The sequence below is a fragment of the Gorilla gorilla genome, chromosome 5 (assembly GCF_029281585.2).
Source record: "Gorilla gorilla gorilla isolate KB3781 chromosome 5, NHGRI_mGorGor1-v2.1_pri, whole genome shotgun sequence".
Taxonomy (NCBI): Eukaryota; Metazoa; Chordata; class Mammalia; order Primates; family Hominidae; genus Gorilla; species Gorilla gorilla.
In genome coordinates, this window is record NC_073229.2 from 50,800,805 (window position 1) to 50,872,708 (window position 71,904).

Consider the following 71,904-nt stretch of genomic DNA (forward strand, 5'->3'; position numbering starts at 1 on the left):
CGCCGAGGTGAGTGAGGGCTTTGGGCCGGCGGTCCCAGGGCAGCCCCGCGGGCCCGTGCCCAGGGCGCAGGAGCAGCCGGGTTGGCCTAAGGGACCTTAGTGCCGGGCGGAAAGGGGACTTTGGGTTGGGGATTCATGGGGGGAGCCCATCTGGAGCTTGTCAGGGGAGCGAGCGCGGGGACCTGGACTGGGCTGAGCATGGAGTGAGGAGGACGGGAGCAGAGAGACCCCCGGGACTTCATCAGGGCCTGGCAGCTGACTGCATGTGGGGTGAGAAAAGGAAGCCACAGGACAGCGCACAAGGGTGTGGTGTGGAGATGGAGGTGGAGATGGCACAGCAGGCCACACAGAGAAGAAATCTACAGGGAGGTAGCTGGGTTTGAGGTGCTTGAGGGGCAGATGGGTGGTCTGATGGGCAGGTAGACAGAAGGGTCTGCAGCTGGGGAGGAGACTGAGATACATGAGACCATCCAGGGAGAGGGGACCCAGGGGGAAGAGCAAAGGACCGGATCCTGGGAACTGGACAGTTGTGATTTGGCCAAGACAGAAAAGCCTGTGAAAGAGACCAAAAAAACCCAAGTGCAGTGTGAGGAGAGGCCCGCAGAGAAGAGTCTTGGAAGCTGAGGGGAGGGGACCTCAGCAGCACAGTGGACAGCGGTGCCAGTGACTTGGGAAGGTCAGAAAACAGAAGATGGAAAGTGGGTTTGGAAACCAGGGAGACCTGGGGAGAGCAGGTTGGCTGCAGCAGCAGGAGCTGGAATGGGAGGGGATGGATGAGGTTGAGTGTGGCGCATCCTCCTTGGGGCTGACATGGATTTTACCTGTCTTGGGTTCCCCATGGCTGGCACAGGGCAGTGTCTGAGCTCATTTGTCTTTTCCTTCAGGAAGTCGGGGTGTAAAGGGATGGAGAGAGGTGAGGTGTGTGCAGTAAGAGGATTTCTCAAGGATGGGACAGGAGGGCCTTGGAGCTTTGGCTTCCTCCTGTGAATTTGTGGGGTGGGGAGCCTGGTGCACCAACCTGAGGGACCTGAGGGAGTAGTATCAGGATGTGGGATTGAGCCCTGGACCTTTTTTCTAGAAAGGAAAAAATGAAGGGAGGAGGAGGAGGAAGCTGGGGAGATCACACCTTTGATTTTCTTGTTCCTGGAAAGTGAAAGGAAGTTCACCTGCTAGGAGTGAGAAGGTGGACACATTGGGTGGGGATGAGGTGAGTGACATGAGCTTAGGAAAGTTGCTGAGGTAATTGGTTGAGAGAGGTGTTCAAATAAAAATAATGCAATTGGCAAAAACTGTTACTAAGACTTTGTAGAGGCACCAATCAGTGACATGGCAGCATTTTCTTTCACAGTAATCAACTGCCAGATTGCAGACAGCCCTGAGGCCAGCCTAAGTAGTGTGGGTTTCTCCTCCAGGCCCGCAGGTCCCCAACCTCACTCCTCTGAAGACTCTTCTGGGGATCCTCTGTGATGCACAGATCTCCAGAATCACTGCCCCGAGACTCAGATTCCCCGGGTGGGGAGGTCTGGGGATCTCTGCTTGTAATCAGCTCCCTAGAGGTTCCCATGTAGCCAGATAAGTATTGTCAGAACACTGAAGATTTTTGAAAAATGAAAAAGAGAAGCTTGGAGATGTGTCTTCAGAAGACTACTAAGGGTGCTGGGTAGAGGAGGGACCAGAGGCAGGGAGATGAGGTAGGAAACTGCTATTATTTGTCAGGGAAATTGCAATCAAGAAATGAGTTAGAACAGGGAAAACACAGAAGCAGGGGAGAGGTGGAAGGGGGAGGAAAGGAGTAGTGACAATTCCAGGGTGTATGCCCACCCAAATCTAGAAGTAATTGAGCAAATGTTTTCTGGGCATTAGAGAAGGCAACTAGAACAAACAGGAATCCTTGCCTTGGTGAAATGTTTTTGAACTGGGTCAGAAATGAGGCCATTGGGTATCAAGCCTTAACTCCAGCGCCCCCTGGAGGTCGCTGATGTGGCTCCAGGCTGACCTGCTCCTGTCAAAGAATATTGAGCAAGATGCCTCTCATGGAATGTTCTGGGACCTTAAAACAGATACCCAAGTATTCCCCCTGATTTCATGGTTCCCAGAAGCTCTATGGGGAAGAAATTGTAGGTAATTCACAACTGAGATTTAGACATAAGTTGAATAGTGTAATGGACGTTGAGTTAACCGAGGTAATGAAGTAGTGAGACACAGGTGCCCCTGAAATAAACTCACATTGAGGGAAGAGGCTGACAATGTGGATCAGTATGTAAACAAGGGAAAAATACAATAGGGAGTAAGGGTTGTGTGTCAGTTCAAGACTGTACTTTTACCTGGCCCAGCGCCATGTTAGGGTATTTGTGTTCTCCAGGAAGTAGAAAGGAAAGAACTGAGTGATTAGGGACCTAGAAGACTAATTTGAGACATTCCTCTTGATGAGCTGTTCTCTAGGGTAGTCCTCTGAAAGAGCTGTTCTCTAGTGGATCTCCCTGAATGAGCTGTTCTCTAGGAGCACTTGACCCTTTTCTGTGTTTGTTTTTTGTTTTGTGTTTGTGTTTGTTTTTGAGACAGGTCCTCGCTCTGTCTCCCAGGCTGGAGTGCTGTGGCACCATCATGGCTCACTGCAGCCTCAACCTCCTGGGCTCAAGTGATCCTCCTGCCTCAGCCTCCCATGTAGCTAGAACTACAGATACATGTACCACCATGTCTGGCTAATTTATTTTTCTTTTTAGAGATGGGTTCTCACTATGTTGCCCAGGCTGGTCTCGAAACCCTGGGCTCAAGTGATCCTCACGCCTCAGCCTCCCAAAGTGCTAAGATTATAGGCATGACCACCATGCCTGGCCTTTTCTGCCTTCCGAGGAGGAAAAAGGTACTGGTGGCAGAGATCCAAAAGAAAAGTTGCCAGTGGCAGTGTGGAAATTGACCTGAGAACAACAGAACAAGCTGGGGCACAAATGCAAAGATGCAGAGGGAGGCAACACCTGGTTATCTGTGAGACCTTCATGGGACCTGAAGACACATCCTTTTGGAAAAGGATGGGATTTCCAGTACTCAAGCATGTAGGGGCTCAGGATATTATGTAAATATGAAGATTTTGAGTTTTTTGTAGGTGAGGTAAAAAAAATACCTAGGTTATTTACAGAATAAGACATGTCAAGCTGTCTTCATTTTCTTTGTATTTTCATGAAATAAAGGTATTAGATTAACAGGCCACCATAATGCCATTGTCTGTATATCTTAATTTCAAGATATTATTTGAGTAAATTTTGCATCCTTTGTATCAAGATAGAACTTTGAAAAGATAGGTAATTTCACAGTTGATTAAACATTCTTTGCCCAAATTACTTTTGGTTAAAATTTCTCCTATATGTGCTACAGAGTGCAAACTCTGTCTCCCTGCCATTCCGCTATATACTTACTAATTATTTTATTCAAGATCATGCATGCTCTACTTGAAGGTCTATCTTTTCAGTGCTACCCTTACCCACTAGCCTAATCACATTATATCTATTTTCAACATCTAGGAATCAATTACATAGTGAACATGCCTAAGAAATAATAATCTGGGCAGATGCAGTGGCTCAGGCCTGTAATCCCAGCACTTTGAGAGGCTGAGCGGGTGCACCACTTGAGGTAGGAGTTGGTCAAGTGCTCCTAGAGAACCAGCCTGACCAACATGGAGAAACCTTGTCTCTACTAATAATACAAAAATTAGCCGGGTGTGGTGGCAGGCACCTATAATCCCAGCTATTCGGGAGGCTGAGGAAGGAGAATTGCTTGAACCCCTGAGGTGGAGGTTGCAGTGAGCCAATATTGCGCCACTGCATTCCAGACTTGGCAACAGAGCGACACTCCACCTCAACAAAAGAAAGAAAGAGCGAGATTACGTCTCAAAAAAAGAAGGAAGGAAGGAAGGACAATCTCAAATGCTATTTCATTATTTTTCTTCCCCACTCGTAGTCCAGCCTAGGGTGAACGTTTCCCCCTCCAAGAAGGGGCCCCTGCAGCACCACAACCTGCTTGTCTGCCACGTGACAGATTTCTACCCAGGCAGCATTCAAGTCCGATGGTTCCTGAATGGACAGGAGGAAACAGCTGGGGTCGTGTCCACCAACCTGATCCGTAATGGAGACTGGACCTTCCAGATCCTGGTGATGCTGGAAATGACCCCCCAGCAGGGAGACGTCTACATCTGCCAAGTGGAGCACACCAGCCTGGACAGTCCTGTCACCGTGGAGTGGAGTGAGTCTCTGATGACCCTCTAGACCCCACCTCTGAAGAGCAGGGGACTCTCTGGCTCTGGGGTCCACTCATCTTATCTTCTGCATCTATACCCTGGGGCCATGTCCAAACCCCATCTTTCTTCTATACCAGCTCCTGAGCATAGTTTGAAGCCAGGGCAATGGAGACTTCCTGACCTTGGCTTAGGGGTTCCTGAAGATTCATAGTTCTCCCCCTTGTCAGAGAATCTAGGGACACTGGCTGATCTCGAAACCCTCACACACAGGAACTGACCTCACACATAGGAAGAGTTCTCTTCTTTCAGCATTTTAGCCTCTTCTCAGGCATTTTGAGAGGCAACTTCCAGAATCAGCATTTGCCACCTTGTTGAGGTCACACTCCTGTTCCAGATATGAGGGTGGCTCTTTCTGAATTTCCTCTTAGCAAGCTTTTTCCCCTGCACTGTCTTCATCCCGATATTCTGCATCACGCTCCAGAATCTCAGACAGGACATGAGTAGGGATGCAGCTGGTGGAGGTGACACTAAACCTGGGTCTGTCCTTCCCAGAGGCACAGTCTGATTCTGCCCGGAGTAAGACATTGACGGGAGCTGGGGGCTTCGTGCTGGGGCTCATCATCTGTGGAGTGGGCATCTTCATGCACAGGAGGAGCAAGAAAGGTGAGAAAGCCTGCAAGGTGAGCGGGACTTACCTTCCCCTGGCATATTCACACTTACTCCATGATGAGGGTTCAGACAGAAAAGAAATGTCAGAAAGCTCTAGAGACCACTGAAATCAGATAGTCGGGTAACAAACATGACCTATAGCGAGAGAGGGATCCCAGGCTGGGATCTTAATGCAGCCAGATGCATGAGGTCCCAGGTGCTCAGACTCCTGTGGGGCATCCATTGACTGGTGGTCAATGGAATTTGGTGGGATGGAAATGTTTCTCTAATTATCTGAGGTGATTTCAATGGCTGAATACATAACCTTTCCTCTTTCATTTCAGTTCAACGAGGATCTGCATAAACAGGTAATATTCCTGCTTTGATTTCCTTGGGGGGTGGGTTACAGGAGGATATGACTCCTTTCTGTGCATTGTAATACTGAGGCTCCTCCAGGAAGGGAATCTCAGGCATGAACCCCTCTTTCAACCTCAGCTCTCGGGTGAGTGGGGAAAAAGCATTGCACGGCTCCATTGCTGAAGGAAGCAGAGATCAGTTCTGTTCTTTATCAGCCTAAGATGCAGCCTCTCACCATAATTTTTCTCTCCTGGACTTAAAGGAAGGAGGCCAGCAACCTGAGATAACTTGTCCTTTACCCCCACAGGGTTCCTGACCTCACTGAAAAGACTAATGTGCCTTAGAACAAGCATTTGCTGTGTTTTGTTAGCACCTGGTTCCAGGACAGACCCTCAGCTTCCCAAGAGGATACTGCTGCCAAGAAGTTGCTCTGAAGTCAGTTTCTATCGTTCTGCTCTTTGATTCAAAGCACTGTTTCTCTCACTGGGCCTCCAACCATGTTCCCTTCTTCTTAGCACCACAAATAATCAAAACCCAACATAAGTGTTTGTTTTCCTTTAAAAATATGCATCAAATCATCTCTCATTACTTTTCTCTGAGGGTTTTAGTAAACAGTAGGAGTTAATAAAGAAGTTCATTTTGGTTTACACGTAGGAAAGAAGAGAAGCATGAAAGTGGAGATATGTTAACTATTGTATAATGTGGCCTGTTACACATGACACTTTTCTGAATTGACTGTATTTCAGTGAGCTGCCCCCAAACCAAGTTTAGTGCCCTCATCCATTTATGTCTCAGACCACTATTCTTAACTATTCAATGGTGAGCAGACTGCAAATCTGATGGATAGGACCCATATTCCCACAGCACTAATTCAACATATATCTTACTGAGAGCATGTTTTATCATTACCATTAAGAAGTTAAATGAACATCAGAATTTAAAATCATAAATATAATCTAATACACTTTAACCATTTTCTTTGTGTGCCATCACAAATACTACTTAACCAAATATGGCTTGGACTTTTGAATGCATCCAGTAGACGTCATTTGTCATCTAAGTCTGCATTCGTCCACCAGCCTAGGCCTCCTGTCTTAATTTTCATACAGACAGAGATGACTCCCCACTGGGGAAAGAGCAAAGCAATACATGTAGCACTCTTTTTCAAACACTGGTCTTTTTTTTTTCTTAACAATCCAACATTGTTATGTGTTTTGCGTCTCATATTGACACCTTTCGGTCAAGGTAGAGGACATGTTTGTTGTAAGCTTTCTTTTTTGTGTAAAGGATGGATTCTTTACTCCTGATACACATAATCAGTGCACAGCAGCTCTCTGATACATCCGGTTGATGCCTTAAGTCTCCCTGGCTTCTTACAAGCATCTGCTGGGCCGTGTGTGTCCCTGGGCGCCTGTCCCTGGTCAATTCCCGAAAGCCACTGTGCTCCTTTTGCCCATCTCCCCTTGCAAATAATATCCTCCATCTGGGGACCGGCTTCCTCCAATTCCAGGAGAGGTGGGGCTGAAGCCACAGACTTGGGCGTCACTGGCACAGATATAAGTACATACAGCTGGAGTCTGCAGAGAGGCTGGACTGAGTCAGGGAGTCAGGAAAGAGAAGCCACACACAAGGACAACCAATCATGTTTCTCATAATCCTCTTAACCTAGGGAATAGGACACAATCATTTTTTCTTTTTAAAACATCTTTATCCCTGATCAGCCTCATTTCCTCAAAAACTATAAAGGAAAATGCTGCTGACTTGTTTTTGTGTAGTAATTTCAGCTGTCACATAATAAGCTAAGGAAGACAGTATATAGTAAATAAGGACCCTTTATCTGTCTTATTTTCCCTTTTGGCTTCACAGGAAACTTGTGAGAAACCTATGCAGCATAAAATTAATATGATTTCAATCCAGGGATTCAATGATGGAAGGAGGTCATGAGAATAGCAGAAAGTCTTCAAATCGAGATCATTATGAAATCCTCAGACCCAGAGCACATAAATCCTGCCCTCAGAGCCACTGAGCAGTTAACATTACAAACCACATCCAATCAGAGTCATTCTCTTTCCTGCTTGTCGCTTGTACTCATGTTACAAGTTAGGGCAGTACCCAGAGTGGAGTGAACAATCTCTGGACTAACACTTGGCAGGATCAGAAGCTGAGGTATCTGCACCCACATTACAGGAACAGGATATGTGCTCCTGGGGAACTGAGGGTGTCAGGAGATGAGGAAAGTCCCTGGAGTCACAGAAAGAAGGTATCAGGTGTGTCTCATTCTGACATATGCAGGTGTTTATGAAACTCTGGGATTTCTAAGGAAGGATGCAGTGCAGAGAGAGGTCCCAGAGGAGACAAGAACTGAGAGACCATCCAAACTGGGGACCACCTTGTCACTAGACTTCAAATTTTCAATATTTATAGAGTGTTTTCTAAGAGTCAGGCCCTTTGCTGAGTGCTATGTGCAGCAGGATCAAAGGCAGCCAGGAGGTAGAGGAGTCTTGAGGTACATCAGTCATTGGAGTTGAAGAGCAGAGATTCAAAGGAAAGCTGGAACTGGAGCTTTAAAGGAGATGTGAAGTGGGTGACTCAACCTCTGACTCAGAAAAATTGATACCTGCAGAAGAACAAACCCGGCGGGCTTAGGTCTCCCGGCTGAGTGTTGTATCCTCCATCCCTTTCCACCTGGTCCCTTCATTTTCTACCCCTCACAATCCCCTAATGAGAAGGTGGTCCACCCAACAGATGATGCTGCCTCAGATGGTTATCAAGGGGTACCCTAAGAAGAAATCATCTCACCCTCTCTTTGTCCCCATTTGTCAAGTAGCAGTGAGGCCGAGCCAGGGGATGGTGAAAGTGGAAGGAGGTGGGAGTTGGGCATCGGGTGTGAAGATGCTCTTTAAAGGGGTTTTAATAACCACTTGCTACCAGGCCAGTGAACACTTACCATAGTTGATGCCTTTTGAGCATGTTGCATTCTAAACTGTCCCTGAAATTCCTGTGCAGTTGGCTTATGGGATGAAACATCCTCCTAGTTCTCTTGTCTCTCAGCTTCTTTGAAGTCTCATTGAGCACCTTCTCTTCAATTCCTTTTACACAGTAAGAATAGGATCAGCTGTGCTAAACTAACAAATACCCAGATATCCAGGTTTGGCTCATGCTACACGTCCAAAGTAAGTCGTGCAGGAAGCTCTGCTCATCATCGTACTCAGGAAGCCAGGCTGACAGGCTTTCTCCTGCACATCTGCTCCCAGAACCTCCCCAGCAGAATGAAGGGAACCTAAGAATTTATTCACTGGCTTTTAATGATCCCTCCTAGAAAGAACACACTTCTCGCATTTCATTTTCCAATGTAAATCATATGGCTGCAATTCACTTCAAATAAGTGGGAATACTTGAAGGTGGAAAACATTTAAGAAGTACATACTAAATAAATAATAAAATACTTCTACAAGAGATATTTATGGAGGACCTACTGTGTACCAGGAGCAATGCTAGGCATTATGGATATCAGCAGCCTTGGGCTCCTGAAAAGCTTACACACTACCTCCTGGCCTAAGGAGGGGCACAGGGATGCTGGCAACAGTCTATTTCTTCACCCGGGTACTAGTTACATGGGTGCTTGCAGTGATAATCATTCAATGTACATTCTATTGGTTTGTGTGTTTCTTCCAAAAGTCCCCTAGTTCACAATAAAAAGGGCTTAAATAGAGAAGTAAAAGAGAATTTGGGAATTTGAAGCAAAAGCAAGAAGCCACTGAATCAAACACAAATACTGAGCTTTGATAAAGATTGGAATAAGAAACATAATAAATGAGACAAGAAATAGGACTTTTGCAACTGAAGTGTAATTAATAAACAAAAAGCCAAACTGAGAAACTGTCCCAAGGACAATATGATAGAGTAAACAATAGAAAATATAAAGGACAAGTGAAGAGAAATGAAGGATCGAAACAGACATCTGACATCTTGATAATTAGACATCTAGAAAGTCAGGGAAATAGTGGAGGAAGAGGAAATAACTGAAAACAATAGATGTTTAGTCTTTATAGAAAGATGAAATAAGTTCATTCAAAATGCTGCATAGAATGTCAGACTATTTGTTAAACAATTTTGTTAGAGTAAAATGACTGTAAACAAATGGGCTAATTATGTGAATTAAGAGGATGGAAAAGTAGAAAAACAGCAAAAAGAAAATACATGTAAACAATAAGGACAAAAGCTGAATTCAATGAAATATAAAAATAGGGAAGACAAAGAAAATCAAATTTTGAGGCAATGAAAACTTTAATGAGACCTCTGGCAAGACTCCTAAGGAAAATACAGGAGATTCAGAATGAAAAGGGTAAATCACTATTTATACACACATTTTAAAATGCAAAATCTTATGACCAACTCCATACGTATAAATTTGAAAATTTAGATAAAATGGATATACATTTCTAGAAAGATATAAAGGTCAAAACTACAGGAAGAAATAGAAAACTAAAATAGAGTAGAGAATATCAAAGAAATTGTCATGGGAAGCAAAGAATCGCCTTCCAAAAGGCCCTGTCCTGATCATATTGCAGATGAGGGCGTCCTCCCACATTTCCAGGAGCAGATCATGCCTCTTACACGTGTAATTCTAGAACATAGAATGGAACAAAATTTTTGAGATCATTTTATGAGGTTGGTTCATTTATATTTCCAGAGCCAGCTAAGAATAGTACAAGAGAACAGGATTGTGGACTAATTTTAGCCATGTCACTGAATCCAATAGTACATTACAAAAACAATCAATTTTGACCAATTTAGATTTATTCTAGGAATGCAATGACTCTTCAGTGTCAGAAAATATATAATGTGGTTAACACATAAGTGGACTCCGCAAAATTCATATTAATTTAAACTGAATTCACCTCAAGACATAGACAGAATTTAATCAATTTCATGACATGTTAAAGGTAGTGAACCAAAAATCTATAGCATATATATTTCAAAGAAATGAGGTGGATTGCCTTTGAGATTGTGCAAAAGGTAAGATGTCCCTTCGTTGCTGGAAATGTTTAACATAGCATTGGAAGTTCTGAACATCACTCTGCGGGCAGAAGAAAATTAAGGCTGTGTAAAATGTAGGAAGACAGATAGTGACTGCAGATGAAATAATCTAAATACTGGACAAGACTGCAGCCACTGCAGGCCCAAAGCCTGGGTTTAAATCCAAGCTTCGCACTTTGAAGCTGTGTGGTGTTCACCTCTCCCGGTGTCTGATTCCCGCTCTGTAACATGAAATAAATAAGAACCAACCTCCACATGTAAATAAGTGAACACATGAGAAGCACTTAGAATAGTGCCTGGAACATAGTAAGCAACTCAACGAATGTCATTTCTCATTACATTTGTTAATGTTTTTATCCAGCCCAATGGCACTAAAACATCAATGCTCAAAGAGCCCCTGGTGAAGTGTTTCTCTTTCCCACTCTTCACCCCTAACTTGTTACCTTGTCTTTTCCACTCTGTCCCTAATACGCCTCTAGGATGACTCATAGGAGCCCCTGGACCCAGGGATGCTGTCAGATCGCTTGGTCTTTGAGACGATGGTGGCATTGAGGACCCCTGCCAGGCCCACCAGCAGGCCCAGGGCACAAACCAGCATCTCCATGGTCTCAGGCACCTGGATTAGTTCCTGGACCTCTGGGGCACCAAGGGAAGACAGAGTTATAAGGTACAGAGAGCAGGGGCTGGCCTTGGGTGTGGGAGGTGTTGGGTATTCGAAACCATGAGATGGTGAAATTTGGATAAAGTGACCATAAAACATGGGATTGAGGAAGGCAGGTGCTGAGGGGCGATGGGTCCAGGAAATAAAGGTGGTGCCAAGGCCGTGATGGCAGAGGGAGGGCGCTCCATACCCCAGTGCCTGAGGAGAGGCTGGTGCTCCCCCTGGAGGTCACAGGTGTCCTCGGCCATGGGAACGAGGGTCAGGTAGTGGAACCTGTGGAATCTGAGTTTGTTGCTGGGCAGGAAGATGGTCTCTGCAATACCCTCAATGACTGGCTCCCCACTGTGCAGCCACATGATGTTCAGCACTGGTGGGAAGAACTTGTCAACATGGCAGACGAGGGTGTTGGGCTGGCCCAGCTCCACAGGCTCCTTGGGAAAGACGGTCACCTCGGTGGGGGCTCCAAAAGGGGATAGAACCCAAGGAGCCTATTGCCATTGGCTGATTCTTAAAGGTTCCACCACCCCAAGCACTATATTCACCAGATTAGGGGTTACCTCTCCCAGGCCCATCCTCCTGCTCCCCCAGGGCTCCTGGACAGGGTCACAGCTTCTCATGCTCCTGACCTGACCCCCTCAGCCCAGCCTTTCTCTTGAGCAAGAAGAAAATGCCTCCTCCTCTGCTGTCCTAAGAACCCAGCTGTGTGGACCCAACACTGCTCGCTCTCAGGGAAGGGGCTCATTCATGGGTGGGCATCATGGCCTCTAGTTCTCTGTGTGGCAGAGAGGCCCTCCCATCCCTCCAGCTGGACTGTAGAGGAACAGGCAGCTACAGGCAGTGCCATTTGTGGCCCAAGACTGTTTGGACCATTGATCCGGGTGTTCAAGTGCTTCCTTGCCATGACGATGCCAGCAACACCTCTCTGAGCACCAAAGTCAAAGGTGTGAATAAACTCTGGTAGAAGCCAGACCATCTCCTTCTCATCCAGGTTCACGTAGAACTGCTCCTCCTCATCAAATTCAAACATATACTCCCCAGAGGTCTGTGCATCTACACAAACTGCATATGTTGACACATGGTCTGCTATATGAAGGAGAAGAAGATGGAGAATGGGTGAATATGTAGGATGCTACACAGAATGCAGGAAGCAAACAGGTAACAGGAACGTTATTGGGAACATGAAGGAATAACACAGAAAATGAGAAATGCAAATGAAAGAAAAGAAAAGGAGTGAGCAGAAACAAAGACAGAAGTGACCCATGGACGATATAGGTTGTTTCCCTTGTTCCCGAAGACTTAACATCCATCTATGATAATGGTAATGCTGAATACAATAAGATAATATTTACTGGGCACTCACTATGTGCTAAACTTACTCATTGAATCTTCACACCCCCATGTAGAAGAAATTATTTTCCATAGTAGGGAACTGACCCCAGAGGTAAAGTAACTTGTCCAAGTCACACAACTCCTGGTAGAAACAATATTGAGTAGTCCTCCTACCCCATTCCCATAGGATCTCAGAAACCCTACAGGACAATACATTAAAAATTACTGATATAGCCATAAAGCAAGGCAGGGAAGTGGAAGGATGGAATAAACATTTCAGAGTGGAACAAAAGCGTGAAGGACATGAAAATACCTCCAGAGTCTTAGTGACATTTATAGACTTCAAGTTACATTCTTACTTTTAGAAGAAAAATGATACCTTCTATAATTTTATCCACAACACTTACATTTTAGGCAGAGTACATTTAAAAGTATTATCATTCACATAACATTCACAAAATTGTCTTGTGGAGTGTAGTTTTCAAGTGTAGTTTCACCTGGAAATACAAGTTGTTGCATTTGAAAGACCTATGGGATAGTATCTTAGCTTTACCTGATGCGTAAGAAGCAGCAACTGGTTGATAACAAAAAGTGAATTATTATTACGGTGAATTACAGAGAGTTTGGGGTTCAGCCTGGAAGAGGAAGTGAAGTGAAATGACACTGCATGGTTGGTGGTTCCTAAGTGAGGATTTCCCCTCCCAGCCCAGCACGGGAAGAACCAGTCCTCTACTTAGATGCATAGACTGACAGCAGGTTCAGTGCCGCACATGAATGGTGAGGGTTCCCCACTGAGTTTAGGGTCTAGAGAATTACTCACCTACAGAAATGAAGCCCAAAGGAAAAAGAAAAATACATGGTGTGTAGACTGGGCTACACAGATGTAATTGGTTCAGCTTAGGCTACTTTGTGTTTATTATATTCACAAAATCTGAAAACTAAAGGTCAGCACATTTTGAAGCAAATTCCACACTTCAAATGTTAATTTTCATTCAGTTAATAAATACTTTTTGTGAACTTTCACTCTCTAGGTAGTAAGGATGAAACTCTAAAGATGGGAACTTTGTCCTTAATCTACTTGAAATTCAAGAACAAAACAGGCAAAGAAAAGATGATTGTTACATGTGTGGTTTGATCACCACTGAGTATCACAAGGTATACACAAGAGCTACTCAGGAGCAAAATTAAAATACGATTTAGGAAAGGTTCCTAGGGACAATGTTCACCTGCAGATAGCAAAACAGAGAAAGGGGAAATGGCATTTCCAGCAGGAGAAGCAGGCTCAGGAGCAGAGAGGCATGAAGTTGCAAGGAGAACTGCAGTTCTTCAGTGTGACTGAAGCCAGGGGAGATGTGGGCCGGGCGGCACTGTAACCTGCCTTGTGTGCTGATGGCAGGTGTTTGCATTTTATCCCACAGGACACGGGAAATTGTGAAGTATCTTAAGCAGGAGAGTAACACGGTCAGATTTGTGTTTGGATGGGGCACCTGTAGGAAGGATGGGCTGGAGGAGGCTGGACTCAAGGCAAGACCAGTAGCACTTTTAAGCCCTCTGGTGGGAAGTAATGAGGGCGTAGGCCAGGGCAGGAACATGGGGTGAGGAGGACAGCAGATGGATTTGATGGCAGTAATGACGTGAGAGGCCACAGGAATCACTAAATCACGTGCCAGAAGTAGGGATATGAAGAAGTCGAGAATAACCACGCAATGTGGAGAATTGTGGCATCCGTGACTGCAAAGGTGATAATTAAGTGATTGAGAGAAGGTAAAATTTTCTGTTTGAGACATACTGAATTTAAACTTCTAGGGGAACAAATACAGTTGATTTGAAGGCAGTGAAATAAATGGATGAGTGTCATGCTACACTAGGTTAGTGACATAAACTGGAAGGAGGCTCATGGTGGGTGAAGTTCTAATTTTGGGTCACGTCACTCAAGAAAAGTACACAAAGTCAGGATAGCAGGGATCTGAGTGTGTGCTCCTGCATCCAGACAAACACAGACATGAAGAAAGAGGCTGAAAAGCAGAGGACTAGAAAGTGGTAGGAAAACAGAGAGGAAGTGGGTTCATAAAAGACAACAGACAGGAGAAAACTTCCAGGAAAGAGGAGAGGATGCATCTCAAACACACTAATGACACACATAAGACAGAAACAGAACAGTGACCACTGGCTTGAGTTGTATAAAAATCATTAGTTGCCACCCTGAGAGGAGCATCAGAGATGAGGAAAAGAAAAAGAGAGAGTGCATTGGGTTGAGGACTGAATGAAATGGGAGAAAATCGATAATAGGCTGGGCACAGTGGCCCATACCTGTAATCTCAGTGATTTGAGAGGCCGAGACAGGAGGATCACTTGAGGCCAGGAGTTTGAAAACAGCCTAGGAAACATAGTGAGAGTCCATCTCTAAGAAAACAATTTTGGATTCCCTGCCTTCCATGAGCAACACAGCAAACATAAGCTCTGCAGATGTGCTCAGACTTGAGCCTGACTCACTGAAGAGAGTCTGGTGCTGCCAGGCCTCAGACACCAGATTATAATCAGCCTCTTCCCAGACCCTGCACAGGAGAGGCCCACTCTGTGGGGCATACAGTGCCCAGAGGTGGTACAGGCCCTGCAGAGACCACAGACTGTTCACCTGACAAGAAATATCTTGAGGAACTCACTTCACAGATCCCTCAAGAAAGGAACCACTGCAGGAGAATACCCAGAAAATCGAAAGAATTCACAGATCCTTTTAAACAAGGGAGGGGCCACTGCAAACTCCACCAGACAGGTGAAAAACTGTGCGTTCCCAAAGCGTGAGAGGGGAAAAACCTGCCTCCGAACTCATGTCCCCACTGGGGAACTCGAAAATCCAGATTACAGGAAAAGGATTTAACTTTACTTAGACCTGAAACAGATTTAGCATGAAATACAGAAGTACGCCAGGCGCTGCCGCTCACACCTGTAATCCCGGCACTTTGGGAGGCCGAGGCGGGCGGATTACAACGTCAGGAGATTGAGACCATCCTGGCTAACACGATGAAACCCCGTCTCTACTAAAAATACAAAACAATTAGCCAGGCGTGGTGGCGGGCGCCTGTAGTGCCAGCTACTAGGAAGGCTGAGGCAGGAGAATGGCGTAAACCCGGGAGGCGGAGCCTGCAGTGAACCAAGATCGCGCCACTGCACTCCAGCCTGGGTGACAGAGTGAGACTCCGTCGCAAAAAAAAGAAAAAAAAAAAAATATATATATATATAGTAGATGCAGCAGTGAGAAGAGCCTTGTAGGCATGCCCAGTCTTTAGCTCAAGCCCAGGGAAGCCATCCCTGACTATATCTCACAAGGGCCCTGGGGGAAGGCAGACGGCAAAATTTGGAAGGGGTCACAGTGTGAAAGGAGCGTCCAACTGAAATTTGTTATAATTTTGACTGGGCACAAATCCTCTGGAGCAGAATCTGGGGGCGAACGGAACTGCTGGAGAAAGAGCAGAAGTTACTGCCAACATTGTGGGCAGACAGGGAGGCACATGGCCTGAAAGCTGTGCTTGCTTTCTCAGCAAGAAACTTATAGCCTGGAGTGAGGTCTGAGTCCATCCTGAAGGCTGCAGGGAGATAAATTCAATGCTGTTAGTGTGGAACAGCAGGAGCAAGACCTGCCTCGCCAACTGCATGGGAGCTGGGTGAAGCCTATTGCTACCAGGTTTCCCCTACTTCTCTGGTGACAGAGGCAGCCATAATGCCCTCTGGAACATAATTCCATTGGCTAGAGAAAAACCCTCCGCCCCATCCCTCAAAGTGGCTGCAGCAAGCCCCCCGCCCAAGGAGAGTCTGAGCTCAGACCTGCCTAACCCTGTCCACACCTGAGGTCATTTCTCTACCCACCTGGTAGCCAATCACAAAAGATGTAAACTCTTGGGAGCTTTATGACACCACTCATTGCCTGAGAAACTGAATATTTATCTTGGCCAACTTAGGGCAAGCTTATATCCGCCTTCTACTATTGTAGCTGGTGCCCTCTTGAAAGCACCACATCCTGGCTGGAGGCCAACCAACTCAGGACATTACAACAATTCACGACAGAATAACTGCTCTAAGAAAGGAGAAAACAGCTAATTCCACTGGCTGAAAAATCTTGACTAACCAGTGGTCTTCGGTCTGTTCACATGACAACTGCACTGCTAGCATAACCAGCATTTGAGAAAGCCACCACACTAAGTCTATCTACAACCAAGGACTCTCACAGAGTCTACTTTACTCCCCTACCACCTCCACGCTAGACCCCAGCAATGGATCCAAACTAAGAAGAAATCTCTGAATTGCTAGATAGAGAATTCAGAAGATTGATTTTAAGCTACTCAAAAAGATACCAGAGAAAGGTGAAAAACAACTTAAAGAAATTTTTTTAAAACACAGGATATGGATTAAAAATGCCCCAGGGACGTAGATATCATAAAGAAGAAACAATCCAACTTCTGGAAATGAAAGACACACTTAGAGAAATACAAAATGCACTGGAAAGTTTCAACAATAGGATCCAACAAGTAGAAGAAAGAACTTCATAGCTCAAACAACAAGCCTTTCGAATTAACCCAGTCAGACAAAGACAAAGAAAAAAGAACTTTAATAAATAAACAAAGCCTCCAAGAAATTTTGGATTATGTTAAATGACCTAAGAATAATTGGCATTCTTGAGGAAGAACAAAAATCTAAAAGTTTGGAAAACATATTTGAGGGAATAATCAAGGAAAACTTCCCTGGCCTCACTAGAGATCTGCACAACCAAACACAAGAAGCTCAAAGACCACCCGGGAAATGTATCACAGAAAGATTATCGCCCAGGCACATAGTCATCAGGTTATCTAAAGTCAGGACAAAGGAAAGAATCTTAAGAGCTGTGAGGCAAAAGCATCAGGTAACCTATAAAGGAAAACCTATCAGATTAACAGCAGCCTATAAGCCAGAAAATACTGGGGTCCTATCTTTAGCCTCCTCAAACAAAATAATTTCCAGACAAGAATTTTGTATCCAGCAAAACTAAGCTTCATAAATGAAGGAGAGATAAAGTCTTTTTCAGACAAACAAATGCTGAGAGACTTCACCACTACCAATCCAGCACTACACAAAATGCTAAAAGGAGTTCTAAGTCTTCAAACAAAACTCCAAAATACACCAAAATAGAAACTCCTTAAAGCATAAATCTCACAGGGCCTACAAAACAGTAATGCAAAGGAAAAAAATAAGGAATTCAGGCAACAACTAGCATGAGAAATAGAACAGTACTTCACATCTCAATATTAACATTGAATGTAAATGGCCTAAACTCTCCACTTAAAAGATACAGAATGGCAGAAAGGATAAAAATTCACCAACCAAGTATCTTCAGTCTTCAAGAGTCATCTAATGTGTAAGGACTCACAAAAACTTAAGGTAAAGGAGTGGAAAAAGATATTCCATACAGATGGAAGACAAAAGCAAGCAGGAGTAGCTATTCTTATACCAGTCAAAACAGATTTTAAAGCAACGACAGTTAAAAAAGACAAAGAGGGACATTATACAATGATAAAAGGATAGCTCCAACAGGAAAATATCACAATCCTAAACATATATGCACCTAACATGGGAGCTTCCAAATTTATAAAACAATTATTACTAGACATGAGAAATGAGATAGACAGCAACACAATAATAGTGGGGACTTCAATACTCCACTGACAGTACTAGAAAGTCATCAAGACAGAAAGTCAACAATGAAACAATGGACTTAAGTTACACTAGAAGAAATAAACTTAACAGATATTTACAGAACATTCTACTCAACAACTGTAGAATATACATTCTTCTCATCAGCACATGAAACATCCTCCAAGATAGACCACATAATAGGCCACAAAACAAGCCTCAACAAATTTAAGATAATCAAAATTATATCAAGTACCCTCTCAGACCACAGTGGAATAAAATTGGAAATTAACTCCAAAAGAAACCTTCAAAACTATACAAATACACGGAAATTAAATAATTTGCTCCTGAATGATCTTTGGGTCAACAGTGAAATCAAGATGCAAAATTCTCTGAACTGAACGATAATAGTGACACAACTTGTGAAAACCACTCGGACACAGTAAAAACAGTCCTAAGAGGAAAGTTCATAGCATTAAATGCCTACATCAAAAAGTCTGAAAGAGCACAAATACAAAATGTAAAGTCACACCTCAAGGAACTAGAGAAACAAGAACAAACCAAACCCAAACCTAGCAGAAGAAAAGAAATAACAAAGAGAGCAGAAGTAAATGAAATTGAAACAAAAAAATACAAAAGATAAATGAAACATGAAGCTGATTCTTTGAAACGATACATAAAATTGATAGACCATTAGTGAGATTAACCAAGAAAAGAGAGGATCCAAATAACCTCAATTAGAAACAAAATGGAAGAAAATACCACTGATATTACAGAAATATAAAATATCATTCAAGGCTACTATGAACACATTCACAGGCACAAACTCGAAAACCTAGAGGAGATAGATTCCTGGAAATATACAACCCTCCTAGAATAAATCAGGAAGAAATAGAAACTGTGAACAGACCAATAAAAAGCAGAAAGATTGAAATGGTAATTTTTAAAAAACTGCCAACGATAAAAAATCACAGGTTCGGTCCCCCTGGGAAAGACAGGACCAGAGGGAACAGGGGCAGCAGGTTGACTCTCCCTCTCCCTCTCCCTCTCCCTCTCCCTCTCCCTCTCCCTCTCCCTCTCCCTCTCCCTCTCCCTCTCCCTCTCCCTCTCCCTCTCCCTCTCCCTCTCCCTCTCCCTCTCCCTCTCCCTCTCCCTCTCCCTCTCCCTCTCCCTCTCCCTCTCCCTCTCCCTCTCCCTCTCCCTCTCCCTCTCCCTCTCCCTCCACGGTCTCCCTCTGATGCCGAGCCGAAGCTGGACGGTACTGCTGTCATCTCAGCTCACTGCAACCTCCCTGCCTGATTCTCCTGCCTCAGCCTGCCGAGTGCCTGCGATTGCAGGCGCGCGCCGCCATGCCTGACTGGTTTTCGTATTTTTTTGGTGGAGACGGGGTTTTGCTGTGTCCGCCGGGCTGGTCTCCAGCTCCTAACCGCAAGTGATCTGCCAGCCTCGGCCTCCCAAGGTGCCGGGATTGCAGACGGAGTCTCGTTAACTCAGTGCTCAATGGCGCCCAGGCTGGAGTGCAGTGGCGTGATCTCAGCTCGCTACAACCACCTCCCAGCCGCCTGCCTTGGCCTCCCAAAGAGCCGAGATTGCAGCCTCTGCCCGGCCGCCCCCCCCGTCTGGGAAGCGAGGAGCGTCTCCGCCTGGCCGCCCATCGTCTGGGATGTGAGGAGCCCCTCTGCCTGGCTGCCCAGTCTGGAAGGTGAGGAGCGTCTCTGCCCGGCCGCCACCCCATCTAGGAAGTGAGGAGCGCCTCTTCCCGGCCGCCATCACATCTGGGAAGTGAGGAGCGTCTCTGCCCGGCCGCCCATCGTCTGAGATGTGGGGAGCACCTCTGCCCTGCCGCCCCGTCCGGGATGTGAGGAGCGTCTCTGCCCGGCTGCCCCGTCTGAGAAGTGAGGAGCCCCTCTGCCTGGCAACCGCCCCGTCTGAGAAGTGAGCAGCCCCTCCGCCCAGCAGCCGCCCCGTCTGAGAAGTGAGGAGCCCCTCCGCCCAGCAGCCACCCCGTCTGGGAAGTGAGGAGCGTCTCCGCCCGGCAGCCACCTCGTCCGGGGGGGAGGTGGGGGGGTCAGCCCCCCGCCCGGCCAGCTGCCCCGTTGGGGAAGTGAGGGGCGCCTCTGCCCGGCCACCCCTACTGAGAAGTGAGGAGCCCCTCTGCCCGGCCAGCCAGCCGCCCCGTCCGGGAGGGAGGTGGGGGGGTCAGCCCCCCGCCCGGCCAGCTGCCCCGTCTGGGAGGGAGGTGGGGGGTCAGCCCCCCGCCCGGCCAGCCGCCCCGTCTGGGAGGGAGGTGGGGGGGGTCAGCCCCCCACCCGGCCAGCCACCCCGTCCGGGAGGTGAGGGGCGCCTCTGCCCAGCCACCCCTACTGGGAAGTGAGGAGCCCCTCTGCCCGGCCACCACCCCGTCTGGGAGGTGTACCCAACAGCTCATTGAGAACGGGCCATGAAGACAATGGCGGTTTTGTGGAATAGAAAGGGGAGAAAGGTGGGGAAAAGACTGGGAAATCGGATGGTTGCCGTGTCTGTGTAGAAAGAGGTAGACATGGGAGACTTCATTTTGTTCTGTACTAAGAAAAATTCTTCTGCCTTGGGATCCTGTTGATCTGTGACCTTACCCCCAACCCTGTGCTCTCTGAAACATGTGCTGTATCCACTCAGGGTTGAATGGATTAAGGGCGGTGCAAGATGTGCTTTGTTAAACAGATGCTTGAAGGCAGCATGCTCGTTAAGAGTCATCACCACTCCCTAATCTCAAGTACCCAGGGACACAAACACTGCGGAAGGCCACAAGGTCCTCTGCCTAGGAAAACCAGAGAACTTTGTTCACTTGTTTATCTGCTGACCTTCCCTCCACTATTGTCCTGTGACCCTGCCAAATCCCCCTCTGCAAGAAACACCCAAGAATGATCAATAAAAAATAAAAATAAAAAAATAAAATAAAATAAAATAAATCACAGGTTCATGTGGACTCACAGCTGAATTCAATCAGACATTCAAAGAAGAGAATTGGTACCAATCCTACTGAAACTATTCCAAAACAGAGAAAGAGAGAATTCTCCCTAAATTATTCTATGAAGCCAGGATCACCCTAATACCAAAACCAGGAAAGGACATAACAAAAAAGAAAACTACAGACCAATATCTCTGATGAAAATAGATGCAAAAATCCTCAACAAAATACAAGCTAACATAATCCAACAGCATATCAAAAAGATCATACATGGTGATCAATTGGATTTCATGCCAGGGATGCAAGGATGATTTAATATACACAAGTCAATAAATGTGATAGATCACGTAAACAGATTTGAAAACAAAAATCATATGATCATCTCAATAGATGCAGAAAAAGCATTTGACAAAATCCATCATCACTTTATGATTAAAACCCTCAGCAAACTTGACATACAAAGATCATACCTTAAGGTAATAAAAATCATCTATGACAAACCCACAGCCGACCTTATACTGAATGGGGAAAAGTTGAAAGCATTCCCCCTGAGAACTGGAACAAGATAAGGATGCCCACTCTCACCACTTCTATTCAACATAGTACTGGAAATCCTAGCCAGAGCAATCAGACAAATCAGTAAATAGGAAGTCAAACTGTCGCTGTTCACCAATGATATGATTGTATACCTAGAAAACCGTAAATACTTATCCAAAAAGCTCCTAGATCTGATAAATGAATTCAGTAAAGTTTCAGGATACAAAATCAATGTACACAAATCAGTAGCACTGCCATATACTAACAGTGACCAAGCTGAGAATTAAATCAAGAACTCAACCCCCTTTATAGTAGCTGCAAAAAAATAAAATACTTAGGAATATACCTAACCAAGGAGGTTTACTGGGGGAACCAGCCCCCAATATTTCAAAGTATGTTCTTTTCTATTTTCCCTAAGTGTGGATCAGTCTGAGAAATAAAGAGAAAGAGTACAAAAGAGAGAAATTTACAGCTGGGTCTCCGGGGGTGATATCACATGTCAGCAGGTTCCATGATGCCCACCTGAGCTGCAAAACCAGCAAGTTTTTATTATGGATTTCAAAAGAGGTGGGGGTCTATGAATAGGGAATGGATCACAGGGATCGCGTGCTTCAGAGGGCAATAAAAGATCACAAGGCAGAGGGCAAAACTAGAATCAATCACTGATGAGGTTCCACATCCCGCTGGGCACACGTTGTCATTGATAAACATCTTAACAGGAAACAGGGTTCGAGAGCAGAGAACCGGTATGACTAGAATTTGCCAGGCTGGAATTTCCTAATCCTAGCAAGCCTGAGGGCACTGCAGGAGACCAGGGCATATTTCATCCCTTATCTTCAACCGTGTAATTCAGACACTCCCAGAGTGGCCATTTTAGAGACCTCCCCCTGGGAATGCATTCTTTTCCCAGGGCTATTCCTTGCTGAGAAAAGAATTCAGCGATATTTCTCCTATTTGCTTTTGCAAGAAGAGAAATATGACTCTGTTCTGCCTGGCCCTGCAGGCAGTCAGACCTTATGGTTATCTCCCTTGTTCCCTGAAAATTGCTGTTATCCTGTTCTTTTCAAGGTGCCCAGATTTCATATTGTTCAAACACACATGCTTTACAAACAATTTGTGCAGTTAACGCAATCATCACAGGGTCCTGAGGTGACATACATCTTCAGCTTACAAAGATGACAGGATTAAGAGATTAAAGTAAAGACAGGCATAGGAAGTTATAAGCATATTGATTGGGGAAGTGATAAATGTCCACGAAATCTTCACAATTTATGTTCTTCCACTGTGGCTTCAGCTGGTCCCTCCATTCGGGATCCCTGACTTCCCGCAATAGAGGTTAAACACCTGTACGAGGAAAATTATAAACACTGCCGAAAGAAATTATAGATGACACAAACAAGTAGAACCATGTCCCATGCTCATGGAAGGGTAGAATCAACATTGTGAAAATGACCATACTGCCAAAAGCAATCTACAAATTCAATGCAATCCCCATCAAAATGCCATCATCATTCTTTACAGAGCTAGAAAAAAACAATCCTAAAATTCATACGGAACTACAAAAGAGCCCACATAGCCGAAGCAAGATTAAGCAAAAAGAATAAATCTGGAGCATCACATTACCTGACTTCAAAATATACTGCAAGGCTATAGTCACCAAAACAGCATGGGAATGGTATAAAAACAGGCACATAGACAAATTGAACAGAATAGAAGTCCCAGAAATAAAACCAAATACTTACAGCCAACTGATCAAACAAAAACATAAAGTGGGGAAAGGACAGCGTATTCAACAGATGGTACTGGGGAAATTGGCAGTCCACATGTGGAGGAATTAAACTGGATCCTCATCTCTCACCTTATACAAAAATCAACTCAAGATAGATCAAAGACTTAAATCTAAGACCTGAAACCATAAAAATTCTAGAACATTGGAAAAACTCTTCTAGACATTGGCATAGGCAAAGAGTTCATCACCAAGAACCCAAAAGCAAATGCAAAAGAAACAAGATAAATAGATGGGACCTAATTAAACTAAAAAGTTTCTTCAAAGGAAAAGAAATAATCATCAGAGTAAACAGCCCACAGAGTGGGAGAAAATATTCGCAAGCTATACATACAAAAAAGGACTAATATCCAGAATCTACAAAAAACTCAAACAAATCAGCAAGAAATAAACAAATACTCCCATCAAAAAGTGGGCTAAGCAGAGGAACAGACAATTCTCAAAAGAAAATATACAAACGGTTGACAAACATATGAAAAAATGCTCTACATCACTAATTATCAGGGAAATGCAAATCAAAACCACTATGTGATACCAACTTACTCCTGCAACAATGGTCATAATTTAAAAATCAAAAAAGAAATAGACGTTGGGGTAGGTGTGATGAAAAGAGAACACTTCTACACTACTGGTGGGAAATTAAACTAGTACAACCACTATGGAAAACAGTACAGAGATGCCTTAAAGAACTAGAAATAGATCTACCATTTGATCCAGCAATCCCACTACTGGAGGAAAAAAGTCATTGTATGAAAAAGACACTTGCACACACATGTTTACAGCACCATGATTCACAATTGCAAAAATATGGAACCACCCCAAATGCCCATCAATCAATGGGTGAATGAAGAAAATGTGATATATATATATATGTGATATATATATATATGTGACATATATATATATATCACATATGATATATATGTAATCTATATACCTTAGAATACTACTCAGCCATAAGAAAGAATGAAATAACATTTGCAGCAACCTAGGGGGAATTAGAGACAGTTATTTTAAGGGAAGTAACTCAAGAATGGAAAACCAAATACTGTATGTTCTCACTTATAAGTGGGAGCTAAGCTATGAAGACACAAAGGCATAAGAATTATATAATGGACTTTGAGGACTTCGAGGTACGAGTAGGAGCTGGGTAAGGGATAAAAGGCTACACACTGGATACAGTGTACATTCCTCAGGTGATGGGTGCACCAAAACCTCAGAAATCACCACTAAAGAACTTATCCATATAACCAAACACCACCTGCTCCCCAAAAACTATTGAATTAATTTTTTGAAATGATTTTTTAAAAAACTTTTATTGGAAGGACCCTCCGGAGTTCTGAGGAGGAGGCCTGAGCATATGTGGGGAAGGCACAGATGAACACATAGGAGGGATCTCTAAGAAAACAATGGCCACCAGGTCACTGCTAGACTCACCACAGGGCCTTCTAAACCAGGGGGCCCCTCCACGAGCATACCCTGTGGAGTCAAAGGTTAAAACTCATAGGTGACAGGGCCAGCACACTAAACCCCACTTGCTTCTCCTCTTTCCACCACCTCAGCCCTGTGACCAGCATAACTTACAGGTTCCAGCACTGCAGGCTCTCTCTTCTCTCCCTTCAGCCCCTGGGGCCCATGGGCAGCCTGAGGGAGACACACATGTAACCCCAGTGGGGCCCATGAGCAGCCAGGACACCAGGCCTGCCCCCATCTCAACTCCAACCTTGATTTTGGGTCCTCTGGAGACCAGACCAGCCCTACCCACAAGCCCCACAGGCCTCCTCTAAATACTTCTGTTCACAAAACTCTCAGGCCTGCCAAGGAGACCTCAGGGTTCCCTGCACCCCAGTTCCCAGTCCCACCTCAGCAAACACAACCTCTCCAAATCCCAAAGAGCCTCTTTCAGAAAGAGGACTTTGAGTCTTTCAGTCTTTCTCCAGAAAAGAAAAGGTATATGCCCTTATGCACAAAATTTTATTTAGAATTTGAAGGAGTTCAAAAATGTAAAAACCCTGCACAGGTTAAGTATCCATACTCCAAGTAAATTTGGAGAGCATTCCCCAGAGATATTCCAAACTGAGGCCTCATAACTGCCTTTTGCAAAACATATAGTTCTTGGGCTCAGTTATCCAAGCCCCAGAGCAGCCCCCTACAATACACCCCACAGTTCCTCTCCCAGCAAGGATGCTTTGCCCTTCCTCTGGCCCTCATGTACACTCCAAGCCAACCAGTTCCCTCCCTTGCACACCTCCATTCAGATGCCTATTCCCAAATCCAGGCCATAGCCAAGATAAGGGTGGGGAGAAGGTGAAACATTCACCACCACCCCAACTCCCCAAAACAAAGATCTTCAGAATGCCCCTCTCCACCTTCATCCTGACAGCAATGATGCGTTTCAAAATTCTCCCATATCCCACATCAACCCCAAAGACCCAGACAGCAGCATAAAGGAAAGGCAGCAGAAGCTCACGGGTGCCAAGAGCAGGAGGTGTGGGATGCAGCAGCAGGGTAGAAAAGGCAGCCATAACTGCAAGGCAGGCAGAAGATGTAGCAGAGTAGACAGGAAGCAGTCCAACTGACAGAGAATACTGGAAGATATGAGAACAACTAAGGGACACAAAATAAAATGACAAACACTTGGATGCAAGAGTGATGCCAGGGCCAAGGAAAATTAAACATGGCCAAGATGGCCACAAAACAAACTGGACAAACAGGAAGTGGCTGTACAGACAGGAAGCAGCCAAGAAAAGAGGATCTGGGAAGTGAACCTTCAACAATATGGCTACTGTGACCCAGAGTGAAAAGAAAGGCACAAAACAGGTACAATGGGACTCCTGCAGAGGGAATTATGCATGCAAGGCTTAGTGGGTAGATGAGCGGGAGGTACAGAGTAGATGGAATCAGATGAGTGAATAGATAGATGGGTGGAATTGAATATGTGGTTGAATGAACGGTTGGATGTGAAGTGAGTGGGTGAGGAGATGGGTGCATGAGTGTATTGAAGGAGAGAGTGGTTGAGTTCCAGGAAGGATAATGGATAGATGGGTGGCTGAACAGATGCATGCATCCTTGTATGCATGGGTAGATGGGGTATGTGAGTGGGTGGGTGACTGAATAGATGGATGGGTAAGTTGAAGAGGACAGATGAACAAAAGCATAGTCGAATAGATGTGTGTAAAGAAGGGGAGAGTCGTTAAGCAGGGGGAGGATGGACAGGTGAGTGGATATAAGCCTTCATGCATGAGTAGATGGGTAAGTGTGTGATGCATAGGTGGGTAAATGGTTGCGGGATGGGTGGTGGATGTGTGCGTAGGTGGGCTGGTGAATGAGTGAATGGATGGGGTGGATGAGGAGAGAGATAGGTTCAAGGGATGGATAGATGGAGAGATGAAGACTGAAGGATAGAATAAGTGGCTGTGGACAGTCCTGCCACATAAGTGGACATCTAGTTATTCTGCAGAGATCAGCAGTCCTGAAGATAGGAAATGCAAATCAAAATTCACAAGAAAAAAAATGAAGGCTTAGGAAATAGGAACATTGCATACTGGGGCCAGAAGAGGGGTGGGCACAAAATAAGGGACCAGAAGTCACTCCTTTCTCTGATTTCTGTGGTAACCTCAAAGACTTTCTTCATCTGGGATACAGGCACCAACGATTATCACCCCACAGGTGTCCAACACTGGACTAGTGCTTCAGGGGAGAGGCCGGGTGACTCACATCTTGCAGTCAACAATGAGGTTGACAGACTGGCCCTTCATGGCCATAGCCACACGGTGCCACCTGGTCATGGAGTGAGAGGTTCAAGTGACTGACTGAAGCAGGGGTGTCAACAGGGTTGGAGATCAGTTGATGAGAGTTGAAACCAATGACGATGAGAGCAGTAATCACAATAGCTTCCATTTATCGAATGCTTACAGTGCACCAAACACTGTGCCATCACTTTCTCACTTGTTTGTGCCAATTCTATTTGCTGTCCATCCTAAGATGTAGAAACTGAGGCTCAAAAAATTTAAGTAACTTGCCCAAGGTACAGACTAACACAACTTGCAGAGAAGGATGCACTCTAAGCCCAAACTCTGGGCTAGAAGTGACTGAACTTTGGGCAGTGCGTAGGTGTGTTGTGGCCAAAAGAAGGAACACGGTTTCACAGTTTAGAGTATACAGGTTCTAGGGCACTTTCTCCCAAAAGTGTGGGCCAGGCAGACCAGAGGAGCAAATAGACTTACTTGCCAACTACTAGGGTGAGGCCTCAGAAGACCCGCTGAGCAGGTTGAAGTCGTCCAGTCTGAACCTCATACAGGAAGCTCACAAGTTGGCCTGGCTCCAGGCTCAACTGTTGGACACCTGGGCACTGCAGAGAATCAGGAGGGGAGCTTGGAGACCAGGACGGGTCCAGAAAACAGTCAGGAGAAAGAAATCTTTAGGAAATCCTCCTGGTACCCGAGAGAAATACACACAGAGTGAGAGGCAAAGAGAGCCACAACCCCTTTCCTCCTGGTGTCTGATTTCAGACCCCACCCCATTACCTCCCTCACCGTGTCACTACACTTAGGAAGAGGTAGAGGGTGGGTGTGCTGAGTTGGGCAGTTTATGACACTCAGCAGATAGACAGATACCCCTTGCCCTCCAGACACCATCAGGGAAGGAGGGGAACCTCAGGCCCAGGAGCAAATCCACAGGGGGTGCACCTGGGAGAGTCCATGAGGGTCAGGGGAAGGGACATGCCCTCAGGAGGGAATAAATGGGGGACTTTGTCTCAGAAGGGAGTGCAACTTGCACTTGTGGTCACAGAGGGCTGCTAAGAACACCTCTACAGGACAGTTCAGTTATGGGAATTGGGAAGGGGTGAGGCTAGGAAGAGAGGAGGCTGGAGAAGTGTGTGATGTCGCTGAACAGTGTGCAGCAGGAGGGAAGGGGTGCAGATGAGAAGAGAACTTGAAGGGTCAGCAATTCCATCAGCCTTTGGGGTAGAGAGCACATGAATTGAGAAAGAAAGCTGAGATATAGCTTGTAAAACAGCTGGAATTCAGATCTCTCCTAAGTCCTCTTCCTTTCACATATTTTGTCACCTGCCTCGAGACACACACAGTTACTGTCATCCCTGGGTTCTGTACTGTAAGCCCAGACCCATCTTCCCCGCTCCCTTTATACCTGATCCTCCTATTTCTCTGCCCTGTTTAGGTCCCAGGCAGAAGCTAGGTGGTCATCTCTGTGCCCTCTCTGGTCCTCCAGGTGAACAGAACTTAGAATTCAAGGAGTTCCCTAAAGTCAATTAATTTCACCCCCAAACCCCAGCTGACTTTGAGGGCATCCACATGCATCGTGTCTCCAACATATCCTGACAAGGGGAAGGGCCACATTTCTGAAGCCAGAGAAGAAGCTCAATTCTGGAATGATGGGGATGAAGGAGAAATAATTGCTCACATTATGTGAAACTGCTCTCTGAAAGGATTTCAAAACCAAGGTAAGATTTCTGAAAAGACTTCTGTTGAACTTCTGACTCCACTCTACTTCCTCCTTCCTGGAAATCTTTACTTCCTTGGCTTATGTGCCAGTATATTCTACTAATTCTTCTGCCTCTCTGCTTCTCCATTTTCTTTGAATAGTTCTCTTTTGACATTTTGTTCATTATATATTTTCCATTAATTTGGATTTCTTAAGATATTTCGTTAAAATATGATTGACTTTTATTACTGAGTTCTTTTGGTATCCTCCTAAATTTTGCACCTAAGGTAAGTGCATCCCTAGTCCCAGCCTGGCTTTCCACACTGTCTCTTAATATCTAACATTCTCTATTCATTTCATTCATTTCATGTAGGTAACTGTAAATCCTTATAGATAGAATTATAAATGTGTGTAAACAATGAAAAATTGAAAACAGAGAGAATATATCCTATGTCCTACTGGATATTAACATATACTACAATGTCATAGTAAAAAAAATAGTATTAAAAACCTACTATATGTCGAATACTGTTAGATGCTAAATATTCAAATAAAAGTAAGACATAGATCTTGTCCTCCTGATGTTTACAGTTCACAGAAGAGAACACAAGTGACAAGACAACAGCAGGCCCAGATGGATAAGTGCAGATATGGGGCATGCACAAGATGCTGCTGTCAAGGCATCAGGGAAGGCTTCCTGGGGAACAGATGGCTTCAATGTAGGCAGTCCGAAAACAGGGCAGAAGCCACTTCTCACACAGGAGGAAGCAGGTTCAAAAGTGTGGGCCCAGTGTGGCAATGACATATCTGAAGAACTTCAGCTGCTTCAGTATGAATGGAGCCAGCTTTGGATGTGGAACAGCAGCAAGAAAAAAGGAAAAATAGACAGGCAGGGGCTGGATCATGACAGATGTTACATGCAAAGCTCAGGAGTGGTTACTCTGTTCTGGAAGTCATAAGAAATTATTGAAGGATTTTAAGCAGGAGAGTGATGGCGCATTTGCAATTTAGGAAGATCTCTATGGCAACAGTGGGTAGCATGAGTGAAAGAAGTTGGTTCAAGAGGCAAGACTAATAGTGCCTGAACAAAGAGCGAGGAAATGGGCATAGGAGTAAAATGATGGAAGAAGAGGACTTAATTTGATTGACATTAAAGGGATTATTGGTGAGTGATGTCGGTGGTATCCGACTTAGAAAACTCCCAGATAACTCTTATTCCTAGACTGGCCAATGCAATCATCTCTTTTGTGCGTGTGTGTGTGTGTAAGTGTGTGTCACTTTTCTAAATTATTTTGATTGACAAAAATTGTTTATATTTATCATGTATAATATGTTGTTTTCAAATGTATGTACATCATGGACCAGCTACATCAAGCTAAAGAACTTATGGCTCACCTCACATACTTATTTTTTGTGGTGAGAACACTTAAAATCCACCCTTTTAGCAATTTTCGACAATACATTGTTAGCAACTGTAGACCATGTTATACAATAAAACTCTTAAAATCATTCCTCCAATCTAAATGAAATGTATCTTTTGAAATGTATCCTAAATGAAATGAAGTGGATATATCCTTTGACCAACATCTCCCCAACCCAATGCAAACATCTTGATTCCATTCATTAAAAAGGGTAATGAGAGAAGACAGCCTGACTGAGAGAAGACACTGAGTTCAGTGTGGGGCTATTGCACTTAGAATACCTAAAAGTTATCTAAGGAAAAATAATATGTAAACATTTTTGTATGACGGGTGGTCTCAGTGAGGAATTTAAGCCAGAGAACTGAGAGTCATCAAGCATAGGTGCAGGTTAGATGAGCTTTTCCAGGAAGAGTGCCAAAAATCAGAAATGCAGGGATCACAGGGTATGATGAGAGAACATAATAATTAAGAGGAGATTTCAAAGGATGATAAGGAGGATTCAGTAAATAGGAGAAAAATAAGGACAGAGTAGCTCATTAGAAAGAAGTGGATTATGGTGCAAATATTATCAGTAACTCAAGTCAGAGGCACTGACAAGAACCCACTGGATTTGACCTTCTACAGAGGTTTCTGATGGCCGTGATGAGAGGATCCTCAGGGGTGTACTGGAGACAAAAGTCAGAAGCTTAGCTCCAAGTGTGAGGACACAGAGAGAGTGTCTCTAGGGTAGGATGCAGACTGAAGGCAAGGTTGTTTTTTATTAGTTGGTTCATGGTTATGTTGTTTTTTTCCCCCGTAGGTTATAGTGGTACAGGTAATATTTGGTTACATGAGTAAGTTCTTTAGTGATGATTTGTGAGATTTTGGTGCACCTATCACCTGAGCAGTATCCCTTGCCCCCTCCCACCTTTCCTCTCAGGTCCCCAAAGTCCATTGTATCATTCTTGTGCCTTTTCATCCTCTTATCTTAGCTCCCACATATCAGTGAGACTATATGTTTAGTTTTCCATTCCTGAGTTAGTTCACTTAGAATAATGGTCTCCAATCTCATCCAGGTCGCTGCAAATGCCATTAACTCATTCCTTTTTATGGCTGAGTAGTATTCCATCATATATATATCACAGTTTCTTTACCCACTCGTTGATTGATGGGCATTTGGGTTGGTTCCATGATTTGTGATTGTGAATTGTGCTGCTATAAACACATATGTGCAAATATCTTTTTCATATAATGACTTATTTTCCTCTGGGTAGATACCCAGTAGTGGGATTGTTGGATCAAATTATAGTTCCACTTTTAGTTCTTTAAGGAATCTCCTCACTGTTTTCCACAGTGGCTGTGCTAGTTTACATTCCCACCAGCAGGGTAGAAGAGTTCCCTGATCACCACATCCACACCAATATCTACTGTTTTTTTATTTTTTTATCATGGCCATTCTTGCAGGAGTAAGGTGGTATCACATTGTGGTTTTGATTTGCATTTCCCTGATCATTAGTGATGTTGAGCATTTTCTTATGTTTCTTGGCCATTTGTACATCTTCTTTTGAGAATTGTCTATGCATGTCCTTAGCCCACTTTTTGATGGGGTTGTTTGTTTTTTCTTACTGATTTGCCTGTGTTCATTGTAGATTCTGGATATTAGTCCTTTGTCAGATGTATAGATTGTGACTACTCTGTGGGTTGTCTGTTTATTCTGCTGATGGTTCCTTTTGCCATGCAAAAGCTCTTTAGTTTAATTAAGTCTCAACTATTTATCTTTGTTTTTATTGAATTTGCTTTTGGGTTCTTGGCCATGAAATCCCTGCCTAAGCCAATGTCTAGAAGGGTTTTTCTGATGTGATCTTCTAGAGCTTTTATAGTCTCAGGTCTCAGGTTTAAGTCCTTAATCCATCTTGAGTTGATTTTTGTATAAGGTGAGAGATGAGGACCCGGTTTCATTCTCCTACATGTGGATAGCGAATTATCCCAGCATCATTTGTTGAAAAGGGTGTCTTTCCCCATCATATGTTTTTGTTCGCTTTGTAGAAGATCAGTTGGCTGTAAGTATTTGGGTTTATCCCTGGGTTCTCTATTGTGTTCCCTTTGTCTATGTGCCTATTTTTATACCAGTACCATGCTGTCTTGGTGACTATGGCAGGGAACGTGAGCTTTTTCCCCGCAATCCTATACTGGCTCCTTCTACTGCATAATTATTTTCTTCTCTTGAATTTTACATGCTAGTCTTCTATTTACATTTTAACATTTATATAAACAAATGATGCCACTTTTACATTTTCTTTATTAGATTAGGAGGTCATACAGGATCACATTTATAGGTCTTTAAATTAAGGAGTAATATTCTTTGAAAGTTTATGAAACTATTCAGTATAAACACCACAGAATCAGATGTTTTGGAAAATGTAGGGTCTTTTATGACATTCTTTCATTTCTTCCTCATTCACTGTATAATTTTTAGTCTCATTTTTCCAAAGCAATTACAGATCTGTTGATCTAATTTGACCTTAAGAGCCCTGCTGTAAAGGCAGGTCATATCATCCCCATATTGAAGACAAAGAACTGAAGTCCAAGACAGGCAGTGTCCTTCAAGCTGCATACTTCCATGGTAGTGTAGGTGGTGTGTCCATGCTCCCAGGTGTAAGGCCCCTAGACTGAGCCCTGCTGACCCTGATGACAGTCCTATGGAAGGAGCCAGTATCCCCCGCACATCTCAGGACTCACAGACATGTGGGAGGAAGAAAATATGAATGTGCACTAATCTGAAGCACAGCCTTGAACAAAGGCAAAACAGACTCCAGGCCTCATTTTCAGTTCTTGGATGGGTACTCTAATCTCTCTAAATCATGCCACTGAATGACCTTTTACACACTGAGATAACATTTCTTCCACACCAGGCCATGTCCTGTGAGTGTGTGAGGTGTGGCAGAATTGGGGAAATGATAATCCCTGTAGGCGGGCCAGCAGAATATCTCAGATCACCTTCAGAGCGAAGAAAACACATCATCTCCCCAAAACTCATGACTCTGACTGGTTAAAATGAGTGTCAGTGTTCTCCATCTGTCATCTTAACAGCATCACTGGCTCTATATTGTCAGATCTTTAATACCAACTTTCTGCCCAGTGAGCAATGACTCATACAAAGCTCAGTGCCCATTGGTTCTTTTCTCAGACTCTGTCCAATCCCAGGGTCACAGAAGACTGCTTGGGTTCATGGTCTCTAATATTTCAGACAGGAGCTCCCTTTAATCAGTTCTTGTTTTCCTGACTGCAGCTCTCTTCATTCTGCCAACGTTTTCCAACTCCATGATGATCCTGCAGGTTTCAGGGGGCCCCTGGACAGTGGCTCTGACAGCATTACTGATGGTGCTGCGCATATCTGTGGTCCAGAGCAGGGCCACTCCAGATAAGAGCAGAGCTGCTATTCCTGGAGGGTCTGGTTCAGGGAAAAATTCCTAGGGGACTTTCTCTTTATGGAACCAGACTCTGAGACAGCATGTGGGGCTCCTGCCATGGCCTAGTGTCCTTCTATCACAGCTGGAGAATCAAACTCACCTCCTATAGGATAGGTTGCTATCCACCAGGTCTATTCTCTCTCCAGGAACATGGACACAGTAAATAAGGGGAGGTGCTCAGGGGTCAAGTTGCTTGTCTATGGGGAAATGGAGCCAAGAGGTTCAGGATAACCTTGGACAGACAAGGTTTCAGAGAGAGAGGTTGGCAAGTGCAGACTCCTGGGTGTGCTCACATCTGCATCCAACCTTGAGGGGACTCAGGCAGAGAGCCCTTAGCTGGTGTGTCCAGACTACAAGGATCACTGAGGATTCAGGGCTCACAGAGAATGCCTCTCATTCTCCAGGGTGGAGCAGAAGCCAATGCTCCTTGGACAATGAAGGCAAGATGGGAGGGAGGGGGACAGGTTCGAGCCCCTAAAGGCACTCTTGTTGAAGGTATTTCTCCCAGCCTCCCCAGAACTTGGTTAGAGTATTAGGATGGGTTGAAACCTGTCAGAAGAATGAGATAAGGTTGTGTGAGTACGTGAAAGAGATTGAGTGTAGGTTATCAGACAGCCAAGAAAGCAGTAACCAAGGGAAAAACCTCTGTCTCCTGCTGTCTCCTTGTGGCTGGTGTAATATTATGGCTTCTATGACCCATTGTTTTTCTCTTAGGATGTTCTTACCTTTCTGATCCAAATTTACACCAACACCCTGAGAGGAAGGACTGCAAAGTAGGTGTCTTAGTTTTCCACTGACTTCCACCTTTCTTCATAGACCCTTCCTCTGAGACCCTTCCACATCCACCTAGGACACCTCTAGAAAGTACTGTTCTCATGTCACCTCCTCATTTTCCAGGGTAACAGTATTCGAATCTCCTGAGGACAGCCCCTCAAACCCCAAAGCCCCTCACCTATTACCTCAGGTTCATTGTCCGGGAAAGGGTGGAGAAACTGCACTTGTAGTCACAGGGGTGCTGAGAACTAACCAGCAGAATGGCTCAGCCCTGGGAACTGGAGAGGGGTGAGGTTGGGGAGAGAGGAGGCTAGAGCAGCGCTGGTGACACTGAACAGTGTCCAGCAGGAGGTCCATAGCAACAGTGCCCATAGGCAGAGTTGTTTGTAGGATGAGGGGTGGTGTTGGGAAACGCCATGGAAACCCTCAAGGTGCGGGGTAGCAGAAAGCACAGGAGGGAGCGTGATGATGGTGGGCAGTGAACAGGTGGACGGGCAAAGACTGGGTTGAGGTTGGTAGGGGAAATGAGATGAGGCAGTGGAGCCATGTGACAGGAACCGAGGGTGGGTTACCAGAGCTCCCTGTGTAGAATGAATGTCCAATCAAAACCTGCTGGAGGGAGAGCTGGAGCCATAGGGGAGTGGGTAGAGTGGGCAGGGCCAATTCCACAATTCCCTGCATGCTCTTCCAACTCCACACACATCTCCATCCTCAGAGCACAAGAGGAAAGGCACAAGGAGCCAGGCTGTGGCTTAAAGTGAGAGAGGGGAGGGTGGAGAAAAGCTTGGCTGAGACAACACCTAGGGAGCAGGAGATGACACGGCAGGTGAAAAAACCAGACTCCTGGAGACAACACCCTTTTGTCTCTGACAAGCTTTAAAATGGGCTTTTTACAGCTGAGTTTCTTACCTCACCCCACCCACTACCCCAAGCATTAGGGCCACCCTCCCGAGTCCTCCTGTCACACCAGCTGGGCACTTGCAGAAGCTCATTGTGCATTTGAGTCTTTGGGTACTCACTCTTCTGTTAATCTAACTCCTCAAATAAAATCCCTAGCACAAAAGAGAGGGGGGAAGATCCAGTTAGCAAACAGCCAACAAACACTTTTCAACCATTAAGATCTGGTGCCCATGGAAAGTCTTCTTGAGGTTTTCCAGTAGCTCATAAGCTGATCCAGTTCCTCTTTCATATGCATTTATTTAGAATTTTGCTCCTATTCAAACAGGTCACACAGTGAAAAGAGGAAGGGAACTAACATAGATTGAGCAGTAACAGATACAATACTATGTATTTGACATATGTGAGCTCATTTGGTTCTCACAGCAGTTTTGCAAGGTAAATAGTATTATTACTATTTTGCCTTTCAAGAAATGGAGAGTTAGAAGGTTGTTTCTTGTCCAAGATAACTTAGTCATCAGTCATAGTGCAAGAACTGGAATCCCTACCTGTGACGTGTTCCTTTTCTTACCCATATGGCCTCCATTATATCTTTCTGCAATTATATTTTAATATATCCTATTCTGAATGAGAGATGAATTCACTCAGATCATTGGTTTTCAAATTGTGCTCTGGGTAACTCAATTGTCAAAGATTCCGCAAACAGGATAAAGTTTTCCATATACAAAAAAAAAAAAAGAAGTTTCAAATTCCACCATATACTCATCACTTATATCTGCTTTGCAGGTAAAATTCCATTTAAAAAGTTAAATGTTGCAAAAGAAAGTTTTGAAATTCTTACTCTTGACTAAAACATGTTCTCTTATTGGTGAATGAGGAAGAGGAACAAAGACTAACAAATTAAAATGAGAGGATACACACTCAGAGTGGGGCACTTGAATAGGGAGGGGCAGACTAAAGGGGCTGGGGGCGATGGGCCTGGGTGTTTAGGGGGCTGGAGTCCAAGGCACCAGGAGAAGAGGCGGGTTAAGATATCTAAAGTCCTGGGATCTTGCCTTAGAGATGACACTGGAAACTACAGGCCGAGTCTATGGTGCCGCTGTGCCCAGCCCCACCCCTTCTCTACTGTCCTCTGCCACCAGCTGTGCATCTTCTATGAGGGGTCAGGTTAATAAACGTGAGTTGCTAATTTGTAGAACATGAAACAGGTGTCCAAAACAAACCTTAATTTGCTGTGTGCAAATCACAGCACCTTAATTTCCCCACTGTGACCAGGAACAGATCAGGTCTGAAGAGGCTCAGACAGAAGCAAGCAGACATGTGCTGGGTCATTGCTACTTCTGTATACACATGCACCTGCCGGACACTGCCCATGGTGCTCCCTAGGAAGAACCACAGGTGGAAAAGGCTGCCACATTTCTTTATGTAAAAATGACACCATCAATGCCTCTAAACCTAAAGGAGTCCAGTCACTTAGTTTTCTGGTTGTTCTGGTGATTTTCATTGATTAAGATATTTTCCAGGTGTTTGAGGTCAAGTCTTTCTACAGCCATGTTTGAAAAGTGAAAATTAACTTTCAGGCTATATTGTCTTTCTTATGGCAAACTTCAAGAAGTTTTAAGAAATGCATTTCTGGCCAAGTGCGGTGGCTCACGCCTGTAATCTCAGCACTTTGGGTGGCCGAGGAGGACAGATCTCGAGGTCAGGAGTTCGAGACCAGCCTGGCCAACATGGTGAAACCCCATCTCTACTAAACATACAAAAATTATCTGGGCGTGGTGGCGCACACCTGTAATCCCAGCTACTCAGGAGGCTGAGGCAGGAAAACTGCTTGAACCCGGGAGGCGGAGGTTGCAGTGAGCTGAGATTGCACCACTGGACTCCAGCCTGGGCGACAGAGTGATACTCTGTAGAAAGAAAGGAAGAAAGGAAGGAAGGAAGGGAGGGAGGGAAGGATACTCCATTGAAAGAAGAAAGAAGGAAGGAAGGAAGGGAGGGAGGGAGGGAGGGAGGAAGGAATGCATGGAAATGCATTTCTGCATTTCCAGCATGCAGAGATGTCCAGCATGCAGAGATGTCCAGCATGCAGAACAGCAAGAGCAACTTGAGGTATTCTCAAGAAACTGGCAGAGAAGAGAGAGAACCTAGCTGTAGAAAGGGAAAGAATGAATGGAGGACTTCCTGGAGGAGGTGGCATTTGAGCCAGGACTGACATCAGGATGGAAATGTCAGGCAGGGAGTTGGGTAGGGGGAGCAGCTCTGCCTTCCAGGTCCCCAACTCCTCCCATCCCTACTGTTTCTCTGCCTGAGGGACCCTCCCCCTAATGAGATTCTGCTCCTCCCTGAGACTCCACGTGAAATGTCTCCCCCTCCTCCTCCAGCCGCCAGCCGAAGGGGCTGCTTTCCCTTCAGCGTGCGCCCCTGCCTAATGATCACTCAGCCACCCTGAGCAGTGAGTCTCATTCTTTTCAGTAAATCCTCTCGCTGCGTGGTGAGAAAACTGATGCCTGGAGTCTGTGACCTGCCTAGGACCACCGAACTCGGTAGTAGGAAAAATCGTATTTTTAAATCCAGTCCTGAGTGGGAAGATTTGAGGAAATAGCTAATATTGAGGAGGGGGGTGTTGTTGGGAGTGGCACCACCCCCATCTCTCCCTGCTCTTCACAGAGAATTCCGTCTACCAGGAACGGCAGGAATGCTATGCGTTCAACGGGACTCAGCGCGTTGTGGACGGGCTCATCTACAACTGGGAGGAATACGTGCATTTTGACAGCGCAGTGGGGGAGTTCCTAGCAGTGATGGAGCTGGGGCGGCCCATAGGCGAGTACTTCAATAGCCAGAAGGACTTTATGGAACGGAAGCGAGCCGAGGTGGACAAGGTGTTGCAGACACAAGTACGAGCTGATGGAGCCACTCATCCGGCAGCGCCGAGGTGAGGGCTGTGGACCAGGGCTCCTGGGGCAGCCGTGGGGGCCGGGCCCAGGGAGTAGGGGCAGCCGGGCCGGCCTAAGGGACCTTAGTGCCAGGAGGGAAGTGGACTTTGAGCTGGGGATTGATGGGAGGAGCCCAACCGGAGCTTGTCAGGAGGGTGAGCACGGAGATTGGGCTGAGCATGGAGTGAGGAGGATGGAGGGAGAGAGACCCCTGGGACTTCATCAGGCCTGGCAGCTGACTGCATGTGGGGTGAGGGGAAACGAGGCCGCAGGACATCGTGCAGGGGTGCGGTGTGGAGATGAAGGTGGAGATGGCACAGCAGGCCACGCAGAGAAGAAACCTGCAGGGAGATGGCCGGGTTTGAGGTGCTTGAGGGGCCAGATGGGTGGTCTGATGGGCAGGTGAGAGAAGAGTTTGCAGCGGGGGAGGGGCCTGGCCTACATGAGACCACCCAGGGAGAGGGGACCCATCAGGAGGAGCATAGGACTGGATCCTGGGAACTGGACATTGTGATTTTGTAACGGCTCCATTGTCTGGGGTATATACCCTGGTTCTTTGTCATGGCCGAGAAAATTCACAACACAGACACACACGAGGAGTGGGTTTGGGAGTGGAAAGTTTAATAGGAAAGAAGAGAGAGAAAAAATCCTTCCTCATGCTCAGAAAGTGGGTTGCCCAAAAGAGGGTCTGCGGTTTGTGGTGGAATGCAGTCGGTTTTGTACAGAGGTTGAGGAGGCGGTGATTGATTTACACAGCGCTCAGGGAATGGGTTTGACCAGTTGTGTCATTTACATAGCGCACGAAAAGACTGACTCTCCCACCCTAGTCTTTTATTATTCAAATACGGTCTCTAACTGGTGGTGGACAGAATACCTGTACATGTGGTTTTACCTGGAGGCTGCCATGACACCTGTAAACGTGGTGACAAGGAAAAGAGAGTGGGAACCGCCATATTGGATGTACCTGACTTCCAGGTACAGCTGCCAGCATTTACATATAAAAGCTTCTAGTTTGCATATCTATGCCTGAGTTTTCAGGCTGCTTTCTGTTAGAGAAGAAATGGTTTGGGGCTGCTTTTCATTAAAGCAAAATTCCACTGAGAATTTTTACCCTTTCTAGCTGCCTAAAAATAATTTCTTAATAACTCCTGTATTATTTCCTCCCTCAGGAGACGTAACCATACCTGCTGTTAGGGGGTGTTGGACGACGATTCTTTCTGGCTACTTCCTGCTGAAAAGGGGCGTCGTGTTGGGGGGCCGCAGTTGGGGCTCCTCCTGAGGTTGATCTAAGGCTTCTTGGAAGAATGGCATGTCCATGTGTGGTTTTGTTTGCAGCACCATTTGAAGTTTGATTGCTTCTAGGCAAAAAGAGATAAATTTTACAAGAAGGTTTAAAATATAGGGTTACCGTATGAGTATTAAGATTACCACCTATAGACTGTAACTATGACAGTAGAGTTTGATACCTGTTACACCAATGGATTGTAATACTGGTTTGTCTCCACTAGATGTCGCTGTACATTACCAGAAACGTTAATATAAAAGCATCATTTCCTTAGAGAAAAACATGTTTCCCCCTTGACTTGCTATTAGGGCATAATTTTTGGTTTAGGCCAGTCTTTATAACTTATGATATGATTGGGAGAAAAACGTTATTGGGTGGCTAAAATAACTTTGGTGTTAATCTTGGCAATTCCTTTCCTTTAATTATTAAATTTCTTAATTATTAAATTCTTTCATGACTTTCACAGACCCTCTTACAATGTACTCAACTTTCTGACTTGTCTTAAACAACCAGTCATTTCCTTTTAGGACAAGAATTTACTATACAAGATCCTTTCTTATATAAAATCCCTTTATTTGTAACCTTCTTTCCATAGCTTAGAGTGCACCATTTACCAATCTTCAATAAAAAACTCCTATCAAACTTAGTGATAGTAAAATTTTCATGCTTACTTCTTGTCTGTAACTATTACTCCTGCTATAAGCAAAACAAACTTGACCAAATCCTTCCTGCAATTATTAATTCTGTCATAAAGATGATAATTAGGCAAAATATTACAGGAATTAGAATTTTACAACCAGAATTCCACATTGTGGGTGCCACAGTATACAGTTCTATTGCAAATAACAGCATGACGATAACAATTCCCACAAAAGTGACGTAGTAAATAATTTCCATTTAAAACTTTACTTGCCAAGATATAATGTTTCCCTTTGGGAATTTACAAAGTAACAAATGCAGTCCCGTGTATAATTAAAATCTCTCTGCAAATATGCATTAAAAAAAAGTTCTAATACTGAGCAGTGAATTTTGAGAGGAAAGGTAGAAATGATAAAGAGTACCTGGTGAGGTAGGAATGGCGCTAAGGCGAGTAGCCCTCACTCATTTACTTACCTTTTATGATTTTCAGCTTAAGATCTTCTATATCTCCACATTGATATTCAGGATGTTCCTCTGGGCTGTCAAAGGTTGCTCCCTCAGCTTTTCAGGCTTTGACTTGAGTGTGATATATTCAGAAGTTGATACTTGTAACTTTTACTGCTGGGGGGGTTGAAAGAAGAACTGTGTAGGGCCCTTCCCAGCCTGGCTTAGGGAAGGAGAGAGAGATGAGTTTTCACCAACACCAAATTTTCTGGCTAAGTAAAGGTGGTCCAATTTCCTGGGGTTGGCCTTTTGCTAGTTGTGTCAATTTCTGTTGGAAGTGAGCTAGAGAGGTTACATTTTTAAACAACTTAGAGGTTTTCTGCCTGAAAACAATCTCTGAGCACACTGATGATAAGTTTTATCCTTTCCTATGTGAAAAAGCTTGGTGAAAGATTTTAAGGACTTTCCATTGACTGGAGGCCGGTAAATGGAGTTTGTCATCCTCAGGGCTGGAATACCCTTAAGAAGTGGCTTATTTTATTTCTGCAGGGGAATACTGAGGTTAATTTCTTTTATGGAGGCTTCCGAGATTAAAAGGGCTTGAAGTGTGTTAATGCCTTGAGGCTTCCCTGCCGCCTGCTTAGCTCCCTGCTCAGCTAACCTATTTCCTTTGGCTACTTCATCTGTTCCCCTTTGATGTTCCCTATAATGCATTACTGCTATTTTTCGTGAAAGGAAAACTGAGGATAATAACCTGTTAATTTCCTGGTGATATTTTATAGGAGATGCTTTAGTGGTAAAAGAATGTCTTTCCTTTTAAATAGCAGCATGAGCATGGAGAACTAAGAAAGCATACTTGGAGTCAGTGGAAATGTTAGCTATCTTTCCCCTGCTTAATTTAAGTGCTCTTGCAAGAACTATTAGTTCAGCTAATTGAGTGCTTGTGTCTGGGGAGGGACATTAGAGTGACTATTGCTTGTCCTGCCTTATGTATTTCTTGCTTTACCTGCTGTTTGTTAGCTAAAGGCTCCCCTAGAGGACAGTAATCCTGCTACATTATGTGGGGTGTAAACAGTTAAATTATTTCCTAGGGTTAATTTGGAGGCTTTTTTGACTAGTAGAGCCACCGTGGCAATGGCTTGGAAGCATGTGTAAACAATAGGTCCTCCTAACTGCAATTAGGAGGTTGAGAAAAATATTGGAATAGAGTTTTTCCTGAGACACCCCTTACACTCACGCTATGGGAAGAAGAGAGGCCTGGATTAAAGAGGAGAAAAGAGAGAGAGACTGGCTCGAGTGTTTAGAAGGAGGTCTACTTTCCTTCCTTCAATTTCCAGAATCACCTGGCGGCTCCGGTGCTGTAATGGCAGTTTGAGCCACTGGAGCTGGGGTTTGAGCCCCGGGACCCATCAGTCCTGCTGGACCATCTGTGAGACTGGTTCTGACTCCAGTGACCTCCGTCTCCGGGGGTAGTTTGATTTCCAGTGGTCTCCACCACAGGCTGGATAGGGTTGAGGTGGCTTCCTCTTGCTGTTTGGGCACTCCTTTTTAAAATGCCCTGGCTTGCCACATTGATAGCAACTAGCGGATGCACCTCAGAAATCTTGGACTTTGCAAGCCTGCAAAGCTGCTACTAGAGCCTCTGTCTTTCTCCTGAGCTTTCTCTCTTTCTGGGGGGCCTCCTCCTGGTCCCTATTATAAGTGGCCACCCTCAGGAGGTTCTCCAAGGTGCTATCTGGTCCTATAGCTTGTTTCTACACTTTCCTTCTAATATCAAGAGCTGCCTGTGTAATAAACTTGTCCTTTAGAATGAGCCATCCCTTGACTGAATTAGGGGCTAAGGAAGTGTGCTCTATTCGTGCCTCTCTCAGCCTTTCCATAAAAGCTGCAGGATTCCCATCTGGCTTTTGGTCTATCATAGACAGTTGAGAGGAATTAAGAGGTCAGGCCTTACTTCTTCATAGACCCTCTAATATGCATATTTTAAAAATGCTTCCATTTCTATTCATTTGCAGAGCTATTGGGGTCCCAATTGGGGTTGTCGAGAGGAACTGCTTCCCTTCCTACTGGGAATGGTGTTTCTGCTATTTTTTTCACTTTCCCTATCTCTTTTCTTCCCTTTTGGTGTATTATAGGAGATATGTTGCTCATCTCCAAAATTATCTGCTGCCTGCAGAGCTGCCTGCTTTTCAGCTGTGGTTAGAGATTTGTTTAGGAGCAGCATAACATCCTTCCATGCGAGGTGAAACACCTGAGTTAAATTCTGGAAAGCTTCTATATACCTATTGGTGTTGTCAGAAAATTAGCATAAGTCTTCCTTTGTTTGCCTAAGGTCCTGTAATGAAAAGGGAGCTTGAGGTTGAAGGGGGCCAGCCCCTCCACACCTGTGGGTATTTCTCATCAGGTGGGACGAGAGACTGAGAAAAGAAATAAGACACAGAGACAAAGTATAGAGAAAGAACAGTGTGCCCAGGGGACCGGTGCTCAGCATACAGAGGACCTGTGCCGGCTCTGGTCTCTGAGTTCCCTCAGTATTTATTGATCACTATCTCTATCATCTTGGTAAGGGGGATGTGGCAGGACTATAGGGTAATGGTGGGGAGAGGGTCAGCAGGAAAACATGTGAGCAAAGGACTCTGTGTCATAAATAAGTTTAAGGAAAGGTGCTGTGCCTGGATGTGCACATAGGCCAGATTTATGTTTGACTTTACACAAACATCTCAGTGCAGTAAAGAGCAGTATTGCCGCCAGCATGTCTCACCTCCAGCCATAAGACGGCTTTCTCCTATCTCAGTAAATAGAATGTATGATCGGGTTTTACACCGAGACATTCCATTCCCAGGGATGAGCAGGAGCCAGATGCCTTCCTCTTATCTCAACTGCAAAGAGGCCTTCCTCTTTTACTAATCCTCCTCAGCACAGACCATTTATGGGTGTCAGCCTTGGGGACGGTCAGGTCAGGTCCCTTCCCACAAGGCCATGTCTCAGGCTGTCTCTCTCAGTGGGGGAAACCCTTGGACAATACCCAGGCTTTCTTGGGCAGAGGTCCCTGCGGCCTTCCACAGTGCATTGTGTCCCTGGGTACTCGAGACTGGAGAATGGCGATGACTTTCACCAAGCATACTGCCTACAAACACATTTTTAACAAAGCACACCCTGCACAGCCCTAAATCCATTAAACCTTGAGTCAATACAGCACAGGTTTTCTGCGAGCACAGGGTTGGGGCTAGGGTTACAGATTAACAGCATGTCAAGGCAGAAGAATTTTTCTTAGTACAGATCAAAATGGAGTTTCTTATGTCTTCCTTTTTCTACATAGACACAGCAACAGTCTGATTTCTCTTTACTTCCCCCACATTGGCAACCCTAAATAAGGGGAATTCTCAGATGGTTCCCTTGGAAACTGCCTTTCTAATTCTGGGGGATTATTTTCTATAGGCCTACCTGATATGCCTATTTAAAAAGCTGGGCTGATCTTACAACGCTTGCAGAGGTTTAGTAAAAAAGCCATGCCCTTGTGCAAAAGAAAATGATTCACTTTTCTCTTCAAAGTCCTGAGGTTAAAGGAGTTCCAGTGTTTCAGACTGCACTCCAGAGGGGTGCAAGCTGAAGCTGGTCTGTCACCCATCTAGAAAAAGAAGTGAGAATAAAAGTATCCTTTCGTCCCCATTCTTTCACTGTGACCCAGGGTGGAGGAGAAGACAGTGGAAGTGTCCTCCCTACTGTTTTCTCTCCTTGGTTCCTGGGTCCTGGCAACGTGTTAAATGTACCACCCATGGTTGTAGGCGTGGTCCTCCAAGCCGTGGAACTGGATAAACTAAGTGATGGGATTAACCATACTTTACCCACACAACCTTAGTTTATCCACCTTATGTGATCCCCTTTGACGTCCTAAATTTGTGTGATCTGCCTGGCCCCCAGAAAAATGGATCTCCAGAGAGACTATGTCATCTTTGGGTAGGCTCCTTTAACGGAGGCAGTGTGCTAGATTGCCTGCCATTACGGCCCATGCTAAAACATTTACCCTTAGCAAAATGGCTCTGGTTAACTTCCGAACCTAAAATCCCCTTGCTAATTAAGTACTATCCTAATTGGAGACGGAAATGAACGTAGGAACCTAATGGCTGTTTTTCCTGCTGATGAGACAGTATCAGAACTAAAATTTCACTACAGAGGACATTTTACTCCAAACTGTTGAAGACAGTGCTCTCTCGTTCACAGAAGAGGCTTTTCTAGCGGCACGAAAGAATTTGGAAGCTGCAGTGTTACGGTAAAAAACCGACAAGGTGCCTGATGAAGAGGATTTCTATTTCCACTAGGTGGTGCTGTTGGCTTAGCACTACCATGTGCTCGCCAGAGAGGATAGAGAGTAAGTTACTGCCTGTGGCATTTGCCGATCTTCCCTAACAGGAGTGTTTCCCTGAACTGTAAAACTTCCCGCAAATTGCACACACACAGAGAGAGGACAGGAGACATAGTGACCACGGATACAAAGGAAACGAAAATTTTGCAACGGGTTAGCTGGAGATCCATTACCAACACCTGGACAGGCTGTCGGAGGCTGGGTTCAGTCCAGAAGCCTTTGAATAACACCAGGGTGTGCCCTGGCCAGAAATTTTCAGTTGCCCCAAGACTTTCCCAGCCTCATGCGATGGTGAAGTTCTCCATGAAAGGAAACTGGTATGAAGAGATCCTTGAGATTAAAGAACAGATTTGACGTTTGCTCCATACTCACCACTCCGATGTTTCTATCTTCCATTCTGATTTGGATCCCGGATGAGCTCCCAAAATGAAACAGCTCCACTGTCTAGGGTATATACCCTGGTTCTTTACCATAGCCGAAAAAGAATTCACAGCACGGACACACACAAGGAGTGGGTTTAGGAGCGGAAAGTTTAATAGAAAAGAGGAGTGAGAGGAAAAGCTTCCTAATGCTGATAAGGCAGCTCACCCAAGAGAGGGTCTCCTGTTTCTGGTGGAAAGCAATTGGTTTTGTACAGAGGCTTGAGGAGGCAGTGATTGATTTACATAGGGCTCAGGGGATTGGTTTGACCAGGTGTGTCATTTACATAACCTGCAAAAAGACTGGCCCTCCCACCCTAGTATTTTATTATACAAATTCGGCCTCCACCTGGTGGCGGCCATGATACCTGTACACGTGCTTTAACCTGGAGGCTGCCTGGACACCTGTAAACGTAGAAGGAAAAGAGGGTGAGAACAGCCATATTGAATTACCTGACTTCCAGGAACAGCTGCCAGCATTTACATAAAAGCTTCTAGTTTGCATATCTATGCCTGAGTTTTCAGGCTGCTTTCTGTTAGAGAAAAAATGGTTTGGGGCTGCTTTTTATTAAAGGAAAATTCCACCCAGAACTTTTACCCTTTTTAGCTGCCTAAAAATAATCTCTTAATAAGTCGTGTATTAATTTGGCCAAGAGAGAAATCCCGTGAAGGAGACCAAAAAGCACCAGTGAGCCTCTCACTAAACAAGGACCTTTGTCCTAGAGAAAGAGGAAAGAATGAAGGGGGAGGAGGAGGAGGCTCAGGAGGTCACACCATTGATCCCTCTGTTCCTGGGAAAGTGAAAGGAAGGTCATCTGATAAGAGGGAGAAGATGCACACATTGAGTAAGGATGAGGAGAGTGACATGGGTTTAGGAAAGTTGCTGGCGTAATTGGTTGAGAGAGGTGTCCAAATAAAAGTAATACAATTTGCAAAATCTGTCACTAAGACTTCATAGAGGCCCAAATCAGCGACATGGCAGCATTTTCTTTCATGGTAATCAGCTGCCAGATTGCAGAGACCCCCTGATGCCAGACTAAGGAGTGTGGATTTCTCCTCTAGGCCAGCAGGTCCCCAACCTCACTGCTCAGAAGACTCTCCTTGAGATCCTCTGTGAAGCAAAGATTCCCCCAGACTCACTGCCTAGAGATTCAGATTCCCTAGGTGGGGAGGTCTGGAGATCTGTGTTTTTAATCAGCTCCCAAGTGATTCCCATGTAACCAGATAAGTGTCAGAACACTGAAGATTTTTGAAAATCTTCAGAAATCTTAAAATGACAAGGCTGGAAATCTGTTTTCAGAAGACTGTGAAGTCAGTTGGAGAGAGCAGGAACCAGAGGCAGGGAGATGAGATAAGAAACTGCTATTATTGTCCAGGGAAATCATAATAAGGGCATGAATTAGAGTAAAGAAAAACACAGGGGTAGGGGAGACGGAGGAAAGAGGAGGATAGAAGTTCTGGCCATTCCAGTGTGGATGCCCACCCAAATCTAGAATTAACTGAGCAAAGGCAACTAGAACAAACAGGAATCCTTGCCTTGGTGAAATATATTTGAACTGGGTCAGAAATGAGGCCACTGGGTATCAAGCCTTAGCTGCAGCGCCCCCTGGAGGTCTCTGATGTGCTCCAGGCTGACCAGCTCCCATCAAAGAAGATGGAGCAAAGTGCTTCTCATGGAATGTTCTGGGACCTTAAAACAGACACCCATATATCCCATGACTTTCATGCTTCCCAGGACACCTATGGGGAAGAAGTTCCACTTAATCTACAGTTGGGATTCAGACATGGGTTGACCAATCTGATGGATGTTGAGTTTACGGAGGTGGTTGAAGTAGAACGAGAGCCAAGTGCCTCTGAAATAAAATCACATCGAGGGAAGAGGCTGTGAATGTGAATAATCCTGGACACAAGGCAAAAATACCATAGGCAGTAAGGGTTGTGGGTTAGTTCAAGACTGTTCATTTACCTGGCCCAGGCCCATGTCAGTGTATTTGTGTTCTCAAGAACAGAGTAAATAAGGACCTAGAAGCTCTGATTTGGAACATTCCTGTAATTGAGCTGTTCTCTAGGGGCAGTTGGCCCTTTTCTGCCTTCTGTGGAGGAAAAGGGTACTAGTGGCTGAGGTCCAAAGAAAAAGCTGCAGGTGGTAGCGTGGAAATTGATCTGTAAGCGGCAGAAAAAGAGGGGGCAAAAATAGAGAGGTGCCAAGGCACAGCCAACACCTGGTTATCTGAGAACCTCAATGGATGTGACAACACAGTGCAGAGGAGGAACTTAGGGAAAAGGATGGGATTTCTACTATATAAGCATTTAGGGGCTCAGGATATTATGTAAATAGGACGATTTTGAGTGTTTGTAGGCGAGGCCAAAAAATCCATAGGTTACTTGCAGAATAAGTCATGTCAAGCTCACTTTATTTTCTTGATATATTTATGAAATATAGTTATTGGATTAATAGACCATGAGAATGTCGTTTATATATATATTAATTTCAAGAAATTATTTGAGCAAATTTTTCATCTTTTGCATCAGGATAGAGCACTCAAAAGATAAGGTAGTGTCGCTGCTGATTAAATATTCTTTGTCCAAAGGCTGTTAATCAGTGGCTGATAGATAAGATTTCTTTTAAATGTGCTACAAACTGGTAAGTTTGTGTACCTCCTATTCTTCTCAATACTATTTCTATAGTTTCAATACTCCCCTTATCCGCTGACCTAATCACATCATTCCTACTTTTTTTTTTTTTGAGACGGAGTTTCACTCTTGTTGTCCAGGCTGGAGTGCAATGGTGCGATCTTAGCTCATGCAACCTCTGCCTCCGGGGTTCAAGCGATTCTCCTGCCTCAGCCTCCTGAGTAGCTGGGATTACAGGCATGCACCACCACACCCAGCTAATTTTGTATTTTTAGTAGAGACAGGGTTTCTCCATGTTAGTCAGGCTGGTCTCGAACCACCTGCCTCAGCCTCCCAAAGTGCTGGGATTACAGGTGTAAGCCACTGCGCCTGGCCATCATTCTTATTTTCAACATCTAGAAATCAATTCCATAATGAGCATGTCTAAGAAATAATAATCTCAAATGCTATTCCACTTTTCCACTTCCCCACTCCTAGTCCAGCCTAGGGTGAACATCTCCCCTCCAAGAACGAGCCCCAGCAGCACCACGACCTGCTTGTCTACCACGTGACAGATTTCTACCCAGGCAGCATTCAAGTCCGATGCTTCCTGAATGGACAGGAGGAAACAGCTGGGGTCGTGTCCACCAACCTGATCCGTAATGGAGACTGGACCTTCCAGATCCTGGAGATGCTGGAAATGACCCCCCAGCAGGGAAACATCTACACCTGCCAAGTAGAGCACCCCAGTCTGGACAGTCCTGTCACCGTGGAGTGGAGTGAGGGTCTGATGACCCTCTAGACTCCACCTCTGAAGAGCAGGGGACTCTCTGGCTCTGGGGTCCACTCATCTGGTTTTATGTGTCTATGCCCTGGGACCATGTCCGACCCCATTTTTCTTCTATACAAGACCCTGAGTGTAGTTTTAACCTGGGGACAATGGAGACTTGCCTGTCCCCGGCCTAGAAGGTCCTAAGGATTCATAGTTCCTCTCCTTGTCCAAGAATCTAGGGATGCAGACACCTTCCTGAACTGACCTTACACATGGGAACTGTTGTCTTCCTTCAGCCTTTTAGCTTATTCTAAGTTATTTTGAGAGGCAACTAATTGAATCTGAATTTGTCTGTTGTTGAGGTCACACCCTCTGTTCCAGAATTGAGATGGTGACTGTTTCTCAATTTCCTGTCATGCCAGGTGTATTCCCCTCGCTCTCCTCATGCCAATATTCTGCATCAGGCTGCAGGATCTCAGACAGGACATGAGCAGGGGTGCAGCTGCTGGAGGTGACTCTGAACCTGAGCCTGTTCTTCCTAGAGGCACAGTCTGATTCTGTGCAGAGCAAGATGCTGACAGGAGCCAGGGGCTTCATGCTGGGGCTCATCATCTGTGGAGTGGGCATCTTCACGCACAGAAGGAGCAAGAAAGGTGAGAAATCCTGTGAGGTGACCAATACCCACCTTTCTCCTGACTTGCTCACCCTTCTTCCATGATGAGGGGCTGAGACAAAAAAGCAATGCCAGAGAGCTTGCTGAAATCACATAGTCAGGAAACAAAGACAGCTTCTAAGGAGAGAGGAATCCCAGCCTGGCATCTTAATGCAGCCAGATGCATGAGGTCCCAGTTACTCAGGCTCCTGCAGAGCGTCCATTGAGTGACGGGCAATGGAAGTATGATGGAAACATTTCTCTAATTGTCTGAGGTGGTTTCAGTAGCTGAATACATTCTCTTTCTTCCTTTCATTTCAGTTCAACAAGGATCTGCATAAACAGGCAATATTCCTGCTTTGATTTCCTTGTTGGGGGGGTTACAGGAGGACATAAGTCCTTTCTGTACATTGTGACACTGAGCTCCTCTAGGAAGAGAGTCTCAGGCCTCAACCCCTGTTTCAACCTCAGCCCTGGGGTGAGTGGGGAAAGAGCATTGCATGGCTCCATTGCTAAAGGAAGCTCAGATCAACTCTGTTCTTTATCAGCCTGAGATTCAGCCTCTCACCGTTATTTTTCTCTCCTGGGACTTAAAGGAAGGGGGCCAGCAACCTGGGATTACTGTTTTTTACCTCCACAGGGTTCCTGACCTTGCCTAAAAGACTAATGTACCTTGGAACAAGCATTTTCTGTTTCTTTAGTCCCAGTATCTGCTTCGAGGACAGACCCCCAGCCTCCCAAGAGGATGCTGCTGCTGAGTAGTTGCACTGAAGCCAGTTTCTATCATTCTGTTCCTGGATTCAATGCATGACTTCTCTCATGGGGCCTCCAACCAAGTTCCTTTCTCCTTAGTGCCATGAATAATCAAAACCCAACATGATTGTTTTCTGTTAAGAATATATACCAAGTCATGTCTCATCACTTTTTTTTCTTGAGGGTTTTGGCAAACAGTAAGAGTTAATACAGAACTTCATTGTGGTTTAGACATAAGAAAGAAGAAAACCATGAAAATCCATCCAAACTATTGTATAAGGTGGCCCGTTGGACATAGACCTCTCCTGGATTTACTATATTTCAGTGAGCTGCCCCATCATCATGTTTGGTGTCTTCATCCATTTAGGTCTGAAACCACTATTCTTAGCTATTCAATGGTGAACAGACTGCAAATCTGTGTTATAGGGCCCATATTAACATAGCACTGATTCAACATATAACTTACTAAGAGCATGTTTTAGCATTACTGTTAAGAAATTAAATAAGCATCAGAATTTAAAACGATAAATATAATCTAACACACTTTCAACACTTTCTTTGCATGCCATCACAAATACTCCTTAACCAAATGTTGCTTGGCCTTTTGAATGCATCAAGTAGACGACATTTATCCTCTAAGTCTGCATTCATTCACCAGCCTAGACCTCCTGAGCTAATAATTCATACAGAGAGAAACGCCTCCCCATTGTTGAAAGTGCAAAGCAATAGGTGTGGCACTCTTTCAAACACTGATCTTTTTTTTACAATCCAAAATTGTTATGTGTTTTGCATTTCATATTAAGTTACTGTAAATCAAGGTAGAAGACATGTTTGGTCTAAGCTTTCCTTTTCTTGTAGAGGATGGATTCTTAACTCCTGATACACATAATGAGCACTCAGTGGCTCTCTGATACATCCAGTTGTTGGCTTCCTTCTCCCTGACTCCTCACAAGCAGCTTCTGGGCCTTGTGTGCCCCTGGGCACCTATCCCTGGTCAGTTTCCCAGAGCTACCCATGTTCCTCTCACTATCCAATCAGAGTCATCCCCTTCCATTTTTGTCCCCTGGACACATGCCGTAGGTGTCAGCAGTACCCAGAGTGGAGTGAACAATCTCCAGACTAACTCTTGCAGGATGCAAAACTGAGGTATCTGCACCCATAATGCACCTGTATCCTACAATTACAGGTCCAGGATATGCATTCCTAGGAAACTGAGAATATAAGGAGTCACAGAAAGACATCAGATGTGTCTAGCTCTGACATACACAGGTATTTATTGAACTCTGGGATTTCTCAGGAAAAATGCAGTGCAGAGAAAGGTCCCTGATGAGACCACAGCATACAGACCATCCAGTGTGGGCACCACCTTGTCACTACACTTTAAATTCTTCATATTGATTGAGTGCTATCTAAATGTCAGACCCTTTGCTGAGTGCTAGGTGCAGGAGGATCATAGGCAGCCAGGAGGTAGAGGGGTCTTGGGGTACATAAGTCATTGTGGTTGAAGAGCAGAGATTCAAAAGAAAGTTAGGCCTGGAGATTTAAAGGAGACCGAAGCTGGTGACTTCCTTATGTCAACTTCTGACTGAGAAAGTTTGACACCTGGAGTAGAATAAACACAGTGGGGTTAAGACTGCCAGCTTAGTGTTTTGTCCCCCATCCCTTTCCATCCCTGGTCCCTTCATTTTCTGCCCCTCACAGTGTGAATAAGCTCTCACAGATGCCAGACCATCTCCTTCTTGTCCAGGTGCACAAATAACTGCTCACCTTCATCACATTCAAACATATACTCCCCAGAGGGTCTGTGTGTCTGCACAAACTCTGCATACGTTGACACATGGTCTGCTGCATGAAGGGGAAGAAGACTGCAGAGTGATGAACCCATAGGAAACTACACAGAATACAAGAAGCAAGCAGGTAATGGGAAAGTTTTTAGGAATGCAAGGGAATAACACAGAAAATGAGAAATGCAAAAATGAATGAAAAGAAAAGGAATGGGGATAAACAATGATAGAAATGACTCATAGAAGATTTCAGTTGTTTCCCTGGCCTCTGAAGACTTACACAACCCTCGCATCATTCCAATAATGATAACACTGAACACAATCAGAAAATATTCACTGAACATGTACCATGTGCTCAACTTATTCATTGAATCCTCACACTTCCACGTAGAAGTGTTCAAAGAAGGCCGGGCGCGGTGGCTCACGCCTGTAATCAGCCGGGCATGGTGGCAGGTGCCTGTAGTCCCAGCTACTCAGGAGGCTGAGGCAGGAGAATGGCGTGAACCCGGGAGGTGGAGCTTGCAGTGAGCCGAGATCGCGCCACTGCACTCCAGTCTGGGAGATAGAGCGAGACTCCTTCTCAAAAAAAAAGAAGTGTTCAAAGAAAAACTTCTGGCCAGGCACGGTGGCTCACGCCTGTAATCCCAGCACTTTGGGAGGCCGAGGCAGGTGGTTCACTTGAGGTCAGGAATTCAAGATCAGCCTGGCCAACATGGTGAAACCCCTTTGCCTCTACTAAACCTCTTTGTCTCTACTAAAGATACAAAAATTAGCCAGGCATGGTGTCTGTAGTCCCAGCTACTTGGGAGGCTGAGTCAGGAGAATCACTTGAACCGGGAGGAGGAGGTTACAGTGGGCTGAGATTGCGCCACTGCACTCCAGACTGGGTGACGGAGTGAGACTCTGTCTCAAAAAAAAAAAAAAAAAAAAAAAAAAAAAAACAGAAAAAAGAAAAACTTCAGCTGAATTCAATTTAAAAGAGTTAAATTGAGCAATGAACGATTCGTGAATCAGGCAGCCTCCCGAGGCAGAGTAGGCTCGGAGACTCCATTGCAGGCACGTGGTGGAAGATTTACGGACAGAAAAAGGAAAGTGACATACAGAAAACAGAAGTGAGGTACAGAAACACCCAATTGGTTACAGCTGGGTGTATCCTTATTTGAACACAGTTTGAACAGTTGGCTACATATGATTGGCCGAAACTTGGTGATTGACACAAGTGTAGGCTGTTTACACCTCCACTTGTTATAGTTCACGATGTACAGAGAAACCTTTAGGCCAAACTTAAAATATGTAAGGAGGCAGCTTTAGGCTAAACTTGATTTAACAATTTTCCTCTTTTGGTAATCTTCTCAATTTTTAGAGATTTACCAAAACTTTAGTCATCGATGCCACTATCACCATTGTAAATGTACTTATTTGGTCTTGAAACCCCCTGGGAAACAGCAGAACAATGAGTTTTGTAAGGGGGAACAAGGATTTCAGCTTATTTTATTTTATTTTAATTTTATTTTTGTAAGGGTTAGATTACAAGGTACCTCCTTTTGTTGGAACGTTCTGTTTATAGGAGAAAAAAACAAAACCTGGTCTGTTTTAGGATCTATGTGTTTCCTTAAAGTCTTAGTTTAATCATGTCACATTTAGCACAAGTGACTCCATTTTGGTTGGGTCTGGTCTGTTGGGGCTTAGTGCATTTGGCCTTTCATTAAAGTCCAAAACAATGGCCTCCCATGATTTTGTTTAAAAATGTCCCCTTTTTGGTCAGGTTCTCACTTAGGTGAGAATGTGACCAAAGCTTAGGGCCTTAGCGCCACTCTCAGTTACCATCATTTTGGGTTTCCAGTCTCGACACATCATTCATAGGTTAAAGTGCCCTCATGGTCACACATTTCTTTCAATCTTGTCATTCTAGTTGAAGAGAGACAATTTGACATTCTAGAGATGGCTGCATGCAAACATTTAAAACTTTCGAGAGAATACAGTGCACCAGGTAGACTACTATTATGACTATCAGGAGGATAATACCAGGAGTTTGGAGTATGCTCCTTACACACGGTCCCCATAAACCAAACCACCCAAAATTAAATAGATCAAAGAATGAGCTAAATAAAGAGTTTACTCATTTAAGCAGTCTCTTCATTAATTACCTACAACTGAATCTCTGTAATACCTGATGTGAAGTATTTCTCCATAGGCCACAAGTGCCAGCAGCTGCACAGATACTTCTCTGTTTAGCCAGTAAGTAACCTACAGCAATCCTACTATTAAGCATAACTTTCACAAAAGAATGTAAAATCTGTTGTGTAACCATAGCCCTTACAGTAGACTCTGTTTAGAGCCTATCATGAGCGATACATTTCTAATCATTGCCTGTTTTACTCCAAATCATGGTAAAAAGGACCTAAGGGATAATGCCCTTCTAGAGGACTGAAGGCCTCCTGGCAATGTTCTCTTTAACCCATGATGTGGAATAGGGGAGTGAATCAGTGTTCTGTTTCTGACTGATTATGAGGCAACCTATGTACCATTAAAATTTCTCACCTACACTGGGCCTTCATCTTTCATCTGTCAAGGTGTGAGGTTATCCACGTATAAGGCTGGCTGCAAAACCCTTCACCAATAAAAGTATACCTACCCCATGAGTGCACACAACAGACCCCCTTTTCACTTCTACTGTTCATAGAGGCATAAGCAAGGGAAAAAATACTCAAAGATAAGAGCCTCCATATAGCAGAGAAGTCTTGATCTGTGATCTTGGTGAAAGCTGTTCACATCAAGGATACCATCTTCTTCTAGGGAGAAACTTCCCTGGTTAGCTTTACCTTACGGGTTCCAATGGGTGTATATTTCCAAGAATGTGGAGGGATCCTTCTCAGTTGTGAGATCATGAAGCCAAGGTTCACGGTTCGGATGTTTGCTGCAGTGTGGATGGCAAGGGCAGTCTTTCTCTGACGTTCTCAGAAGATCCAATCTTCAGGACCTAGATTGTGAAGGCGTTGATTGTCCTCAGTCAGTGAACCATAAAAAGCTTTCTTTACCTGGTGAAAATACACTGTGAAATAATAATCTACTGTTATAACATCAGTTCACTTGTATAGGAAAGCTTTTACACAACCAGAAAACATGCATTGAAAATGACAATTGACTGAAATCTCTTCATAAATGTTTAAATGGCTCATGAGGTAGCAGAATGTACCTGAAGCTTTGATTGTCTTCCCAGGAATATGGGTTTGGCAAACCAAACATTGGTCATAATCTATTTTAGCAATTTAGAAGTCACCACACCAATATGCATTTAACTTGGATCATTTTATCTTTTCCATGATGAGTCATGGAATGCAGAACTTTAAATTATAAAAGCTTTAAAAGCTCAGGAAGGATAAGGCAGCCACCTTGGTTCTCCATGAGTCCATGCTTGACACGGTTGTTTCTCCAATTGAGGTGCATAGCACTGATAACTGATGGGTTATCATAGGTAATTTGAGTTAGACCACAGAGTTTATTCAAGTTGTGTATCTAAACAATTTCAGTATTGGGTGATTTAGCATGAAAGACTTGCAAAGTATTTTCTTGGTATTCAATTAATTTGTGTTCTACTTGGGATGGCAGTTTTATAAACCAGTCAGTCTTTTAAGCTCCAGGAAGCAGGAGAATGGTGTGAACCTGGGAGGCGGAGCTTGCAGTGAGCCAAGATCGTGCCACTGCACTCCAGCCTGGGCGACAGAGCGAGACTCCGTCTCAAAAAAAAAAAAAAAAAAAAAAAAGCTCCAGGAATTCTTACCCAGTAAAAATGATATGATTCTAAAGTTAACAGAAACCTGTAATCAAGAATACTTTTTGGGGTCCTTTCCATCCTTTCAGGAACCTCCTAAAAGACACCATATTCTAGAACTGTGCCTACTTGTGAAGTTTTCAGAAATTGCACCAGCATTAAGCAATTAACTGTGGAAATGACCTTCCTTCCTTCCTTCCCTCCTTCCTTCCTTCCTTCCCTCCTTCCTTCCTTCCTTCCTTCCACTCTCTCTCTCTCTTTCTTTCTTTCCTTTACTTTGAGACAGAGTATCACTCTGTTGCCCATGTTGGAGTGCAGTGGTGCAATCTCGGCTCACTGCAACTCCGCCTTCCAGGCTCAAGCAATTCTCATGCCTCAGACTCTCCAGTAGCTGGAACTACAGGTGTGCAGCACTGCACCAGGCTAATTTTTGTATTTTTAGTAGAGACTGGGTTTCACCCTGTTGGCCATCCCCAAAAGGATATTTAGCCTTAGATTTTGAGAGGGATCTATCTGCTTTTGATTCCTGGTGTTTCATGAGGAAAACAGAGAGTTATATCCCAAAGCAGGATCGTAGTGCCTCCTCTGTTTTTCCCAAGGAGTCCCAGGCTGTTAGAAGTTACCTTAGGTCCTCTCATGTGTGCAACAAAAGTGGCAAGAAGACAAAATGGAGAAAAACAATTCAGTTGGCTAAAAAGAAAAAATAAATAAAAAAAAAACAAAGATCCAAGAAGAGAAAAAACCAAAAGGCCCTTTAAATATACCTATAGCTTGGATATCCACTTTTAATTAAGCTGACTTTTAACTATAGCGCTCTTTCTAAAAAAAAAAAAAAAATTATTTGTTTGTTTTTAGAGATGGAGTCTTGCTCTCTTGCCCAGGCTGGAGTGCAGTGGCCCAATCTCAGCTCACTGCAACCTCCGCCTCCCAGGTTAAAGCGATTATCCTACCTCAGCCTCCTGAATAGGTGGGACTACCAGTGCGAGCCACCACATCCAGCTAATTTTTGTATTTTTAGTAGAGACAGGGTTTCTCCATGTTGGTCAGGCTGGTCTCGAACTCCTGACTTCAGGTGATCCACCCTCCTTGGCCTCCCAAAGCGCTGGGATTACAGGCATGGACCACTGCGCCCAGCCTAAAATAATCATTTTAAATCTCTTATTACTTGACTTTAGCCACGCCAAACAGCCAATATGTCTGGCTTTTGAACTTTACCAAAGGTAATCTTCCAGGTGAAACCAATAAGCTTTAACAAGGTTATGACTTAACCACAAGTGTACGAAGTATTTTCAAAAAGGTAGCAAGCAATTTTTACAAACTCTAGAATTTCCAAACGTAGCTCAGAGAAAGGAAAATTCAAGACGAGAGTCAGAAGTTGTTCATGAGGGGAAGAGAATCAGCAAATAGCAAAGATCACAAAGATATCAAACCAAACAGGTCTCATTCCCTGACCTGGAATTGAACCCTGCCCGGCTGCCATCCTAAGATGGCAAAGCTTAGCCATTAAGCTACACCATTGGTGGTTTCCATTGTTCCTCCCAGAAGGAGGAGCCTAGAGCAGCCAATTTTCAGCTTGCAAAGGCTTTTAACTGCTCAAGATAATTTTTAGAGCTAACTATGACATGAACTCCAAAATTCCTGTCCTCCAGAGGGTGGAGACCAAAAGAAAGTACCATCATGTGGTTATAAGGTCAAGCTCCCAAGGACATAAAACAAGATGAGAGGGAAACCTTATCCAGTGTTTTTTTGTTTCAGGGACCTGCAGTTTGTAACTGATCAGTTTGCCAGGCTGGCTTGAACAGCAGACTTCTGGGAGTCCTAGGCCCACATTTTATCCTATTTTACCCCTTTTATGACCAAATGACACAGAAAGACCAATTCATAGCACAAAGTACACCAGATTTGCTACAGCTTAAGATTGGCTCACAAATACTTTTTTTTTTTTTTTTTTTTTTTTGAGACGGAGTCTCGCTGTCGCCCAGGCTGGAGTGCAGTGGCGCGATCTCGGCTCACTGCAGACTATGCCCCCGGGATTCACGCCATTCTCCTGACTCAGCCTCCCGAGTAGCTGGGACTACAGGCGCCTGCCACCTCGCCCGGCTAATTTTTTGTATTTTTAGTAGAGACTGGGTTTCACTGTGTTAGCCAGGTTGGTCTTGATCTCCTGACCTCGTGATCCACCCGCCTCGGCCACCCAAAGTGCTGGGATTACAGGCGTGAGCCACCGCACCCAGCCTCACAAATCCTTTTTATCATTAATTAAAACTTTGCAGAGGAGACAGTGATTTTTACCACTCCTACAACCGTTTCCACACAGAGACAGAGGCCAGAAGTCTGACTGCTAAGAAATTCTTACCCTTTTGCCAGCATGCCAGGCTTCTAGGTTCCCTCTTTCTGAGTGGCCCTAGCGACCCTGTTAGCTGCACATAGCCTGGGGGCCAAGCCACAACACAAAGGAAAATCATCTTTTTTGATTTCAGGGAACCATAAGCAAAAGCCTCTCAATTTTGTAAGATGCTGCCCAAGAGATTGCATGAGGGAACTGAATTAACATTTTCCCTTCCAGCCACAGCAAAATACATGTGACAAAACATAGACATTAGCCACTGTGCTGAGTGCCCAATATTGAACTGGTAAGGCTTAAACTTGCCCCTGGTGGGGCTCTGCTATCTTTAATCTATTCAAAGTGGGGTGGAATGACCTCCAGCCAGAAGTTTCAACATGTGATCTCTAGACAAGATATAATAGAAAGCTAGAAAAAGGAGGCCGGGCGTGGTGGCTCACGCCTGTAATCCCAGCACTTTGGGAGGCCGAGGTGGGAAGATCACGAGGTCAGGAGATCGAGACCATTCTGGCTAAGATGGTGAAACTCCGTCTCTACTAAAAATACAAAAAAAAAAAAAAAAAAAAAAATTAGCCAGGCGTGGTGGCGGGCGCCTGTGGTCCCAGCTACTCCGGAGGCTGAGGCAGGAGAATGGCGTGAACCTGGGAGGCGGAGCTTGCAGTGAGCCGAGATCGCACCACTGCACTCCAGGCTGGGCGACATAGCAAGACTCCGTCTCAAAAAAAAAAAAAAGAAAGAAAGAAAGATAGAAAAAGGAAAGAAGAGAAAGAGAGAAAGAAAAGCATTGTCTGCAGCAGGGTGGGGAAGGCAAAGAGTTCAGGGAGGACAGAGAAGGACCCACCTATTGCAGTGACACTAAATTAAAAGTTCAGGGCCGGGTGCGGTGGCTCATGCCTATAATCACAGCACTTTGGGAGTCCAAGGTGGGCGGATCACCTGAGGTCAGGAGTTCGAGACCAGCCTGACCAACATGGTGAAACCCTGTCTCTACTAAATACAAAAAATTAGCCGGGCATGGTGGTGGGCGCCCGTAATCCCAGCTACTCGGGAGGCTGAGGCAGAAGAATCACTTGAACCCGGGAGGCGGAGGTTGCAGTGAGCTGAGATTGTGCCACCGCACTCCAGCCTGGGAGACAGAGTGAGATTCCGTTTCAAAAAAAAAAAAGTTCAGGCAGCTGCTTGTCAGTCATGAAGGATCTTTTCCAGCCGTCTCATCAGCTCTCAAGTTTCCTGCTTTGGGGAGAAAAAAGTTCCCCATGTCCCATGATCCTGTACATGCCTAATCCTGTCACACACAGCCATCAGCAAAAAGCGCAAGGCAGATTTAATTTTTTAAATCAATTAGTTGTTTAAGCTTTTTAATTCTTTTTTGTAAAGTCTTTAAATGCAAATATTGAAATTTTTTAGAAGCTTCTGCATATCAATAGGCATCCCTACATGAGACTGTACATGAGACTAATTTGGGAGCCCTCATTTTCAAATGCACTTCAGTGCAGTGTTGTTCTTTTGGAATGTTCTACTGCACGTTATCTTTAGTAAAAAAAAAAAAAAAAAAAATTTTTATTTGAGACACAGTCTCTGTCACCCAGGCTGGAGTGCAGTATTATGATCTCAGCTCATGGCAGCCTCCACCTCCTGGGTTCAAGTGATTCTTGTGCCTCAGCCTCCCGAGTAGCTGGAATTACAGGCACATGCCACCATGCCTGGCTAATTTTTTTTAATTTTTAGTACAGACAGGGTTTCACAGTGTTGGCCAGCCTGGTCTCAAACTCCTAGCCTCAAGCAATCTACCCACCTTGGCCTCCCAAAGTGCTGGGATTACAGGTGTGAGCCACCACGCCTGGACAATTTCTGTAAGACGTTGCTCCTTCCAGGGCCTAATACTTATGCATGTATAATCCAGAAGGAACTCAGTTCTTCAGAAATTCAGTATCACATTTTTTACCTCAAATACTGGCTTTGCTCTCAGGTCCCTTGTTCAACTTAGCCAATGATTTTTTTTCGTACCTAAGTGCACAAGAAAAATAAAGGAGTAGAACACAAAAATCCCTGTGAATTTCCAAAAGCCAAATTTTACACCTCTGCAATATTGCCATTTAATACTGGTTTCTTTCTGATCCAGTTAGATGTAAGAGGTCTCTAACCGGATCCAAGCCAGTTAATTACTGGAGCCAATCCGATCCTGGACTCAGTTCAATTTCTTTCGCGACTTTCAAACCCAATCAGGATCAGAAATTTACTCAAAGAAACTCAGAGAGCTCAACACACAAATCTGTGGAGCTTCGGAATCTGCGAGAGAACTTACCACGATCCCCAGCTGCTCCGAGAGAGAAAGAGACACAACGGGCCTGGAGGGTACCTCGCTAGGTCACTCAGCACTTCTGGGGGTCATTAGAAGCTCTACTTCCAACCCCACTTCTGACACCACCTGATAAAAGAAAAACTTCAGCCGAATAAATTTTAAATGAGGTTAATTGCGCAATAAACAATTCACAAATCGGGCAGCCTCCCAAGCCAGAGTATGCTCAAAGTCTCCAGCACAGCTGCGTGGTGGAAGAAAGTTTATGGACAGAAAAAGAAAAGTAACATACAGAAAACAGAAGTGAGGTACAGAAACAGCCAGATTGGTTACAACTCAATGTTTGCCTAACTTGAACACAGTTCAAACAGTTAGCTACATATGATTGGCCAAAACTCAGTGATTGGCACAAGTGTAGGCTACGGTCTGTTTACACCTCCACTTGTTATAGTTCATGATGTACAGAGAAACCTTTAGGCCAAACTTAAAATATGTAAGGAGGCAACTTTAGGCTAAACTTGATTTAACAGAGGAAATTATTTTACATATTGGGGAACTGACCACAGAAGTAAAGTAACTCACCCAAGTCACACAACTCCTGGTAGAAACAAAATTGCGTAGTCCCCCTACCCCATTCCCATAGGATCTCAGAACCCCTACAGGACCAGACATACAAAATACTGATATAGCCACAGAGAAAGGCAGGGAAGTAGGGAGATGAAATAAAAATCTTTCAGGGAAAAAAATAATGAAGGACATGAAAAGACCTCCAGAGTCTTAGTGCTATTTATAGACTTCAAGTTATGTTCTTACTTTTAGAATAAAAATGGTACCTTATATAATTTTATCAAAACACTTTCATTTTAAGGCATAGTAAATTTAAAAGTGTTGTCATTCACATAACATTCACAAAATGTTCTTGTTGAATGTATATTTTCAAGTGTAGTTCTACCTGGAAATAAAAGTTGTTGCATTTGAAACACCTATGGGATAGTATCTTAGCTTTACCTCATGTATAAGACGCAGCAAAAGGTTGACAACAAAAAAGTCTATTACTATTACAGTAAAAGAATAAAGATGAGAGAGCATGGAGTCCAGCCTGGAAGAGGAAGTGAAGTGAAATGACACTGCATGGTTGTTGGTCCTAAGCAAGGATTTCCCCTCCAAGCCCAACACAGGGAAAACCAGTCCTCTCCTTGGATGCGTCAAGTGACGGCAAGTTCAGTGTCACACACGGATGCTGAGGGTCCTCCACTGAGTTTATGGGCTAGAGAATTACTCACCTACAGAAACGAAGCCCAAAGAAAAAACAAATGAAAAACATGATATACAAGCTGTGCTACAGAGATGTAGTTTGTTCACCTTAGGTTACTTTGTTTTTATTGTATTCACAAAGCCTAAAACTAAAGGTCCGTGCATTTTAAAGCAAATTCCACCTTCAAATGTTAATTTTCATTCTGTTAAATAAACACTCATTGTGAATTTTCACTCTTTAGGCACTAAGGATGTAACTCAGAAGACCTGGGCCTTGTCCTCAAGCTGCTTGAAATCCAAAATCCAAAGAGACAAAGAAAAGAAGATTGCTACATGTGTATTTTATTTTGCGTTTTTTAATTTTTTATTTCCATAGGTTATTTTGATCACCACTGAGTACCATAAGATATACACTGGAGCCACTCAGGAGCATAAAGAGGGCATTTTTGAAAAATGAGATTTAGGAAAGGTTCCTAGGGATAGTGTTCACCTGAGGTTAGCAAAACAGAGAAAGGGGAAATGACATGTCCAGCAGGAGAAGCAGGCTCAGGAGCAGAGAGGTATGAAGTTGCAATGAGAACTGCAGTTATTCAGTGTGGCTGAAGCCAGGGGAGACGTGCGCCGGGCGGCACTGTAACCTGCCTTGTGTGCTGATGGCAGGTGTTTGCATTTTATCCCACAGGACATAGGAAGTTGTGAAGCATCTTAAGCAGGACAGTAACATGATGAGATCTGTGTTTGGAGGGGGCAGCAGTAGGGAGGATGGGTTGGAGGAGGCTGGTTTGAAAGCAAGACCAATAGGACTCTTCAGCCATCAGATGGGAAGTCATGAGGGTGTAGGCAGGGGCAGGAACATGGGGTGAGGCGGACAGCGGATGGGTTTGAATGGCAATAATGAAACGAAAAGCCACAGGAATCACTAAATCATGTGCCAGAAGTAGGGATATGAAGGAGTCCAGAATATCCAACGTGGAGAACTGGGGCATCAGTGTCTGCAAAGGTGATGAAATATGAAATAATAGGGAGAAGGTAAGATGTTCTGTTTGGAACATGCTTAGTTTGAATTTCTGTGGAAACAAATGGAGTTAATCCGAGGATAGTGAGCTAAATGGATGGGTCCCAGGCTACACTAGGTTAGTGACACAGACTGGAAGGAAGCTCATTATAAGTGAAGTTCTAAATTTGGATCGGGTCACTCAAGAAAAGTACATAAAGTCAGAATAGCAAGGGTCTGAGTGTGTGCTCCTGCATCCAGACAAACACAGACACGAAAAAAGAGGCTGAAAGGAGAAGACTAGAAAGTAGGAGGAAAACAAGGAGGAAGTGGGTTCATAAAAGACAACAGACAGGAGAAAAAATCCAGGAAAGAGGAGCGGACGTATCACAAACACACTCATGACACACAAGAGATAGAGACAGAGAAGTGATCACTGGTTTGGGTTGTATAAAGGTCACCCTGAGAGCAGCATCAGAGACGTGGGGAAGAAAAAGGGAGAATGCAGTGGGTTGAGGACTGAATGAAATGAGAGAGAGTCACTAATGGGCTGGGTGTGGTGCCCCACACCTGTAATCTTAGTGCTGTGAGAGGCTGAACAGGAGGATTACTTGAGGCCAGGAGTTTGAGACCAGCCTAGGAAATACAGTGAGACTCCATCTCTAAGGGGGAAAAAATATATATATATATATATATACATAAAATTATCCAGGTGTAGTGACAGACACCTGTAGTCCCAGTTACCCAGGAGGCTGAGGTGTGAGGATCCCTTGAGCCTGGGAGTTCAAGGTTGCAGTGAACTGTGATCACGTGATTGCACTCCAGCCTGGGCAACAGAGCAGGACCCTGTCGAGAGAGAGAGAGAGGAGAGAGAGAGAGAGAAAAGAAGAAGAAGAAGAGAAAGAAGAAGAGGAGGAGGAGGAGGAGGGAGAAAAGGAAGGAAGGAAGGAAGGAAGGAAGGAAGGAAGGAAGGAAGGAAGGAAGGAAGGAAGGAAAAAAACCCACATTGCAGATTCCTATTTGAGGAAGCTGACCTCTACAATCTACGAGAGAATCTCCAGAGGAGGTTGCCAAGTCCTGGCTCTTCTCTCTTCAGCGCGAGGACGTGGGGGAAAGGAGACATTTATGAATCTCTTTGAGTCTCAGTCTTTTCATTTCTAAAATTGTGTTAATAAAAGCCTTTCTGAAAATGGTGTTGTGAGGAAGGACATGAGGTTTGGCACTTAGGAGGTGTTCAGTAAATGGTGGCTATTATTGTTAGAATGAGAGAAAGCAAAAGAGAGCCTCAGGCAAAACAGTAAAGAACAGAGAAAAGAGAACAGGAAAGAAAACAGCATCTGTGGGCTCCAGAAGCGCCCAGAGCCCCCACCCTCCCTCGCCCACCTGCGCACTCACCCCTGATGGCCCAGGTTCCGAGAGGCTCAGCAGGGCAGCCAGGGCCATGGCTCGCAGGAGGATCCTGGCTCTGCGCTGGCTCCTTCAGTCTTCAGGGTGTATTGCAATGGCCACTGTGCGCCAGACCCCGAGGAGAAAATGAGGCGGCGCAGGGACAGAGGAGCTCCGAATCCAGCACTCCTTTCCCTACCCCTGTCCAGGGAGAAAGGCTGGAGATGAAACAGCCTGATGGGGCTCAACCAACCAGAATACATCAGAAGGGACGCCTCTGTGGCTGGGGAAGGAAGATGCTAGAGCTGCTGGGAGGAAGTGGGAGAATTGTCAGGCACCAGCATGGCCCAGGAAGCCCCTGCCTACTGCAGACTGTAGGGGTAAGTGAAGAAAACGAAAATTAGGACATCATAATCACCTTCTTCTTGATGAGGAAATACATTACGCAAGTTGGGATTTTTTATTTGTAGTTAATTTTGTGAATGGATGATATTTCTTCATAATTTTACATTGATTCTTTGCATAATAAAGGAATTAATTTATTACCATTTGATATTATATTGACTCTTTTATAGCTATGATAATTTTGGAGAAAATCTTTGATGTTTTCAAACATATAAGGAGAAGGAAATAATATTTATTTAATTAGTAATTATTATTTTATTTCTTCTTCATATAAAAATGTGGTGGGGCTGGGCGCACAGCTGAATGAAATTTAAAAGAGTCAGCTGGGCGTGGTGGCTCATGCCTGTAATCCCAGCACTTTGGGAGGCTGAGGCGGGTGGATCATCTGAGGTCAGTAGTTAGAGACCAGCCTGGCCAACATGGTGAAACCCCATCTCTACTAAAAATACAAAAATTAGCTGGGCATGGTGGCACGTGCCTGTAATCCCAGATACTCGGGGGGCTGAGGCAGGAGAATCACTTGAACCCAGGAGGTGGAGGTTGCAGTGAGCCGAGATCACACCATTGCAGTCCAGCCTGGGCAACAAGAGCAAAACTCCGTCTCAAAAAAAAAAAAAAAGAATGTGGTGATACAAAGAACCCCACTTTAAATTTTATGTTTAAGAACAATTTCTTTTTCTCCTTTATTTTCTCTGTGTGTGTGTGTGTGTGTGTGTGTGTGTGTGTGAGAGAGAGAGAGAGAGAGAGAGAGAGAGAGAGAGAGAGAGAGAGAGAGACAGACAGGGTCTCATTCTGTTAACCAGGCTGGAGTGCAGTAGTACGATCTCAGTTCACCGTAGCCTCCACCTCCTGGGCTCAAACAATGCTGCCACTCAGCCTGACCAGTAGCTGGCACCACAGGCACATGCCACCATGTGCCTGCATGTTAATTCATGTACTTCCTCTTTCCCAAGTTCTCTAGTTTATAGCATGTCCTTTCCTGAGGAACATAAATCACATGTTATTGTCTGCCCTTCATCCTGAGAAGGAGATAATCCCATGGCCATTTTATGCTTGAAGGATTTGGTGATCACTGGGTCCAATGAAGAGCCTCAGGATGAGTCAGTGTGGTTTTACCCAGGCATGGAGAAATTAACTTCTTGATGATGATCAAGTCTCCTTATTAAATAGGAGTGCAACTGATAGAGGATCTTCTTACATTTGCTTTATTTCATGGTGCTGCCCAAATTCATGCTGTACCCTCAGCAGCAAGGAGTGGGACCATTACTCCTGGTGTTCCCAGATGGAACAGACACCAAGTCTGGCTTTGCCACTGAACACAATACAGGACTGATAAAGGTCAGTTCTTAGGAATATGCTTCCCAAATGTAGAAATCAACATAAGATCCCAATTTTAAATAACAGATATAATAGCATAATATATTATTTTATTTTATTTATTTAGAGATGGAGTCTCACTCTATCACCCAGGCTGAAATGCAATGGCATGATCTCAGCTTACTACAACCTCTGCCTCCAGGGTTCAGGCGATCCTCCCATCTCAGTCTCTAGAGTACCTGAGAGCTAATTTTTTGTTTTTGGTAGAGATGAGGTTTTACCATGTTGGCCAGGCTGGTCTTGGACTCCTGAGCTCAAGTAATCTACCCACCTCAGCCTCCCAAAATGCTGGGATTGCAGAAGTGAGCCACCATGCCCAGCCGCATAATACATTATCGTTCTCTTTATATATTATTTGTACTAAGTTATAGATACACACTTATTCCATAACTCTGTGTTCACCAGATCACCTCTTGCAGGTTGTACAGTGAAAATACATCCTTAGTTTCAAAAGATGTGTGTATACCAGATTTTTCAGACATAGGCTTGCTTTTAGAATACAGTTTACTATGATTTTTGTAATTCATCTTAATTGATGTTTAATACCGAGAGAGAAGTCATATTGTCTCCAGTCATTTCATGGTATGATGTGCCACTAAGTCCGAATTTTATATAATAGTAATCAGGAGGCCGGGCATAGTGGCTCACGCCTGTAATCCCAGCACTTTGGGAGGCCAAGGCAGGCAGATCACCTGAGGTTGGGAGTTCAAGACCAGCCTGACCAATATGGTGAAATCCTGTCTCTACTAAAAATACAAAAATTAGCTGGGTGTGATGGTGGGCGCCTGTAATCCCAACTACTTGGGAGGCTGAGGCAGGAGAATTGCTTGAACCCGGGAGGCGGAGGTTGCAGTGAGCTGAGACCACACCATTGCACTCCAGCCTGGGCAACAAGAGCAAAACTCCATCCCCTCCTCCCAAAAAAAAAAAAAAAGTTATCAGGAAAACTTATAGTTGCTACAATATTATTAGATTAATACGAATTTTCAAAAATGGCAGAGCCTTAACCAAGCTTAAAGAGTTTTTCTTTCTTAACTGAACTTCTCAGATGTGACTACACGAAATTTTGATGAAATATGGTCATAAATTATGATGACAAGTTAGTTTGGGGGGATTTTATACATTACCAGATACCAATGCCAAAGGAAGAGCTATGTTAGGGGTCCTCAGAGCCACCCCAGGTGAGATGATGCCCTAGGAGGACTCACAGAGCTCATCATACGGTCCTACTCAGGGCTCTGATTCATTACAGTAAAATGATGCAAAGCAAACTCAGCAGAGGGAAAGGCACACGGGGCAAAGCCTAAGAGAAACCAGCTGCAGGCTTCCAAGGATCCTGTCCCCCTGGAGCCACACAGGACACACTTAATTCCTCTCACAAGGAGCTGGGATGCCATGTGTAAAATATCGTCTTCCAGGAAGTTGGTAACAGACCAGCACTAGGGCCTTTGGGGGCTTTGGGGGCCTTTGGGGGCCTTTGGGGGCTGAAGAAGTCAGACTTCTTCAGAGAAACAGAATTTATTGGATATATATAGGTAGATAGATGAGTGGGGATTTATGCTGGGGATTCACTCCCTCAACTATGGAGGCTGAGGAGTTCCACGTTAGGCCTTCTGCAAGCTGCTGAGACAGGGGAGCCTGTAGCATGGCTCAGTCCAAGTCTGAAGGGCTGAGAACCGGGGGAGCTGGTGGAGTAACTCTGAGTCCAAGACCAAAAACCTGGGGGGCTGCTGGTGCAAGTCCCTGAGTGTGAAGGCCAGAGAACCTGGAGATCTGATGTCCAAGGGGAGGAGAATATAGGACTCCCTACTCCAAAACAGAGAGAGAGTGAATTCACCTTTTTTCTGCCTTTTTGTTCTAGCCAGGCCTTCAGCCGACTGAATGGTGCAGTGAGCTGAAATCACACCACTGCACTCCAGCCTGGGCAACAGAGTGAGACTCTGTCTCCAAAAAAAAAAAAAAGAAAAGAAAAAGAAAGTCATATATTGGTACAGAAGATACTCTTAAATCCTACTTTTCTGGAAATATTGGTTATTATAGAAGATATAGGACTAAATTCATTTTAAAATTTTTATTTTGAAATTATTATTACAAATGTTTTATGAATCATATTAGCATATAGGCAAGTTTTGGAAAGCCAAAGTTACAAACCAGGGATTCAGATGAGTGTTCTGTGAAATTTTTAATTTTTGCAGAACACCGTGAGAAATTACACATTTTCTATTCTATATTTCTTGTAGGAAATAGAGGCTGCCCATCTCTCAGTGCCACACATGAGAAAGGGAAGTTGTCATTTTATATATCCACTGTCAAGCATCTTGGTAAAACAGAAGAAAGCAGGCTGGGCCTGGTGGCTCATGCCTATAATCCCAGCACTTTGGGAGGCCAAGGAGGGCAGATAGCTTGACCAGCATGGGCAACATGGCAAAATCCCATCTCTACAAAAAAATAAAAAAAAAAAACAAAAAATAAATGTAGTCCCAGGTACTCAGGAAGCTGAGGCAGGAGGATCACTTGAGCCTGGGAGGTAAAGGCTTCAGTGAGCCGTGATAATGCCACTGCACTCCAGCCTAGACAACAGAGTGAGACCCTGTCTCAAGAAAAAGAAAAACAAGAGGGAGGCAATGTACTTTGTACTCAGAGAATTTTACATGCAAGGAATCTGACTATGAATGAGCCTCCATTGCTTAAGAGAGACTTCACTATTTGGGATTTTAAGAAAGAAATACACAAACAAGCAAATCTCATCAGCAGAGGACTGAGAAACCAGTGTTTATAATACCCAGTGATTAATGTAATATTGTCTTCAGTCATCATTAAAAGGGACTTAGTTTAAAAGTCATTTCGATTGATCGCTGACTCAGAGTCCTCAACATTTCACCTTTTGCTTTATGAAAAGAACTAGTAGATTAATTTAGAGTTTGACAAGGAGAAGCAGGTCTCCCTTGATTTTCTGTTTGGCCAAGAATTTATCCTAACATGGTACCATCAGAATACTGTCAGAAAGCTGTGAGTCAACTCAGATTTCTCACCATTGAGTCAAGCCGTGAAGCCAGCTGTCTTGGGGGTAAGGATTTCCATACAGAAACACTGTAAGTAAATAATTTAGCACTTGTTTCCTATTCCTTTTTATTGGATAACTACAGAGAATTAAAACTGTGGGTTGTTTTGAATTCACAAAAGAAATGTTTTAAAGCTTTCGAGGAAAAAGCCAGATTATCCATTGCAAAACATCGAAATTCAAAATCATGTTAAGGCTATAGAGAAATAGGATCCTATCCCCACCTAGTGGCCAACACTGAAATCTGGGCTTAAAACAGGAAACAAGGGAATTTGTCAACAATTTGGGAATACTCCAGCATTCTTTACAAAAAAAAGTTAGAGAAAAAGTTAAGCACACAAAAAAACACAAGTCAAAATAAATACGACCAAATACATAGGTTTTGGCAGCACATAGATTTCTGTGGTTTTGCTATGCTTTTAGCAGCAGCTGTAAAAAGCATTGCACACTAAGCATTGCTAGATTGCCAAACCTAATTACATTTTTTTGTTTGGTTTTTTGTTTTTTTCAAAACCTCCTAACCTCTGTGACCTAATTATGTTTTTAATGAGTTGAATGTAAAAACAAACTAACATCAACGAATACAAAATTTCAGTTAGACAGGAGGAATAAATTCAAGATATGTACTGTACAACATGGTGACTCTAGTTAATAACAATGTACTGTGTACTTGAATATTGCTAAGTGAATAATTTTATGTGTTCTCACCCAACACAAAAAATATGTAAGGTAATGCACATATTAATTAGCTTGATTTAGCCATTAAACAATGTGTGTGTGTATATATATATATGTATCAAAACATCATATTGTATACCATAAATAGATTCAATTTTTGTCAATTAAACAAAGAATTAAATGAATACATATATTTTTGTTGTACAGATGTATGAGAGATTGATCAATAAAGATTCTAAAATATTTGTTAAAAGTTACAAACTGAGGGAAAGCCTTCGACATCATATTTGGAAGAAAGAAAGTGTACATAGTTAGACAGTCCTAGTATCTGTAAAGTGGGTGTGATCATCAGAGAGCAATACCTTGAGCAGTGCTGTCCTATACAACGTTCTGCTGTTAGGGAAATGTTCTGTATCTATCCAACCGAGCCGCCACTAGCCACAGGTGGCTCTTGAGCACTTAAAATGCTAGCAGCTGGTGAGACGAAGGGACTGAAGTTTTCATTTAATTTCAAATTAAGGCAGAACCACCTATAAGGGAAAGTGCTAGAGGATTGGAAAAATGAAAAAGAATGTGAGAAGCCAGTGGGAATGGAGCTAAAGTGTATGGTCATGGCTCATTAGATTTGGGGATATCAGAATCCCAACAGCACAATGGGATCATTAGAAAATTAACAAGATTACAAAACAGGTTAAAGGAAGTATCAAAAATAGTCCAATTTTAGCAGATACAGAAGCTACAAATTTAGCAGTAGTTTTGGCAAACCCTCAACTCATGCAATTTAACAGTGCTAGGAACCGAACCGAAGGGGAATGCCAAGACAAAAAGCTTATAAACTTTAAGAACACATTTCTCTTAGTACATACAGAAACAGGGCACTTCCACACCTTTGATTCATTCTCCAAGCTTAAAGAGCCTTGCCCTAAAACCAGATCCTTTCATACGATGGGACAAACAGCCCCAATGTTCTTCCCTTCAGATCTGTTCCAGCCTGTGTCTGAAGACACTTTGCATTCATGTTAAAACAGTTTAGACAAAGGACAATGTTTAGGAATTCCAGAAACTTTGGGATATAACATCAATGGCAACTTTTAATTAGGAAAACCCAATCTAATAAGAAGGGCTATTTTGAATACTGGGGTATGTGGAGAGGAAAGTATCAAGGTGGAAGGTTATGAAACATTAATGGGAGATACAGAGAACCAAGAAAATTTCTACGGTGATTTCTCCTGCCCCTGGGCATGTTATCTGAACTTAAGATTGCAACTCTGGGAGCTGGAAAAGCTCTTAAGAACCTCTGGAATTCCACTTCCCCACAAAACAACGTAATATCAAATAGTGACAAATCTCTAGGAGAATATGTAAAATAACAATTATGATAACATTGTTGGAGAAATCTGACATAATCCCACCAGTAGGACTCTTTAAACAACTCATTTTGGCCAGCCAAAAGGTAGGTGGAGCTTGGAAGTGAATTGTGGATTACACCAATATTAAGAAAAGCAGCTAATTCTGAAGTAGTATTAAGTGGCAGTGACTATTCTAATCACTTTAAATATTTAACTCAATTATGAAAAATAAAATGTGATTAGCACTGTACATGATATTATTTCCTTAGTAGAAGATCTTGCTAAATCAACCCTTGATTAGCATTCATGCATCAATCTGGCTGATGTATCCTTTTCAATCCCAATAAATTATATTCACCAACAGTCTGCTTTCACTTGGCAGCCCCAACCTTTACTAAGTTGCCAGGGTAAATTCTCCCACCCCTGAGGTACAATCCATTGAGCAAAATTTAAACAGCCTAAATCCAATTCAAGAATTAACATTGTTTTATTACCCTAATGACACATTAACCAGGAGTGACTTGAAAAAAACTGTGTCCATGAGGAAAGTTTTTAGGGTAATAGAAATATTATCTTCATTGTAGTAGTAGTTACACAATGAATATGTTTGTCAAAACTCATAAACAACTGTACAGCTATGGTTTCACTGTATTTAAATTATATCTCAGCAAACCTGATTTTATTTTATTTATTTATTTATTTTTGAGATGGAGTCTCACTCTGTTACCCAGGCTGGAGTGCAGTGGTGCAATCTTAGCTCACTGCAACCTCCCCTCCCAGGTTCAATCAATTCTCCTGCCTCAGCCCCAGGTAGCTGGGATTACAGACACACACCACCATGCCCAGCTAATTTTTGTATTTTTAGTAGAGATGGGGTTTCACCATGCTGGCCAGGCTGGTCTCAAACTCCTGACCTCAGAAGATCTGCCCGTGTCAGCCTCCCAAAGTGCTGGGATTACAAGTGTGAGCCACTGCGCCTGGCCTGAACCTGATTTTTTTTTAAAGCAACTGCATTCAAAAACCTCTGTCTTCCATTATTAATTTTATGAGTTAAAAAGAACAGACTATAAAAGAGCATAAATTTCGGTAAAATTTTGGGGAGAAAAATTCTGCCTGAGGCCAGGCAAAAGCCTTTGTGCTTGAAA

General features: G+C 44.1%; 2 protein-coding genes and 1 pseudogene across 2 annotated transcripts in view; 2 read left to right on the forward strand and 1 right to left on the reverse strand.

Annotated features, from left to right (window-relative positions):
- Nucleotides 1-5,779, forward strand: part of LOC101141025 (HLA class II histocompatibility antigen, DP beta 1 chain) — a 10,767-nt gene extending 4,988 nt beyond the window's left edge. The window contains exons 2-6 of the mRNA XM_063707505.1: nt 1-7; nt 3,955-4,236; nt 4,784-4,894; nt 5,224-5,247; nt 5,544-5,779. The exon at nt 1-7 is cut by the window's left edge and continues 257 nt beyond it. Coding sequence (XP_063563575.1) covers nt 1-7; nt 3,955-4,236; nt 4,784-4,894; nt 5,224-5,243 — 420 coding nt within the window. The 3' untranslated portion in view covers nt 5,244-5,247; nt 5,544-5,779. The remainder of the gene's footprint in view (nt 8-3,954; nt 4,237-4,783; nt 4,895-5,223; nt 5,248-5,543) is intronic.
- A 5,157-nt stretch (nt 5,780-10,936) lies between these two features.
- Nucleotides 10,937-11,964, reverse strand: LOC129534457 (HLA class II histocompatibility antigen, DP alpha 1 chain-like). The gene is made up of 2 exons (XM_055391588.1): nt 11,836-11,964; nt 10,937-11,425 (listed from the first exon to the last, which is right to left on the reverse strand). Exons 1-2 carry the CDS (start codon nt 11,962-11,964, stop codon nt 10,937-10,939), a joined length of 618 nt encoding a protein of 205 aa, XP_055247563.1.
- A 21,399-nt stretch (nt 11,965-33,363) lies between these two features.
- On the forward strand, nt 33,364-49,065 carry LOC101132673 (HLA class II histocompatibility antigen, DP beta 1 chain-like; annotated as a pseudogene).
- The last annotated feature ends 22,839 nt before the right edge of the window (nt 49,066-71,904 follow it).

Excerpts from the sequence above, each read along its gene's own strand:
- LOC129534457 (XM_055391588.1), bottom strand. The coding sequence starts at position 11,964 with ATGTTTGAATTTGATGAGGAGGAGCAGTTCTACGTGAACCTGGATGAG. Across the intron at positions 11,426-11,835 it reads GTGTTGCTGGCATCGTCATG|GCTCCTTGGGTTCTATCCCC; the intron begins GCAAGGAAGCAC and ends CAATGGCAATAG.